Source organism: Schistocerca piceifrons, chromosome 7 (assembly GCF_021461385.2).
Source record: "Schistocerca piceifrons isolate TAMUIC-IGC-003096 chromosome 7, iqSchPice1.1, whole genome shotgun sequence".
Classification (NCBI taxonomy): domain Eukaryota; kingdom Metazoa; phylum Arthropoda; class Insecta; order Orthoptera; family Acrididae; genus Schistocerca; species Schistocerca piceifrons.
The window spans coordinates 242,573,662-242,645,750 of record NC_060144.1 but is presented as its reverse complement, the minus strand read 5'-3'; positions in this window follow the sequence as shown (position 1 = coordinate 242,645,750).

The window sequence follows — 72,089 nt, the reverse complement described above, 5'->3', positions numbered from 1 at the left end:
TTTTCTCGAGGCGACTGGCGCATAGCTGGGCACCCACAATGCATTACATCAAGGTCACTTACATTTCTAGCCGAAATATTACGACAGCAGTTTGCGCTACAGTGACAGTCTCATATAAAAAATTTCACAGGTCGAGAATTTGTGTTACAAATGTGTAGAAACAAAATCCCATAAATATAACAGTGTCCAAAAAATTTTCGACAGCATTGTGATACATGCAAGCATTTATACACATTTCAAAACTCTTAAACTCTTGGTTTCCAACATCCGTTTTCACAAATCAGAGTCCCTAACCACTACTCATTATTCCTTAGTTATTACACATATACAATTTCGTCGATACTTTGTCAATATTTCATCATAATAAATACATAGCGTAATCAATTTCCCCATATAACATCAGCTTACCTCAACAGCATAATACACATCGGCGTCATAATAATATCATAACACCTCAGTCAAATCACAAAACCTAAAAAAAAATTGTCTGCTCATTTCAATACTGTCTTCTGCCTCAAATGTACATAAAAAATCATGATCCCACACCAAATATATCATTCAAAGCTCTCATAGTATCACAATGGTTCCGAAAAAATATGAACATTTCACAAAGTGCAGACAAAATACAATTTAATAAGTGTGAAGTTATCCAACCGTGTAATTACGTAAATATCTGTCACTGATTTAGTAAAACAATGTTTGTCTCTCTCTCTCAGTTAAATGATCAGATAGCTGTGTAATTTATGTGTTAGAGAAATATGGTACTGATGTGTAAAGTTGTATAAGCAAATACCATATTAGCTAGGGCTCCTTGTGCTTGCCTACCACATGGTACACAAGGTAAGCGTGTAGCCCCCTGAGGATTAAAGTAACTACACCCTCAGATGTTACAGATTGCAGCAATGGAATGGAAAACCTTTGTATCTACGTAGTTCAAAACTCTTTAAAAAATAAATATTTTAAGTACAAAATTAATCACTCAAATACGTGTCCAGCAGCGTTAAATATGGAAGTGTCGTAGTTATCGTCCTCCGTAAGCAAACTTCAGCAAAAGCCAATGTACTCCCCTCATCATAAACAAAAGTGAAATGCTTTGCATATAGATATCGTAGTTATTACGTACATTACCGTGATCAAGAAGCAGGGTCGCCATATGAAACGTCCCCTTAGAAAAATTAATGAATTACTGTGCTGATAAACCTCTTACGTTATTTGATTTTCAAACAGCTGAGCAGAACTGAACGTACCTAGACATTTTATCTCTTTACTTATTCTGATCAACACTAAACTGACACACAACATTTTTAGTGCAACGCAATCTGACTTACAATAATCTCTACAAAAGAATGGCCCTGACTGACAATAACCTATACCTTTCAGGAATCACTTACCTCACAAAAATCTTCGTTACTCGAACTACTGCAATACAGCGAGCACCAATACTGCCAGCTAAATACACGATTCTAACTACTGAAGGCAGTAACTACTGATAGGCATACTTAGCAAATGAAAGGTTTTGATAGAGGACAAACAGTGTATTTACCTTAATAGTGTTCAAAAGTCATAATATATATCAGTTCATGACATCCAGTCTTACAAATTTACTGTCTCTGATGGACACACGTCCACATCATCTGCTCTCAAAACTCCGCCATCTCTCTCCCCACATCCACCACTACTGGCGGCTCACCTCCAACTGCGCAACGCTAGGCGCTGTTCACATCCAACTGCCCAACACTACAATAGCGACTATCCCAAGAATGCCAACCAGCCTCAGACTTCACATAGCACAGTCAGTGATTTTCATATAGGGCGCTACGCGGCGTTACCAACATAAAAACCTAAACAGCCTACTTACATGTTAAGTCATGAGCCATTTCGTCCTGCGCATGCGAATATTGTTATTTCCCCCTCCATCTCCCCCCTTACAGTATGTACAAGGGGTTGACCATTTCTCTGTACATCCTTCTCTTAATGTATTTTTGTTTACATAATGTACTTTGCTGTTAGAGATATAAATTACAATGTCATTGATATTAAAACTTTCTAACTGTTTGTGTCGCACAAAGATTCTGGCTAAACTACATTGCAAAAAAAGAAGATACTACTTGTAGTCTAGTAGAAATGAGTAGAAATGTGTAACTGCACTAAAACATGAGTGTTAGTGGCGGATTCGGGTACAATATGAAGTAATGGAATATTTCTGGCAGGCTGACACACTGAATTTTGCAACAGTAGGACGGTATTTGGCAAATATTGTACTGCACGCAATTCTGGAAAAGGCAGTGAACTTCTTTGATAGGATTTAAAATCTTTCGTTACGAATCAAATTGGGTTTCTTATCTTCAGCATAAAACACTGAACACAACAGTACGGAGTAAGAACCACGAGTACAATGGCCTTTGAGTATTTTATGAGTAATATGTATAATGTGATGGAAGTAATTATGAGTTTATGATGATTATTGGTTGACATGATGAAGCTGATGATTTTGTGGCTCTTTGAATTATGTACCTGAGGAGATATGTTTTAAGATTTCAGGATATATGCAGTGAAGTTAGTGAGCTTTAGAGGTGACGTGATGACATGCTTGCAGTGGACACATTTAGTTGCATCGCTTGCATTGTGTCCGGATATCCTGGAGGTCGTAAGACAGTCCGGATTGCCCAGTTTCTAATTTGACAGCGTTGCCCGTGATGTACCTCGTGGAGGCGATTTAGAAATTGCATCGGTGAGGCTAAACAGCCCACATGTGGCAAAAGTAGATGTGGTGCTAAATAAGACGATGGTAACAGGCCTAATATTTATGAAAGCATCGACTCAGAATTGACAGGATAGACCGCTAATTTAAAACTCAACATTCTTCATCAAAATATATGGATCCTGCAAACGCAGTTTCTCCCAAAATCGGAGGGAAAGAATTGTTTCAACAGGCGCTTATGTACCCGTAAGATGAACGATTTCAATGAAAGCGCCTTTTATGCAGTGTCCAAGGAACTTGGCTGGGGAGGAGACACCAGTGTTCGATTCCCACATATACTCTGCAGCTTGTTTTCGTTCATAATATCGAAATTTGATGGAATAAAAGTAAATCAGTAAGAAATAATAAGAAGGCAAGGAAATAAATTTCGCAGAAAAAAACTAGGATCCATAAGGAATTAAGGTTGTAATCCTGGTCGTCTGACAATGGCTCTTTCACGCACTTTCTTGGATGTTCTCATTTGTCTTCGAACAAATAGGTGGGTGGTACTTATCATATAAACAATCGAAGCAAATATACTCGTGGTATTAACAGCACATAATGAATGCAATCTTTGCGCAACTACATCGATCCTTCCGAAGATTCAGTGGTAAACAGACTTGGTTTCGCTTCAAAATATTACTTTTTTGGGAACTGAGCATGATGCGTAGCACATGTACAATAACATCACCGGAGAAATAGCTGCTGAAGATGTTCATAACTCATGCAGTTAATTGTTACAGTATCCGTGTGGTTATGTAAATCCAGCTGTGTTTCTAGAAGCATTTTGCTATTCGATACAATGCTCTGTACCGTGCCTCAATGCAAATAAGTGTCGCGCTGTCGGATGTCGGTGGTCGCCGTGGCGCACTCGCAGCAAATCTGAACTGTTTTCATAAGACGAGCCTTAAGATTTTCTCTCTTTGCTAATCAAAGTTCTTTGAGAAATGTATTTGCCTACCTTGCAGAATGCATTTTGAAATAGATCACAGATCCTCTACTCGACAGATGTCTTGGTCGTAACGCCAGCAGCGCTATCGTTGGACAGTGTTTACCTCTAGGCAATTTATGCGGCAGTCGTGGCAGGTTCATCCCTCCAAAATACAGGATGAGTCGGGAGGAACGGTACATGCTTTGAGGGGAGATAGTATTAGTGATTCTGAACCAGAAACTTCATATGGACGTATGCCCTATTTCGAAAGGTTTCCGAGATAGAACACATTTAAAATCAATTTTGTACGTTTTCCTTGAATAACTCGAAACCCGCACCCTCCAGCGAAAACGTGTCGCAGTAAAAAATTTAACTATACTACATTTCCAACAAAAAGGGTCCTATTCTTTTTCTCTCTAGAACTAATGGTTAATACAAAGAGAGCGCGAGAATGTTGAGAAACTCGCTCGACGCGCATGCGCTGTAGCTCACGTAATTTTTATAGGTCAGTTTGAGGTCGTTTTCTGACTTCATACACCACAAATGTCCCGTATCAAACTGTTCGTCTCAACTCGCTACCTCAATATGCTTCCTCATATTGTATATGTTTGCAAATTTTCTACTATCCTTCTGTCCCGCCAATTTCGAGTAGACCGGTTAAATATTTTGTCGCAACTCCTCCCGTTTTTCTGAAAGAACACCACTAAAATTTACGACACTAGCAGAGGTTTTCTCATTAACAGAAAGATTTTGAGGCAAAATACCATAATGTCTTTCATTTTATTTTATACACGATTAACTCACAAAATACAAAGGGTGATTATAATTAATGTTAAACTTTCGAAACACGGTAGAAATAACACCAGTGGTCAGAATGACGTCAATTTGCAAGGGAATATTATCGGAGAAGAAGGGAAAACGTATGGTAGAGAAAAAATAGTGTGAAAATTGACCAATAGAGGGCGCTGTATGTCTTAGAATGCGTAAATGAAAACACCTGTCATGCGCACAACCCATTGAAGTGGGTGTAAACACACCGCGTCTGGGACGTTCCCCACGGCTGTCTCAACGCAGGATCGAAAAATGATTCAAATGGCCCTGAGCACTATGGGACGTAACATCTTAGGTCATCAGTCCCCTAGAACTTAGAACTACTTAAACCTAACTAACCTAAGGACATCACACACATCCATGCCCAAGGCTGGATTCGAACCTGCGACCGTAGCAGTCCCGCGGTTCCGAATGCAGGACCGCGATCTTCTTGTAAAGCTGTATCACAAGAATGATGACTGTGCACGCGACGCTCTCCGGATGCCGTAGGGTTTGAAACAAGGTGTTGGTCTGATGGATGTCATGCGTATAGACAAAATGCTTAGGAAATTGGAAAAGACGGGTTATTTTAGTGTCCAACCTGGTACAGGGTGGAAAGGAATTGTTTCGACGTGAATGGAAGGAGTGGCCACAGCATTGCAGGAGGAGACGAGTGGTGGTGCGCAAACGTGTGGTGCACAGAAAATTGCCCGAACACTGGACATACCTGTGAGCACGGTGCGTAAAATCCTGCGAAATACCCTTCTTTGCAGTCCATTCAAAATTAACCTTGTTTACGAGTTGCTTCCTATTGACCTGCTAGCAAGAGACACAGATGGTTTAGAATTTCTCTCACATGAAAGTGGACAAAGATTGGCTTTGGAAGATTTTGTGGACAGACGAAGACCACTTCCGTCTGACAGGATATGTCAATACCCAGAATTGTCGAACATGGGCAACGGAAAATCCAAACACAAATCAACCAGTACCACCCATCCTGAAAAGGTCGCTGTGTGGTGTGGGTTTACGACATCATTTATTAAAGGACCATATTTTTTCGAAGAGGCGGGTTCTTTCGGTCCTGTTATCTGTGCCGACACTCGTAAGCGCTATGGGTGTCTTTTGCGCAACCACGTCATTCCAGTTCTCCAACAGCGTGAATGTGTGGGTGGGATCAATTTTAGGCGCGATGGCGCACCTCCACACATTGCAAATCCATTTAAGCAGCTGCCGAAACGCTATTTCGGAAATGCTAGAATTATCAGCAGCCATTTCCCTACAGCCAGGCTATCCCGATCACCTGATCTTAATCAGTGTGATTTTTGGCTGTGGGGCTATCTAAAAGATGTTGTGTTCAGTGTTCCGTCTGAAAACTTAGCTGCATTGAAGGCACGCATTGCGCAACACATTCTGAACATGACTCCGGAAAAATTTCGATCAGCTGTGGAACATGCCGTATCTCGACTTCAGCTCATTACAGAAAACGGTGGACAGCATATTGAACATGTTTTGCGCTAGTCACACGGAAATTTTTAACCCGATTTTATTTTTATTGACTTTTTATACTGTTTTTGGTGTCAGGACAGTTAAAAACAGATGTGCGTAATGTTTTCTATGCGTTTTTTGGCCTCAGGACAATTTAAACCGATTTTTCCCATCCAAAGTGATATGAGCTTGCCATGGTAGATGGGCTTCGTAAGTAACAGTGTCACACCCGTACACCCATGCACACTGGATGGTACAGTTTGTTTAATGTCAAACTAACACCTTAGACATTTTTGTATGATCCATTTGTCATTTGTAGTCGACCACTATTAAATTATGATGGTTACAGCGCCATCTATTCCTACATTTAGTAAGTATTTATTTTTCTTCTGACTTACGTTTCCCGCCCCCCCCCCCTCTCCACCCTTCTCTGAAAATATTGCGCTACTATTTGACGTCATTCTGACCAGTTATGTTATTTCTACACCCTGTAGATGTTGAATCTATTGACAGCGTGTGAGGCGATCCCCTTGCTTGTATTCCGTTGAGCAATATACGTTGGGTCAGATATTACAGCAACAGGTAGAAGTCAGGTAGTTGTGAGCAGAGGCCAATGACTGGGCTTACAGATCGAAAAATAGCCAGAGAGAGAGAGAGAGAGAGAGAGGAGAGGGAGCAAGAGAGAGAGAGAGAGAGAGAGAGAGAGAGAGAGAGAGGGAGGGAGAGAGAGAGAGCTAGCGCACGGAGCAGGATTAAATGCACGGCGCACAGTGTATCAGAATCTGACGGACGGGCCAGACGCGTTGGACGTTTACGACTCGCTCCGCGGTGACCTCGTAAAAGTTTCACAATTTCCCGCGAGCACTGCGAGCCTGGCCTGGACGTCGCGGCAGCCATAAACATTAGAAGAGGGGCGTGTCGTGTCCGTCCTCGCGCACACTGCTCGCCTCCCTCTCTTTCGCGACGACGGTAGACAACGCTTGCACTTAGCAAGGTATAAATAACAGACCGTGCAAGCCGACAGATACGGTGAAGTATAGTGCACTGTAAACATTGGCATGGTATATGTTGCTGTTAAAATATGTGTTCGAGAGCATTTCCCTCAAGTAACATGTTGTGCTGGGGCTTAGATACACCCTGTTTCTCCCGGGAAAAGTCTTGGGAAAACTCTATAGAAATTTTCCTAACTGGGAGCCCTCATATTTATTTTCATATGTTCCTTGCTGTGATTCACCAGGTTTTAATGCATATAGAAGGAAATGCGGCCAGGGCCGCAGCAAGGAGATGGTGACAATGGCCTGCGCCAACACTGCAGGCACGCAGAGAAGCAAAAACTTCATTGAGAAGCAAACCAGGAGATAATGATGTTTTCAAATGTACTGGAATATGTTCTTCTATCCCGAGTTGGCCCTTTCCAGTGGTGTACAGATTATTTTTATTTTGGACATCATAATTACCCAGTGGTAGTTTCATATCAGCGCATACTCCGCTGCAGGGTGAAAAACTCATTCTGGAAACATCCCCCAGGCTGTGGCTAAGCCATGTCTCCACAATATCCTTTCTTTCAGGAGTGCTAGTTCTGCGAGGTTCGCAGGAGAGCTTCTGCAAAGTTTCGAAGGTAGGAGACGAGATACTGGCAGAAGTAAAGCTATGAGGACGGGGCGTGAGTCGTGCTTGGGTAGCTCAGTTGGTAGATCACTTGCCCGCGAAAGGCAAAGGTCCCGAATTCGACTCTCGGTCCGGCACACAGTTTTAATCTGCCAGAATGTTTCATATCAGCGCACACTCCGCTGCAGAGTGAAAATCTCAATCTCGATACGAACTTCTGTTTTTCTGATAAGATACAAGATGGTACCACAATTTAGTAAGTAATGTACCAGTTATCTGACTTGAACTACACAGGAGGAGTATTAATACGTTTAGGCAACAACTGGCTCTCAATAACACTTACTATCTGTACATTATAGTAGGAAAATAAAGATAATTCTAAGCAAAAGATTACTGATGGTGGAGCGCTACTGACCCGGACAAGAGGTTTCTTTGTTAGTTTAATAGTTACGCAGTAACTGTATCTTTTGTACTGGTTGTTGTTTGCATTCTCGAGGAACACTCGCTTTCTTATATTATCTAGCTCAAATGGAGCATGTGAGCCCTCGATCTAGTTCAGTTTGAACATTTGTAGCCAGCTGCTTATTCTTGACTGCTGTTATTGTAATATGATATTTAAAACTGGCTCAGCTACTGGAACAAACGCATAGAAACTAATATATCGGTATACTCAGATCGACACAACACAATATGGAGAGCTATTATTTCAATACGAGAAATCTTTGAACTGAATACTTTAAATCTTCTCTTAGTATTGGTCGATTATGAAAATTGCGTGGAGTATTTCAGAACGTATTTTCAATAAATAATCATGAACTTAACAACTCCACAAAATTTATCAACTTTTGGTGAGTAAGATAGGACGCTGTCTAGGTAAACGACTAAGGATAAAATACTGTGGATCAACACAATGTTTACAGAACACAAGAACATTATTTAAAACAAAATCACGTAACTGGTTGAAGCAGTCATACAGTACTCAACTGATAACTTCAGATGAAGGTGGTGGCAGCGTCGATCTCCTGTGCTATTCAAAAAAAGGCGGCAAAGGTATTCAGGGATCTTCCTGTGTATCTAGCTAGGAAAATTCTCTTCTTAGCGTCAAATTTTCGTAGTACGGAGCTAACCAAAATATACCATGAATAATATGACAAATTATTTCCCCATTCGAGGCTACATTATACAATCTTGCAGTTTTTCTCACCTCTTTCAGTTCACAAGATGAGCACCCCTTGCCCGCTTGCCACTGACTGACTCCTTCCGCAAAGGAGCTTCGCATTTTGGCCCCCAGATAGATATTTTCTATTCCCATCTAGCCAGTTCCACTACAGAGGGACTTCCTTCCGAGTTTTACATGATTACAAACCTATCTTCCCTATGCATGAACCAGTATTGCCACTAAAGTAATAACTTTTTCATTCCTTTACAGTACATTGTCTTTGAAATTAGTTCGTAGATTAATTGCAATTACACATATTATCATAAGTAATGACTAAAACATTAACATCGATGTTACATCAGAGAGCATGGTTGTATGCAAGTTACATTCAGTAAAAACGGACAACGACGTTAGATAAGACCATTATAGGTAACATCAATAATAGGGTTACACGCTGGGGGTCACGCACCGTCTTGGTATATGCAATCAAATCGTTGTCCGGCTTCTGCAAGGAGTGGTCACGTCTAGTTGTAACGCTGGAAAACAGTTGAAAGGACCTGTTAGAAAGTATAATGAAGGACTGAAAGAATTATGTCATTTCGTAAGAGTCCATTTCATGAAATGTGTGAGGGATAAGTTTCGAGATTTATCGTTATAACGCTAACTGTTGTGGAGGAACGTACTGATAACAGAACGCAAATGGAAAGGCTTCCGTGGTCACTTGATTACCTGTTTAATTAATAAGTAACGGAAACTTAGTAATGGCCACTTCGCCGTGAATGTAAACAAGCATAACACTTCAAGATTGGATGAGTTGAGGCTTTGTCAGGAAAAAGTGTCAGGTACTAAACACACTGTCTTATCAAGAAATAACAGCGGGGTTTTGTATATGGGTATCATGAGAGTTTTGGATGAAAAATCAGAGAAAAGAAAACATAAATTAGCTACAGAGTAATTTGACTTACATCGTATTTATTTAAAGCTGACTTTTCCCTTTTTCAACGGAAAAACTTAAATATTCGTAGTAAAGTATAAAAGACACGTGTTCATAGTATGCACGTGATTAGGTTTATTTCCTAATGAAACATGAAGCTGATTGCGCTGTTTTTCTTTAAAGGTGGCTTTTCCGTTTTTCAACGGAATAACTTTAATATTTGCGAAGTATAAAAGACACGCGTTCATACTATGTGCATGTTCAAGTTTATTTTCAAACGAAACATAAAGCTCCCATCCATAAGTTTGATAGCTCAAACGCCGCAAATATTAATCTAAAGTAACCGAAGACAGTGGTTTATAGTGGGATTCAAATGGCATAGCGTCTAGAACTATACTCCGTAGCTGAATTTCGGGGGACACCACGATTCAAGTAGGCAAAACATCTAAATTACACATAGATTCACGGAGCAATTCTGGCGGCACATTATGGAAAACGCAATTTGGGGACCAGCTGCAGTGAAATTGCTGCAAAAATTAACTACGGCTTCACTGACGTTGCTGTTGCTGAAACACCGTACAGTCCAGAGCCTGAAACATGTGATTTCCTTTTTTGCAGTATGCTGGAAGAATATCTGCGGAATGAAATTATCCAACCGCATTCACGTGGTAGTTCTAGATTTAATCCATGAGAAATTGATGGATTTTTACCTTCGAGGAATTGAACAATTGCTTAAACTTCCGATTGCAGATACAAGAAATGGTTAAATAAAAGCGTCACGTAAATGCTTCACTTTGACGTTACTGCAGAATTTCATAAATGTTACTTGGCCCGCCATAAAAGCCACATGCTAATGAGACTGATGTCATACGATCCAAAGCACTCTTCAAGGGTAAGGCAGTTCTCATCTGGGTATGGGCAGCGACCATAAGCTGTAGCGGAAGTAAAAGAATTTCTTGATAGTATTTGAAGCGGTGTTTTACCAAGAAATAAAAGCAGAATGCCGTACAAGGATTACGACAGTTTTGAATAAAAAGAACAGTAGGTGTAGACGCGTATATTAGCTGCAAAGTTAATTATTTTATATGCCACGAGATGCAATTTCTTTTAACTAATTATTATGCGGCATTGGTAAGGGTTTACTGTTGATAAACATTTCTCTACGCACTTTGTGCGTATGTAAACCTTTTGAGACAGCCTTTAGTTAGCAATAATAAAGCCATAGAGCTACTATATTACTTTATAAACATTGTGGTATAAGTGAAGAGGTGGAATGTAGCCAGGAACAGGCTCATATCGTAACTATAACAGAGGGGTTTATCCGTGTTCAACCTTTCCATACCTCCTTAGGACATCGTCCTTTCCCTACTGTGGTGTAATATTTATGATCACAGGATTCTACTGGCTCCATGTGCTGTTAAGTTGCCAGTTCCCTACGTAACTGTCACATAACATATTTCAAAATAACGTACGGTCATTCCCTTGATCAAGTAGTCGATCTCTGATGCTACGCAATAACTGCAATCAAGATTCGGCATCACCTTTGTTTATCCTGTTTATTGTTTTCCTTTCACTTGTCTGTATTATTGCAATGGAGATACTGCAGGCTTGAGAGCGTATAGCTGTCTACCAAAAGATAAGAGTCTCCATAAAAGAAAGAGGCAAGTCCACATAAATGTTCAGTGTCCATTGATGAGTCTCGGCACATGTAACAACATGGCAGTTCTCCCAACACCTCACTCCAGGTGGGGGCGGGACAGCTATCTACCAGAGAGAAAGAAGATTTCAGGAAGATAAAGAATCTACCCAGGCGCTGCTTTCCAGAGGCAGGTGTGTGAATAACTGTTTGTGTCAGCAGCCATACCACATAACAACGTTTGCTTTAGATTTCAGAATCCTGCAAAATTGTTATTTTCTGTAGAGAATACACTTTTTCATCTGTGCCTGCTTGCCGAGGCTTTCATTAGTCTGTTTCGAAATTGTACCATAGAGTGAAAGAGATTTTCAGCCTTCCTCGCCAGCCCAGAGCACTATTGGAGAAGATAGCGACAATCCGAAGTAACAGAATGTTTAACCTTAGTACTTAATTTTTACTGGTCGGAATTAACATTGTCTGCCGCCAGCAGCCAACTTATGAGTAACGTGTTCGGTAGCACACTCATTACCCTTTTCAAAAGAACAATAATTGTTGGACGAAATTAATTTGGAATACAGAGTTGATTTGGAATGTTGTAACTTAATGCACATAACTTTAATAAAATTTTTGATATATTTATTAACAAAGAAGAGGAATTTCCTGACAGTGAGATCGTTGTGAGCTGTCTGCCAACAAAACCATTTAAAGCGCTTGATATTTTCTTTATTCATTACATAGTTTTGGTTTCGGCCGTAATCAGCACATGCACGACGTATGGTTCAGCAAAGCGTTAATATGTTCACTGTAAAGTAAGTTAACTAAAATATGATGTCCAAGTTAACTAAAATATAATACATTCAAATATATTTCCTCTTGGTCAGAACAATGTAGTGGACAATGTGCAGTTATTTATTGAACAGTAGTCATTGCTGAATATGCCATTACAGGAACGGGAACCCAGTGACCAATGCGGCGAGTTTACTGACTGGGAGACATTGTCTAAGGCTGCCAGGGGGGCAAGACGATGGAGAGAAAAATAATGGTTACCTCTCTGCCAGGATACTCACTAAGAATGTAGAAGCCACCTGAAGTAAGACTACCTTTTGTAAGGGATCCGTGATCCCACGAACATAGATGCTAGTATCCGACGCCCAGGTCGATAGTAGACAGGAGTCGATTGTCAAGCGCTGCAGAAGGCAGTGAGACGAGTGTCGAGTGCGCAGTAGTACTGGAGAGTGTCGAGTGAGGGGTAGTCCGGAAGAGATGGGCAAGAATGGTGGTGGAGTGAGTTGTAAACGGTAAAATCCACCGGAGTATGACGAGTGAGCACGTCCCCCTGATCGTCGTGGGGTTGACCCTCACTAATACCAATTCGCGAGTGATATGAAACAGTAAGTGACAAGCGCCGAATTACGTGTTTCGCGTCGGCCAGCAATAACAGTGGATTGCACTGATGATTGTTGTGAATGTTAACCATCAGCATTGCATGTGACGAAGCACCTAAAATCAGCAACCAATAAAAAGATATAACTGTAATCAGACGTGTAAGGCGAAGGTAGCAACTGCCTCAGAATTTGTGTGTTCGTAGAAAATACAATACAGTTTGTACATCGCAACCTTTGTGGTCCTTAATAATAGACAAACTTTCAATTATTCCACTATTCAGTTGCAAAACAGTCGCACTCGGTTGAAATACCCCCGAAACCACAGTAGAAAAACCGATAGCCTTTCATCCATTAAGCACATGGTCATATAATCATAATAATTAACTATTTGGTGGCTTCGATAAGTTACACAAAACCCATTAAAGAATTAAACGGGGGTGTTTCACTTTCCTTATCAGAAATTCCTTCCTCATGTCAACATTCTCTGAAGAGGACATTTTAGCTCTAATTTTTAACATTCTTGACTTTTTACTTTTATGTCTATACCAAGTTTCATTAGTAAAGTGTCATTTAAAAAATTATTTCTGAAAAGCGACGAGGTTTATTCAATAAGATTATTTAAAATGATAGCCTTACAAGAGAGAAGACCAAAATACTGCTAACAAATTTTATTCTAAGTGATTTTTTTATACTTAACTAAAAGATTATTTAGAATGTTGTACTGTAAATACACTGAAACTGTATATGAAATTAGGTAAACTTTTCCATGTAGGGCCACATGAGGCGCATTTTTGCGTAAGTGCCTAAAATCATCTAACAACTTTTAATTGTGGTTTTGTAAGCCTTACATATAACAATGTATTCGATTGTTTAGTTTTATATAAAAAAAGCGTCGCATGAGCCATGATGTCAGTCTGCATTATTGTCTTTCGAAAGCTGTTTGTGTGAGAGTCTTTCAGAGGCTGTCAGACAGGCAAATGTATATTCCGTCAAAGTACGTTATAATCGGTAACAATATAGGGCAAGAAAAGTGTAACACTCTGTGATTTATTTCAAAATTAATAAAATAGCAACGCAGGATTCTAGGACTTTCTGAAGCAACAACCTACGAGGATATCAAAGTAGAGCATATCATCATATGGAGCAGCTAAGTTATTATGTAAATTTTCATTAACTATGGTTAAAATTTTCTTGTTTTTACTGGTCTTCGTACTTGTGAATGGTGGAGACCCGATCTATCAAGTTGCTCCGATGGTATGACTGAGAATTCACTATTACCACTGTCCAAGCGTAGACCGAACTATGGAAACTATCTTTTCTCTCACTCAGCGTCAGTGGTAGTTGTAATGCTTCTCGCCTCTCACACATTTAAGGTTGACATTTTAATTATTTATTTATTTAGTCGTGTCCAAGCCATAGACAACCCACATATTACATATACACACAAATACAATACACATATGTATAAATAAAACAAACCCAAAATGGTGAGTCACATTGCAGTATATATATCATATCACGTCCCGCCAAAATTCAGCGCATTTAACTGCCACTGCCGTAGCGTTTGCAAGATCTTCTTTCCTGCACACTTCCACCATGTTGCTACATTCCAGGAGGTGGTCAATTGTTTGGGTCTGTCCTCACTGGCACGTGTCCGTCCCGTCTCGGTATCCAAATTTACACATGTTTACGTTGCATCTGCCAACCCCAGTTCGTAGGAGGTTGAGGGTTCTCCATAATGGCCATTTTAGTTCATTTCCAGGGGCCAATTGTTCGTTGGGTGAAATCAGAGGTGCCTGGTTTCCCGTAGGCAGTGCTGCTTGCCATTTTGACAATCCGGCCTTTTGTTTTGAGGTTTCTAGCGGTGAGGAAACTCCGTCTTGATTTTAGGCGTGTGTGTGGAGGGTTTTGTCCGAAGAGAGGATGGCGCTGGTCGCGCAGCTGCTTGAGGCGCTCTGCTTCGCTTGCTACAACTCGTCTGATGTTGGGTGAAGCTATGCCACTAAGCAAATGAAGTTGGTTAACCGGGGTGGGTCTTAGGCATCCCGTGCTTACGCGACAGGCATCGTTCAGCAGAGGATCCACTCGTTTCGCAAGCGCTGATCTTTCCCAAACTGGGGCAGCGTATTCAGCAACCAAGTAGCAGACTGCAAGTGCCGACGTACGTAAAGTATGTGAGTCGGCACCCCATTTTGTGGAGGTGAGCTTACTCAGGAGGTTGTTCCTTGTTGATAGTTTGCCCCTGACCTTGTCTACATGATGCCTGTAAGTAAGTGTGCGATCTAGGGTGACGCCTAAATAACAAGGAGTGCTGCTGAACGCGGTCCGTTGGTTGTTCCACGTGATGTTTAGGGTATGTTTGGCGTCTCGGTTTCGAAGATGGAATAGGCAGGAATGTTTTTGCTGCGTTCGGGCGTAGGCAGTTGGCTTCGTAGTATGGCGTAAGACCGTTGAGGGCATCCGTAAGGCTAATTTCTATGTCGTTAAAGTTCCGACCCTGCACGGCTATTGCAAGATCGTCCGCGAAAGCAAAGCTCCTAGTCCCTGGTGCAACTGGTTGATCATTCACATATATGTTGAAAAGAGTGGGTGCGACGCCACTGCCTTGGGGTAGTCCATTTTTCTGGATACGCCATCGGCTTCGCTTCCCTCCTAGGTTTACGATGAACCGTCTGTTGCTGAGGAGAGTTGATATAATTTGTATCAGCCCGAAATCATTAGTCATAGCGTATATTTTAGTGAGCAGCAGTTTGTGATTTACAGTGTCGAATGCGGATGAGAGGTCGACAAGTACGGCTCCAGTAATTAGACGGCTCTCGTACCCATGCTCTATGAACTGGGTGAGATTCAAGACCTGTCTAGTGCAAGTTTTCCCAGGGCGAAACCCCGCCTGTTCCGGAATTATCTGATTATCAATATTAGGTACAAGTCGATTCAGCAGCATGCCCTCGAACACCTTGTACAAGCAGCAAAGTAATGTTACCGGTCTGAAATTTTTTGGCTCGTCCAATGGTTTGCCGCGTTTTGAATTTAAGGATCTGTTCATTCCTAAGGTCGTCTAGCCCAGCTGCTTTGCCAGGTTTCAGAGATTTAAGTGCTCACTCTAGCTCTTCGATGGAAAATGGACGGCTGTAGTAGTTCGTGTCACTTTCGCCACTTCTTATTGGGATGGTTTTTGCTGGAGTCTTCGTTTTCCCATTAAGAACTAATTTGTGCGCTATTTTGGTTGGCTGTTACTCTTGGTGCTTCCGTTTGCTGCTTAGGGTCATTATTCAGCTTCCAGGCAATCCGGCTAGAATGTTTCATGTCTACACTTTCAATTAGATGTTGCCATTATTCTCGGCGCTTCTCGATTAGCTGGTCGGTAAATGCATTTGCAAGTTCAAAAGTTTCTTCAGAGAATGAGTTCTCCTCATACTTTTCCTTATATGTATCGTATAGTTGCCGGCTGTCTTTCGTTAGGCCCGGAACAAACTCCGTTCTGCAGCCCCTAGGGATAGACTTTCTTGATACATTCTGGACGATTTCTATGAACTTATCGTAGTTGCTGGGTGTTGGTTCTAGAGTTTGCAGCTTTTCGTCGATTCCAATTGCGAAACCTTCCCAGTTTGCCCTCTTGAAATTAAATCTTCGTCGAAATGGAATCCGCACCGGCACCACTGCTGAACTAACTGTGAGTTTCATGGGTCTATGTTGGGAGTGTGGAATAGGACCCGGAACATCTTTCACGCACTCAGTTACCAAGTTCTGGCTGACGAAGGCGAGGTCAGGGTTGTATCCCCTTTGCCACCTGCCGCTGTTAAGAGATGGGGGGAGTTTGGCGTCGTGTATGAGACAGAGTGATTCAGCATCTGCCCATGTCTCCACCTTGAGTCCGTCTTCGTTAGGTTCATTGTATCCCCAGCGTGTATGGTGAGTATTGAAGTCACCCATTACAATACTGCCCGTGGGAAGGGGATTATTGCGCGGCAGGTCATATTCGAATGGCGTATTTGGAGGCTTATACATTGATGTTATTGTCATATGATTAGTCTCAACTCTGAGAAGTTCAATGTTGTTTTTGTCTGAAAGTTAAAACCCGTCGTAAGCTACTCCCTCTCGTATGAAAATTGCACTTCCGTATTGATCCTCAGGCTGTTCGATTACCAGTTTCATGCCCGCAATTTTAGGTCTATTGCTGTTTGGGCCTCGGTGCGTTTCCTGTAGGCATAGGACGTGACATTCGTTCGATCTGCACAAATCAGCCAGTATATCCTGTTTGGCAGGTGATAATCCCTCCACATTTATGGAGATGATAGTCAAACGTGGTCTTAAGAAGGACCGATTATGAGAGTCGTCATGCATTTTGTTCTTTCCTGTAATGGCTTGGTGGTAGCAGAATCAGCAGGACTACAAGTAGTCCTCGCAGGGCCGCGACGTGGACGCTTCGGCTGTGGCCCCACATTTTAATATGGTGTCCTAAGCTGGTCTGCGTATATGTGCTAACTTTTGCACTACATTTCAGAGTTGTGACGTGTGACAATCGATTATCGGACAACAGTTGGGACGAGACATAAAGTGTGGTGTGACAACTCATCGTAGGTCCACATTTGCGATGAGTATAGTTTTTAAATTTTAAATTACCTTTCCTCAGGATATTTTTTCCCGACTTTCTTTAACGTGTAACTGTTGATAGGCAGGATACTGTGAACTTTCTTGTGACGATAATCTGGTTAGGTAGGTTTATTTTAGTGTTTTGTGCCCTATATTATCTTCATATAGGGAAATACCACAGAATATTGACACAACTGGAGACGTTTCGTATACTCAGTATAATCGTCTACACCGAACCTGCAATGGTCGTCTGAGGCATCACATTTCTCAGGATTTTCTCCAAATTAACAGCTCTCAGGTTTATTATAAAGATTATCTCAACTGTTGGATAACAAGCTTACAAGTCAGAATAATGATTTAAAGAGTCAGAATTACGATTTAAAAAATGAACTTACAAGTCAAAACAGTAACCTAAAAATGATTTTTGTTAATCTAAATGACACTGTTAAGACAACAGAAAGAAAACTTCAGACTACGGAGGAACAAGTAGCAAATTCTCTTTCAAAACTTAGTCAGTTACGTCAGTTGACTGCCCTTGAAATTCTGACAGTAAACGATAAGATTCATCACATACAGTTGCGTTTGGAGAACACTCAAGACGTTATTCACGCTGCATTAGGTAGAAGGAACTCTGAATTCAAAATTATGGACGAATATATAGAGCAGGAAAGTGAATTCGTTGAACAAAAACTAAAACTAAATAATGATCAAAATCATAGCTATATTACCAGAGTTAATAGTAAAGTTGAAATTTCATCTGAAAATTTACAACATGTTAACATTCAATTAAGTGATGTTCAGCAATGATGTTATATCCGCAAATCGGCGTAAATTTTGTACCATTTTGTAACACATTATCTTTTATAATACACCCAGTGGACTACTAATGGCCATATAAAGATAGTTTAACTCCGAACGTATCCTTGATGGGAAGTGTTGTCATGGGCTAATCAAAACATAAAGCCAGACACAACGCTTAATGAATTAGAACAGATGAACAGATTGCCTTGAATAAATTCTGGTCCAAACGTAAACAGGCGGGCATCAAACCAATATTTTTGAACGAAAGTTGGTAGAGACCAGGTAATCTCTCGATGGGAGAATTTTATGTGAAACAGTTACATAAGCTTGCTCACCTGGACAAACTTGTTCTCAGTGCCACCTTGATTAGATTAGATTAATACTAGCTCCATGGATCATAAATATGATGTTTTGTAATGATCTGGAATGAGTCAATTTTTCCAATATGTGACATAAATAAGTTAATATAACAACTTTTTTTAATTTTTTGTTTTTTAATTTTTTCTTTTTTTTCTTAATTTATATCTAAAAATTCCTGTATGGAGTAGAAGGAGTTGTCATTCAGAAATTCTTTTAATTTCTTCTTAAATACTTGTTGGTTATCTGTCAGACTTTTGATACTATTTGGTAAGTGACCAAAGACTTTAGTGGCAGTATAATTCACCCCTTTCTGTGCCAAAGTGAGATTTAATCTTGAATAGTGAAGATCATCCTTTCTCCTAGTATTGTAGTTATACCCACTGTTATTACTTTTGAATTGGCTTTGGTTGTTAATAACAAATTTCATAAGAGAGTATATATACCGAGAAGCTACCATGATTATCCCTAGATCCTTAAATAAATGTCTGCAGGATGATCTTGGGTGGACTCCAGCTATTATTCTGATTACACGCTTTCATGCAATAAATACTTTATTCCTCAGTGATGAATTACCCCAAAATATGATGCCATATGCAAGCAATGAGTGAAAATAGGCGTAGTAAGCTAATTTACTAAGATGTTTATCACCAAAATTTGCAATGACCCCTATTGCAAAAGTAGCTGAACTCAAACGTTTCAGCAGATCATCAATGTGTTTCTTCCAATTTAATCTCTCATCAATGGACGCACCTAAAAGTTTTGAATATTCCAACTTAGCTATATGCTTCTGATTAAGGTCTATATTTGTTAATGGTGTCATACCATTTACTGTATAGAACTGTATGTACTGTGTCTTATCAAAATTCAGTGAGAGTCAGTTTACAAGGAACCACTTAGTAATTTTCTGAAAGACATTATTGACAATTTCATCAGTTAATTCTTGTTTGTCAGGTGTGATTACTATACTTGTATCATCAGCAAAGAGAACTAACTTTACCTCTTGATGAATATATTATGGCAAGTCATTAATATATATTAAGAACAACAAAGGACCCAAGACTGACCCTTGTGGAACTCCATTCTTGGTAGTTCCCCAGTTTGAGGAATGTGCTGATCTTTGCATATTATGAGAACTGCTTATTTCAACTTTCTGCACTCTTCCAGTTAGGTACGAATTAAACCATTTGTGCACTGTCCCACTCATGCCACAATACATGAGCTTGTCTAGCAGAATTTCATGATTTACACAATCAAAAGCCTTTAAGAGATCACAAAAAATCCCAAAGGGTGGTGTTCAGTTATTCAGATAATTCAAAATTTTATAGGTGAAAGCATATATGGCATTTTCTGTTGAAAAACCTTTCTGGAAAGCAAACTGACATTTTGTTAGTACTTAATTTTTACAGATATGTGAAGCTATTCTTGAATACGTTGCATTCTCAAAAATTTTGGATAAAGCTGTTAGAAGGGAGATTGGATGGTAATTGTTGACATCAGATCCATCCTCTTTTTTATGCATAGGTATAGAAATAGCATATTTCAGTCTATCAGGGAAAATTCCCTGTTCCAGAGAGCTATTACACAGGTGGCTGAGAATCTTACTTATCTGTTGAGAACAAGCTTTTAGTATTTTGCTGGAAATGCCATCAATTCCATGTTAGGTTGTGCTTTTAAGCAAGTTTATTATTTTCCTAATTTCGGAGGGGGTAGTGGGTGAGATTTCAATTGTATCAAATTGCATAGGTATGGACTCTTCCATTAACAGCCTAGCATCTTCTAGTGAACACTTGGATCCTACTATATCCACAACATTTAGAAAATGTTTATTAAAAATATTTTCAACTTCTGACTTTTTGTTTGCAAAGTTTTCATTCAATTTGATGGTAATACTGTCGTCTTGTGCTCTTGGTTGACTTGTTTCTCTTTTAATAATATTCCAAATTGTTTTAATTTTATTATCAGGGTTGCTGATTTCAGACATGATACACATACTTCAGGATTTTTTAATAACTTTTCTTAATATAGCACAGTAGTTTTTGATAGTTTCTGGGTCACTACTCTTTCTTGTTGTCGGATACATTTCCCTTTTCTGGTTACAAGATATTCTTATACCCTTAGTAAGCCAGGGTTTGTTACATGGTTTCTTACGAGTATATTTAACTATTTTCTTGGGGAAGCAGTTTTCAAATGCATTTAAAAAAGTGTCATGAAATAAATTATATTTTAAATTGGCATCAGGTTCATGCCAGTCTAACTGCTGTAGGCTTTCCCTGAAATTTGCAATTGTTAAATCGTTGACTGAACGTACTACTTTCTATGACTGTTTAGTACTGCTGAAAGGAGCTATGTCATATATTGTAACTAGCTGATCAGAAAGACCATTCTCAACAGGCTGAGCATTTATCTGGTAAAACTTACCTTGGTCTATAAAGAAGTTATATATCAGTGAGCCGCTATCCTTTACCACCCGAGTAGGAAAATCAATAATGGGTGTAACATTGAAAGAACCAAGTAATACTTCAAGGTAATTTTTCCTATTACCCTCTTTCAGAAAATCTACATTGAAGTCCCCACAAATAACAATTTGCTTCCCCCTGTCTGACAGATAGCACAACAAGGAGTCCAAATTTTTCAGAAATAGATGAAAATTTCCCGATGTGGACCTATATACAGTTACAGTTACAAATGTGCCTTTAACTAATTTAAGCTCACAGGCAGATGCTTCTATATGTTTCTCTACACAAAACTTTAAGGTTTCTATACTTTTTGCACAATTATAACTTTTGACATATATGGCAACTCCTCCTTTCTCTATACTTTCTCTAATTACATGTGCAGAGAGCTTATATCTACTTACATTTACCTTATCCATATCAGTAACAATGTGATGCTCAGAGAGGCATAGAATATCTATTTCATCCTCAGCTTCAAAATCTTCTAAACAAACCAGAAGCATATCTATTTTATTCATTAAACTCCCAATTTTTTGATGAAATATACTTACATTATTTTTAATTATACTAACATTTGCAGTACTCTCCTGTCTGAGTTTCTCAATGTGCTTAGGCCTAGTTCCTATGCCATTGGTCACATGGTGTTCAGAGAGGCAGATTATGTCAACTGGAATGGGTGACTTTAATTCATCAGTGCAATTACCTAGGACTGAGATACAACTTGGTGAAGATAAAATTTCTGGTGATTGTTGAAAATTTATAATTGACAGCTGTGATTGGTGATCCAATGTGCTACAATTGTGCTGTTTAATTTATATCCTAAACTGAAGATTTGTTTCAATCCTGACCTCTCGCAGAACTTGACATCTTTCAGTCTTTCCTATCCTAAAAAAGGTGCTACTCCAACACATGTAACCACTGGTATTTTACCATTCATGGCAGTGCCTCCCCCCTTAAATTTCCTGCTATTACCCCAGCCAGTTTACCCTTCTCTTTCCTGTTGAGATTTAGGCCATGCCTGGTATAGTCCCACCTACTGAGAGAATCAACAGGAACCACACCAATATGATCTCCTGCACCCAACCCAAGCAGCCGTTCCAACTCCAAATTAACTCTCCCAACAGAAGAGTTAAAATGAGGCCAGTCATGGCGTCTCAGGACAGATACAAATTCAACATTGGTGTGTTTCGATGCCGACGCAATCTTGAGAAGATGTCTACCACTGAAGGCTCATTTGGGCCTTGTTTTCGGTCTGAAGGATTCTTTAGAGAATTTCATCAAACATGTTGAGAAACTTGACAGAGCTTCTGAGGACGAGGAAAGGGTTAATAATTCACATTACAACAGAGACGACAACTATAATGGGGAGGTTATCTCAACACAACCAACGAAATAGACACAGAAGGAAACATAGTACTTACGATAACAGTAATCATAATAATAGGAAGGACAAGGTGATAGTCAGAACAAAAACCATATTAATCAGAACCTGGAAAACTGTTAATACCTTGACTTGGTGCTTGTCAGATAGAGGAGGTAAATAATTATCATGACCAGGTAATAACAAACTCAAATAAAATGTAATGTTGTGATGAGAGTGTATGTGACTATCCTGTTAAAGAAACTAATTTTTAAAATAAGTTTTGGGATGTTATAATCAAACACATGTATAGTGGTAAGAAATGAATTGTGTTTCCCTGAGAACTAGAAGAGGGTGTTTTAGTAAATTTGTTTAACTCCAAATGTTCTGTGGAAAGTGTAGACGTTCACAGTGATTACTTTTCTATTGGCCTCTTAATGTACTCTGAGCAGGAGATTATGTGGCTAATTGTGACGAAGAAGGGAGGGTAATCCTGAGCCAGTACTGGTGGAAGTGTGTGACATCCAGGCAAGAGGTGTCAGCACTAATGATTTCGTGGTTGAAGTTGAAGCTGACACACATAGTTTAGAAGAGCTGGACAGTATGGTTTATGTTGAAGTGATCGATCATAACCAGGCCTTTTGGGAGGTTTAGAGGGTGTCAACTTATTTTAGTTGACATGAGTGACAGTAGGTATGAATGCCAGGATATCAGAACACAGCATTATGAATTAAATAAGACGATTATTGACCATCTCACGGATGTTGGTAAGGATGAGTCAGATTTTAGTTCAGATAGTTTAATCATCATGCCCATTCAGATTTTACTTGTATTACTAATGAGTACACCTATTCAAGTCAAACATGTAAATCCAATCATCTATTAGAGGTTACCCATGACACAAGCACACAGGTAACACTGCCCTATATAGCTATCTAATGATAATGAGAACGACTTGCAGAAAGATTTATATTTTGAAGATATAGAGGATGAAATTGCTTAGAGCAAGCAATATTAATGAACAGCAGTATTTATGTGGTTGTCCATACATCAAAATCACATTTGAGGATTGGTGTGGTTATTGTTTGATTGACAGAGCTCTGCAATTTCTATTATTTCTGAAACTTTCAGGGGTAGAGTTAAGCTGCGTTCAGAGCACAATGAACTGCCTGTAACAGGGGTTAGGATTAAAGGTGCTACAGGTAAGTTTTATAAAATTGTAAACAAACAAGCTTTAATCACCTTTCATATTGAAAATACTGGTTTTTAGCAAAGGTGCTTACTGGTCAGTGATCTGAATGAAGTAAGACTGCTAGGCATTGATTCAACATTGAAAAACAATGTAATATTTGAGTGGGTAAAATCCAGAGTTATTCTCTGGCTTGACCTTTATGGTTTGCAGCTTTCTGCATTGTCATCGTGTGACAGCAGTTAATATACTTATTTGATTTATGTTTTGTCTAAGTGTGGCAATTGATAATTTACTTACTTGCATTCTTAACTGACATTTTGTATTAATATTTACCCATGACTCTATGAACTTGCTCAGTTATGTATGAAGCTTAAGTCTAACTATTTCTTGTTTTCTTGTGTTTGATGGTAACCTTGTCTTGATTCAATTTACCCTTGTTTCTGGCTTTGATGACGGAAGCTCTTGAGGTTATGAACACATTGTGTGTGCTTGATTAACCTTGGGCATTTGTTCTCCAATCCTAATCTCTATAGCAGAAATAGGATTTAGGGAGATTGTAATTCAAGTTTATGTTTGTTGTGGCATTCTTCAAATGAACTGATGATACCTGGAAGTGATTATTCCACATACTTATGTGTAGATTTTTATCCTGCTAGACTCCAGGTATCTTGCTTCGTTAATTTGGCTTTCATGTTTGTAGCTTATGCAACATATTAAGATTCTCTATCACGTTACCCTCCATTCATAGGCTGTTGCACACAGCGACAGTTATTGTGATTTGTAAACAATAGATTTCAGCTATCACTCGTCCTTTGGAATTTTTGTTTGCAGACCTAGATTTCAGCTAGAAACTAGCCATTCTCAATGCATCATCGTTTTTTTTGTCACTGCATGCAATGCCTGTTGTTCTGGCTTTGTACACAGTTCACTGAATCAATTATGATTCAGATAGTGGTCTGTAACTGGATGTTCCACCTTATCATTTTTTAATCTCTAGAATTTTGGTTTTCTTCTGGTGTAGACTTGCAGACTAATTGAATTTTCCTTCAATTTTCTGTACCATATTAGGGTTAGTTTGTTGAAACTTCACAATGCATTACCTGATATATCTTATATTATACAGCCAATTATGTTTGTATCTTATGTATTGTGTAATCCATGTCATGATCACCAAACTGGTTTACCTCTTTTTCATATGCATATATTTCTACTGTTGAAATCCCACTCATTATCTGTGTCATATGTTAACTTCAACCTGAGATGTCAGAAATGGTCTGGGAAGCAATTCTGGAACCTCTTTACAAATGAATTGTATATATTTATCTCATTTTTCATGAGCCATTTAGACTAGGTGCTAAGGTTTTAAGTTTAATTTATTTTGTGAATTCCCAGTGTGATGGCTTTTCTTGTTTAACTAAGTAACTGATCAGTTACATACTAGTTGAATGACACACTTGGCCAAGTTTAGGTGAAGTAACTCACACTTTTATGCCATAGTAAACACACATACATACACTCACATGCATATATATTATATATATACACTCTGAAAGGTGGCTACACTGAGCCACTGCGCCAGAGATTGCGCCAAAGAGTACTATTCAGCCGCCTCCACAGTGCTTGTTGAGAGCTCGTAGAGTGAGTGATTGTCAAGAACTCGTAGAAGTCAGTGCCTGTTAAGAACTCGTAGAGGACAGTGCTTGGAGAGAACTCGTAGAGGTCAGTGCATGGGCAGAGCTCGTAGTAGTAGTCAGTGCTTGGAAAGAGCTCGTAGAATTCAGTGCTAGGAGAGAGCTCGTAGTAGTCAGTGTGTGCGTGGGCAGAGCTCGTTGTAGTCAGTTCGTGCCGAGATGTGCTAGTGGGCACTGCTTGTCATGAAGTCGGAGTGAGGTGTGATAGTGGAGAGTGTTGTTCCTTGTTTTATGCAGTTATTTGATGGGAGAGATAGCAGATGTTATTCTAATGGAAATACTGTAACGATCAGAGTGCTTTTAGTCAATATATATATATGAAGGTAAAATATTGCGTGTTTTTTCATTAATTCCATATATTAAATAATGCGTCATTACAGGTTCAGTCAACAAAGCATCTGGTGTGTGTTCTTGTATTAGAGCTTAATTCTGCTTTCCTTACGCAATTGTAGTATTTGTAATTTTCTTTTATCACGTTAGTATAATTGGTATTTAAAAATTCTTGTCTTGTTGAAGAATAACCGTGCCAGATGTGCGTTGAGTCATACTTCCACATACAGAACAGTTATACTTATGCTTTGGTTTCGTAGGTTTCATAGTTGCTGGGGACTTATTTAATTAATTGTGTTAACGAAAAATTTCATTTCATTCTTGTTGTTGTTCTTTGCAGTCAGATAGCGTAATAATACTAGTCAGGGCCAACCGATTACGAGACTTGCGTAATCGGACATACAGCTACTAAAAACTAAAAAGTATTTTCAATAATATTTAATTAAGCCCCCATGCATGTGGCGACCGCTGCTTCGGATCGTCCCTTGGAATCTTCTGATTGTGAAAGTAGTAGATTGTAGTACTGTTGTAGTAATTTGAGTTTAGTGATTGTAGTCTGTATTGAGTGTGTAGATTTGGTAATTGGCATTCTTCTAATGGTATTTTTCAAAATTTATTTTTTTTGTTGTCTTGTCTACGGGTTTGACAATTTAGTGCAATTATTTCAATTGTTCGATTGATCGTGTTTGAGGGAGACATTGCATGTGAATGGTATTGTTGGAGATAAGGAGTCATTGTGTATAATTTTCGTACAGTGACGAGTTTTGTATATTTTGTAAATGATTACGCGGTCGATGAAACAGGCAAAAATGACAAATAGTCAGAATAACGAAATTGTTAACATGGCGAACTCGCCAACAGAGGAAAACAGTGTCATAAATAATGTAGTGGAAAACAATGTAATAAGTCGGGAAAATAGTCCGGAACCATTTCAAAATTTTCTCAATCAGAAAATTTACAGAATCTGAGATTAACGACAGAAGATTCTGGAATAGTATCGAACACAGATAGCCTTATGGCTATGCAGAAGGAAGTTAGTTTTGCGGGAAATGTTAGGGGCGAAAAGAATTCTGAACAATTTAATACGGAGCAGTTGATGAGTGCTATAGTAAATTTGGGAGCACGGATGGGAGCAATGGAAACTCGGTTAGGATCTGAATTTAAAACAGAGATAGGAACAATTAAAACAGAGATAGGAACAATTAAAACAGAGATGGGAACTTTACGATCTGAATTAAAAACTGATATGGGAACAATGGAAACACGGTTTGGATCTGAATTAAAAACAAAGATTGGAACAATTAAAACAGAGATGGGGACTTTGGAAACACGGTTAGATTCAAGAATAGGGACATGTTTCAAAAATATGAAAGATGAATTAAAGAAAGAAATCAGAGAGGAAGTACAACCGATTCTGAATTCTCACAATAATAGATTAATTGCAGTAGAAATCAGACAAAGGGAACAGGATAGAGAACAGGAAGAAAGAGATCGCGTGATAGTACAGAATTTTTCAGAGTTAAATTTACAACGTGCAAAGGATAAGGAAGAAATATTTGAGAGAATCGAAGGATCCGTACCAAATGACAGAATAATTAACTTAATGAAACAGTGTGAACAGTTAACTACTAAATGTGACAACACCGAAACCCGAGTTGCGACACTTACGGAAGGCGTAAATAAACAGAAAGAACAATTAGGTGACTTATCGGAAAGAGTTGAGGAAATTTCAGATAAACTGACAAATCTTAGTTTACATGGGGACAGAGATACGGATGATACAGCACCATTGCCATTTGCAGAAACCGAAGAGTATCAGAACATAAATAAGCATGTTGAAAATCAGGGAAAATTTAATGAACGCGTGAAAAGGGAATTTGAGGCATTACGGAAGCAAGTCAAACAAATTGAAGGCGAAATAGTAGGAAAGGACAGTAGAAGGAACTTAGAATCACAGATAGCAGAGGGGTATGAAGAAAGTAATTTGTTTCATGTACGGGATGCAACAAGAGAGCGCCAGGCGCGTGAATTTAACAATAATCGTCATTGTGACTGGGACAGACGCGGTAGGTCTTTGTCGCCACGAGGCGAAAACTTTGACTATAAACACTTTTTGACTGTTCGGAAATTTAAGATCTTCCGCAATTCTAAGAACGACATACATCCATGTACATGGTTAGATCAATTTACGTACGCACTTCCGCCAAATTTGCCACTAAGTCACAAACTAGAAATTATGTGCGGCTATTAAAGTCCTCAGGGGATTCACTACTCTAAGTGAATATGTGCCGTAGCGAGCATAGGGCCCCGAGCTGTAGTGGTGCTATTTCTCTTTTAGTTTTCTGTACCGCTGCCTACTCTTTTACTATTCTTTGCATCTGTCAAACCAACTCTTCGACTATCAATCTATTTAGTGAGTAAGTAAACAATAACCGGATTTGACTAATTTACCCAAAAGTGATTTCGGAAATTACCATGTGGAGTTACTGTACCTTCAGCAGCATTCATTCTTAGCTTAAACGAAATTTTACCTGTTTATATTCGTGACAAATTTATTTCATATGTTGACGACATTCTTATTGCTAAACATTCTTGTAGTGAGCACAACAAAATTTTGGATTTATTGTTACGTATCTTTGCAAGAGTTGGTATTACAGTGAACTTAGAAAAATCTGAATTTGGTCGTTCTCAGGTGAAATTTCTCGGTCACATTATTGCTAGAGAAGGTATTCTTCCTGATCCAGAGAAACTAGATGCTATTCAGTTCGCAATGACATTCTTTTTACACGAAAATCGGTCGACAACTCTGTTTGGTTAGTTTGTATTCCTGATGAGTGGGTTAATAAGCCGATTTGGTATACGCATTTCAGTTATGCACACTTTGGTCCCAGAAAATGCTTTCATAAATTACGAGAAAATTGCTACTTCAGTAATATGGAAAAACGTATTCGATCTGTTCTTGCCAAATGCAAATTATGTCAAAAGGCTAAGCCGCCAACAGTTTGTCACAGAGCACCATTGTTTCCTATCATTCCAGCGAAATTAAAGGAGATGGCTGCAGTCGATTTGTTCGGTCCAGTGGTTTGTTCTACTAATGGTTTTGCGTACATTTTCGTAGCAGTGGAGTTGACGTCAAAATATGTGTGTTTTACACCTTTACGCAAAGCAACAGCTCGTTCAGTATCTAACGCTTTCATCAAACATTTTCTTAAAGAAGTTGGTCATGTTGATAAGGTTATATCAGATAACAGATCACAGTTTCGTTCTAAAATTTGGCTTCGTACTCTACAACGTTGTAAAATTAAACCAATTTTCATTTCACTTTTTCACCCTCAATCTAACGCTTCAGAGAGATGGATGAAGGAAATCAATAAATTGTGTCATCTTTATTGTCATCAGAATCACAGAACGTGGGATCAGTATCTTCATATTTTTCAAAATATTCTGAATGAACTCCATAATGATTCAACTTCTTTACCGCCTATACAGATATTAAAAAACAAAGCATCGACAAATCACACATCTGAAATCGTTCCTTTTAGACCTATACGGAAACTGCGGCATTCTGAAGTTGTCAACCTGGCTCTGCAAAATATTGCATCTGCGGCTGCTAGAAGAGAGAAATCAGCTAAGCGTCCTGGTCGTTCAAAAATCTTGTCAGTTGGTCAGAAGGTGTTAATTAAGTCTCATCGTTTGTATCACAAAGGAAAAGGCTTGTGTCGCAAATTTTTTCTGCTTTATAACGGTCCATATAGAATTCGCAAAATTATTCATGATAACACTGTCGAAGTAGAAACTCTTAAATCTCGACGCTCTAAAGGAATACATCATATATCTAACGTACAAATTTTTGTGGAATGACATACTTTTGAGAAACTGACAGCTAGATGTAAACATGCGGGGAGTACAAGGATACCGCGCTGTGTTTTGGCGGCGGCACATACTCAAAGCAACAGTCAAGTCTGCGCGCCGCACAAGGCAGTCGTTGACCGCAAACAATTGCTTCCTACGTCACGCGCCTACAGATGATCGAGCGCTCAGTGCGAATGCACTGACAGCCGTAAACAAATACACAGTTTAATTTCTCCGATTAAATTCAGTATAAAGCTATAATGACTCGATGAATTATGTTATTAACATTCAGTATTTTTCAGGATACGGTTGTATAAAATATTTAAGAACTTCAGGTAAATTCTGTGTGTCTCCGACGTTAAGAGGACTTGCTATCGAGAAAATTTCAGAAAGAATGTAATTTCCAAGAAGAAACTAATAAATTAAGAAGGTAACTATTAATTGAGTTCATTTTTCAGGTAACATCTTTCCTCTTAGGTACGTACTTTAGACGTAATTTGCTGTTCGCGATTACGTGATTCATATTTTGTGCTACTTTCATGTTCTATGAATTTACTTGTGAAGCGACGTGCTTGCGTACATTAACTGATTTTGACAATGATTATTAATGAACTGGGTTGTAACTTGTGTATATTATGCATCGCTTGGCTGCACGGCTTTTTTCACTGATGTCATACTTTTTTTATTATATGCCTGCTGTGCTTATTTATTTAAATTATAATTGTCACCTGATTAATTGTGCTGATGTGGTTAGGTATGTAAATTATACTTTGTGATTTATCTGCTTGCGCGTTCATGTTTACTTATTAAGATGACATATGAACATTTATTTGCTTATGCTGATATGATGCTAATGACCTGTTTATTATGTTAGATAACATATGTTTACTGCTATGCGTATGGATTGCATATTTATAGATTTCTGTTGTTGTCATAAATACTCTTTAATTTGGTGTATAGAAATGCTGATATACTGTGTACAAACAGAGAGTTTATGTCACACTGTTGAATTAATTATAGATTGTTCGCTTGGCAGAGCCTCGTTGTAGGATTGTGCTGCATCCACTTGTTGACATTCTGTTCTCTACTGGTATATTTACTCGCTAGTGCTTGTTTGCTTACGCTCAGTGCCTTATATTTTTAAGATAAGAAAATGAACTGCTATAATTCGACGAACGACATTGGTACAAAGAACTTCGTTGAAGTCACATGAGCTGGAGGTTTTATGGAAGTTGTATAAATTTATGCTAATAGGAAGGAAGCTAACGACATGACATACCAAAACTAGGTTTAGACCATTGACAGTTATTACACTGTATTTTTCGTGAGTAATTGAAATAGGAAGTGACACTTGATACAAGAAATACTCCACATGTTTGCTTCTGCCATAATTCTTGAAGTGGTGTACACACTGTGAAATATTATGATCATTCACACTCCGTAATCGTACTTAATTACTGAGAGTTATTCGAGCTAAGTCTGTTAGAGGTCATGTATGCATTTCTTTGTTTATAATTCATAATGAGTAGAAGATTGGGCTCAGATGGATTACACAGAGGTTGTGTGTTGACAATGTGTCTTCGGATAGTATGGGATGATGAGGTTTGCATTAGGATTTTCTCTGTACTTGTTCGAGGAGACTGACTAGAGGAAAGAGTTGTGTTGGAAGTGAGATGATATTGGCAATAAGGTTCATATTTATCAACGTATTAAAGAGGTATTATTGAGTTATAGAGATTATATGAAGTTGATGGTTATTGGAGTTTTTGTGGACAAGAGGTAAGGTAAATGATATTGGTGATAAGACGTATTGAAGAGGTATTATTGAGGTATTATTGAGATTGTGTGAAGTTGATGATTATTGGAGTTTTGGTGGATAAGAGGTAAAGTAAGTGAAATGCATATTTTTTTTGTTGGTCTTATGGAACAAGGAGGATGAAGATAGCAGACTAGAACACTAAAGTAGAAGGAAGGTAGTCTATACACACACTTTGTTAAATCACTAAGCAGTATATACTTTTTTTTTGAAGAGAGGAAGTATTTGCATATCTTGGCTCACTGACAGTTGTTCAACAACAGTACATTTGATCTGGCTTGGCAAACATTGGTCTTGACATGATGACTATGACGTTGACTTAACTATTATTGACTGTTATACATTGGTGCCACCACTACTTAATACACATGATGAACATCAGATTTTGACAGAATTGCATTTACACAGTTAACACTATTCAGTTACACAGTAGTACTTAATGTGGATGAAAGATGAGTGAGTGTGTTTTGTGTGTTTTCCTTTCCTAATCCTACCCACCTATCTCCTAAATATTATTTTATTTGTTTGTAGTGGCTTGCACTGACACCCATAAATATTATAGGTTTACTGACATTTGAGTATTTGTAATAGTTAATATGACAATTATCTGACATCTTTTGTGTGTTTATTAGAATTTGTATGTTTAGTGTAAGAGTATTGTAAAAGCATTTGTATGTTTATTCAACCTATTGTTCATGCCTGAACTGTCTGATTAGTGATGGTGAATATTATGGACTGTTACCTGCACTTTTTTGAACGTAATGTGTGACCCTTAGGAATGATTAATTTCTGCTGATGAACTGTGTGATCAGTGATAGTGAATATTATGGACTGTTACTTGTACTTTTTCTTTGGTGTCACTAGGACATGTTTAATTTGTGCTTATATACTCTGATGAACAGTGTGATCGGTGATAGTGAATATCATAGACTGCTCTCTGCAACTGCTCTCAACACTACTGGGTGCCACTGATGGACTGCCTTTTACTGAAATAACGTGACTTGTTGCTGTGTGTACCTGCTCAACATTGCTGGGTGCCACTGATGGACTGCCTCTACTGAAATGATGTTACCTGTTGGTGTCCTTTTTTTTGTATAAACTAATCATTAAAAGTATTTTATGTGAACATTTGTATAAACTGATTTTTTGTGTATTGTGCAAACTATTATGTAAAGCCACATGTATGAAAAGAATTTGTATTGCCTACTGCATTTTATATACTAGGTTATTGAAAGGTCAGTGCAAAGCCAAAATTTTAACTAATTATGTGATATTTAGGTATTAATATTATCTTTTATTTTTGTCTGTATTTTTCGCGACGAATTTGGTGGTATTTTCACCACCAATGCTGGCAAAAATACCATCAAATTCTGGCCTGTGGAGGAGGGGCATATGAAAGGTGGCTACACTGAGCCACTGCGCCAGAGATTGCGCCAAAGAGTACTACTTAGCCGCCTCCACAGTGCTTGTTGAGAGCTCGTAGAGTGAGTGATTGTCAAGAACTCGTAGAAGTCAGTGCCTGTTAAGAACTCGTAGAGGACAGTGCTTGGAGAGAACTCGTAGAAGTCAGTGCGTGGGCAGAGATCGTAGTAGTAGTCAGTGCTTGGAAAGAGCTCGTAGAAGTCAGTGCTAGGAGAGAGCTCGTAGAAGTCAGTGCTAGGAGAGAGCTCGTAGTAGTCAGTGTGTGCGTGGGCAGAGCTCGTTGTAGTCAGTTCGTGCCGAGATGTGCTAGTGGGCACTGCTTGTCGTGAAGTCGGAGTGATGTGTGATAGTGGAGAGTGTTGTTCCATGTTTTATGCAGTTATTTGATGGGAGAGATAGCAGATGTTATTCTAATGGAAATACTGTAACGATCAGAGTGCTTTTCGTCAATATATATATGAAGGTAAAATATTGCGTGTTTTTTCATTAATTCCGTATTTTAAATAATGCGTCATTACAGGTTCAGTCAACAAAGCATCTGGTGTGTGTTCTTGTATTAGAGTTTAATTCTGCTTTCCTTACGCAATTGTAGTATATGTAATTTTCTTTTATCACGTTAGTATAATTGGTATTTAAAAATTCTTGTCTTGTTGATGAATAACCGTGCCAGATGTGCGTTGAGTCATACTTCCACATACAGAACAGTTATACTTAAGCTTTGGTTTCGTAGGTTTCATAGTTGCTGGGGACTTAATTAATTAATTGTGTTAACGAAAAATTTCATTTCATTCTTGTTGTTGTTCTTTGCAGTCAGATAGCGTAATAATACTAGTCAGGGCCAACCGATTACGAGACTTACGTAATCGGACAGACAGCTACCAAAAAATATTTTCAAATTATTTAATTAAGCCCCCATGCAACACGAGGGTGTTTCGAAAAGTAAAGATACAATGGCTCGCAATCTTTAAATAGAACATTTATTTAGGAAACGTCAGTTACATATTATTAAGTGGATTATTCGTTATTTTTAGACATAATCACCACCTTTTATCCAAACATTTGTTAAGTTGGTGCTCAAGCTTTTGTATCCCACAGTCGTAGAAGGTGGCCGCCTGTTGTCAGAACCACATTTCAACTTCATCTTTGATCTCTTCATCGTCATGGAATAATTTTCCACCAAGATGTGACTTCGGTAACGGAAGCCAGGCGTTTAGGATGTTTTGTTGTAATTGACACTCATACCACTTTAAGCTTCTGTATTTCAAATTGTTTGTTTTTAAAGTGTTACACACTATTGATGCTACACCTTTACAATTTTACATGTTTTGGGTGTTATGCATATTACACATGATTTCTCTTATATAATTTAGTGATTTAATGCTTTTTCTGCTGCACACCACCTGTATATCAGTATTTTTTGTATTTTAACCTATTTTTGATAGCATACTTCTGTGTACTAGCTTGTAATACTCTTCCAATATGGACGATATATAGCCTGGACAAGAAGAGAATAGAAGCTTTTGAAATGTCGTGCTCCAGAAGAACACTGAACATTAGTTGGGTAGATCACATAACTAATGAGGAGGTATTGAGTAGAATTAGAGAGAAGAGAAATTTGTGGCACAACTTGACTAGAAGAAGGGATCGGTTGGGAGACATGTTTGGAGGCATCAAAGGATCACCAATTTAGTATCGGAGGGCAGTGTGGAGGGTAAAAATCGTAGAAGGAGACCAAGAGATGAAAACACTAAGCAGATTCAGACTAATGCGGGTTGCAGTAGGTACTGGGAGATGAAGTAGCTTGCACAGGATAGAGCAGCATGGAGAGCTGCATCAAACCAGTCTCTGGACTGAAGACCACAACAACAACGTGTCTACATTCAACCTTCACGAGTGTAGAAGATAATTTCAATAACCAAAGGTTACTGAAATGGGTCTACCATCCCATCCTTATTTGAAATTCCTTCCTAATGCCAGCATTCTCTGAAGAGGGCATTATATCACGAAATTTTTAGTTTCTGCACGTTTTACTGTTATATCTATAGCCAGTTCCAATAGTAAACTGTCCTCTAAAAAATTAATCCAAATGCGTTTATATCTCAGATTTAATGTTATATTAATATGCTACCCAATTTATGTTGGGAACTAAGGTGATTAAACTGTTTGTTAATAATCCAACTCTGAAATTTCTTGATATAAACTGTGTATGTTGTACCACATATACTTGAAAATTTGCTTTTCGCCTCTATCTGAATAGCATCGAGGTTTATTCATTATAAGTATCTGAAATGAAATTTCTACTTGAGAAAAAACCAAAATACTACTAGTAATATTTTATTCAAAGTGATTTGTTTATAATTAACTAAAATGTAATTTAAATGGTTGTACTGTAAAATTCATTGATATTGTGTATGAAATTAAGTAAACTTCTCCAAATTAGATATGGAACATGAAGTTGCTAAAGTGGTATGGTTGAGAATTCGCTGTTACCACTGTCTGACAATAGATAGAACTGGAGAAACTGTATATTATTTTTCACTCAGCATCAGCAGAAATTAAAACACTTCTTCCTTTCCCACTTTTAAGGGTGGCATTTTACACCCTGTGAACTGACATAATGTTATTAAATTTTCATTGTTGTGATTGTGATGGGAAGCTAAATATATTTTGGATACAAAAGAACGCCAGTATTAGGAAATTAAAAGTAATAGTGTTATTTACATACCTGAATTGGACTCAAAACCATTATCAAAGTCAACCAGTCAACCATTATACTTGCCCCATGCTACGGTACTAACTTTATCTTTCAGTACAGAACACTTGTTATCTTCTATTGTCTCACATTGGAAACAACATGGCACTTCGATGGAACAACCTAGTGAACAGTTGTAATAGTCATTATGTAGCAGTAACTAAGGAACGCTATGCTTTCAGTCTCAGGAAAACGTTATGACAGCTCCATGCTAGAACATTTTTATTTGGAGCAGATAGCATTTACTGTCCTCACCTGGTAGTGCCAAATACCACAGTACAATAGTAACAGACTTCCGGTTGAGTAAGAAATGAGCGTTGCCATACCCATAAAACCTGATGCCTGTAACACGACTTTTGGCTTTAAAAGTAAGTGCCACATGGTATTTCTACGTCTAAGTTATCTCCATTGTTTTTATATAGCAGTACAAAACTCATGTAACTTGCTAAGTAGGCGATTAACCCTTACTCCAAGGTCCAAGAGAGAGTTTTTACTGGTAGCACAAAAAACGATGTGTTATTTTTCATGCATATATAAACACTCACACAATGATCTGGTCAATGCGATTACCATGTCTAACTGTGTTAAAACACTCATGATTACCTAAAATAACGTTTGAACTACTGGAAAATGGCAATTAATGTGTGGTACCTAAAACATATCAGTCGACTGTCAAAATAATAGCGACAATGGTATTTACATGTCATGTAGCATGCAAGTTAGCTGTATTTGAAGACTAATATTTATTTTATTTACTACGCTGTATCTCATGATTATCCTACAGTGCCACGTTTTTGGGCAATTACTGAGACTAAAAATTACTTTAATGATACCAGTAGTGTGCTAATCACGTAAATTAAATAGTTTCGTAATACACACATGTTAGGTGATAATGCTATGACTGTTAATGTAAATATGCCAAAGATAATGATGTAAAAGACAGAGAGGAAACACAGCCAATGAAAATGGTGCACAAGAAAGAGGTAGAAGGCCTACATTTCGAAAACGAAGTCAATGGTTGGAAAATAAAGCTTTTTATCGAAACACATGAGGGTTGCACGCAAGTATAATTACCAATCCCACTTACTGACAATACTTAAATAAAATACAGATTACTAGATGGCCATAGTTTCATATTTGTACCGTTGATGGTTTGGGATAATGGCAGTCATCATCTGAATTTGGGGTGATTGTAGTCAAAACGAGTGGCAAAATGGCATTCACCTTCTACTACTCAGTGCTCTGTTTAATCGAACTGTCATGTAGTTAGCAGTGTGTGATGTTTTAGCCCTGTCAGCAGAAGATGACAAAATTTGAGCGATCACTGTCATGTTTTCAGGCATCATGAGACTTCCAGGATTTGGCACATTATTTTATCCTAATAAAAGTTTTATAGACCAATTTAGACAATTAATTAACAGTGCATATATGCTTATGTACTTTTGATAAACAATAGATTTTTGTTATACGAACTATAGCTGCGCCAGGTGCACACTCTTATTTACACTTTTTCTTGTGGAATGTCTTTGGGTTTTGTTAGCTAGCTGTGGTTTTCTGGTGTCTTGGCAAGTAGGGTCCCTGTGATGCCTCTCGTGGGATTTAAGTGAGCGCACAGCTCACAATGGCAGTCTGTTTGCTGCAGGCTGAGTGTCCCAGAAGTAGTGTATCAGGATCGTGACCAGAGTTTCCTCAAAGTGGAAGTCGATTCTTTGCATTTGGATGGCAGAAGTTTACTTTCAGGACCACGCCTACAGCTACTCGAGGTTCGCCATTATGCACTGCCTGTGTGGTAGTAGGCCTTACTCTGGCATTCGACTAGCCCTGGTTCCTGCTACTTAAGTTGGTGTAGAATTATCATATACCTGACCCAGCAATAACAGTAAAGTTCCTGAAAAACCCCTGTATCTTTGCTACTGAAATTCGCTTGATGTTCTCCCTACAAGCCGATTTGGCTTATGGTGAAGGCCATTGTTTTGCTTAAGTTTTTAATGTGGAACAGTGTCAGAGTAGGCCAAAGTTAAACATTTATTCGATTGTAAGAGGACATACATTGAATCTTGTGCTGTTTATACCTGACCTAGAAGGACTTGCCTTTATGGTGCATGTAATTTTGTGTTTATGTATATTTAAAAAAAATATTGTGTATTAACTTCGATCTAGAAAGTTTCGTCTTAACTTGTACTTTATTTGTGCATGACTTCCTGATCGATGTGTATTAAATTTTTGTTTTCATTATCAGCTAACATTGATCCAGAAGTAATTCTGCACTACTAGTGCTTGTCCTCCCATTGTTTCTGTAACTTTAATATTTTTCCATTGCCAGTTAAAATCAAAGGCTGAAGTGTGCATTATAATTTAGTTTGCTGTGTAAATTGTAAACTGTTAACTGCAAGTACATCTGGGTGGAAGGAACTGACCTACCGTTTTTTATTTTTTCCTGTCTCGGTTGGAGGCCTGGGTGGTATTTGCCAATTACATTTTATATAAATTTAATGTATTTTATATGTGTATATTTCAGAATCTGTACTGAATCGGGCATCCATTCTGTGAGTTGGCCTAGCTAAAATATGTGGAACTGCTTAATGCGTGTGTTTCAATCACTTTATTTGCCTTGGATCTGTTTACAGCTTATATATGTCGATTTGCTAATGCTCACATTCTTATATTGTAGGCTCTGTAGAAGTTGCCTATTCTGCTACTTTGAAACTGTTTGTATAGCTTAAAGCATATGGATGTTTGAATCTTTACAAAGTTGATTTTCAAGTAGACTAAACAATTGACAAACTTAGTAAGTAACCCTTTGCCGACTTGCTGATGTATATGAATTTCAAAGCGCCTGTTTTGTTTCTGAAAAGCTTTTTTGCTTTATTTTATGAAATGCTCTTTTTTTAATAATTTATGGTGTTCCAGTGGGCTTAATAATTAGTAATACTTCATGTTAAACTTGAGCTCTGTGGTGAATAAATACTGCTCATTTTGTTTATGGAACTTTACCTCTACGACAAATGAATAAGTTAAAGACATTATCTTCCAACGCTCATCACTTTGCTACATTTGTGTGCCAGATTCCTACCATTCCTCTAAAATGCGGTCATTTGATCTTAGAAGGATCTGTTAACTGTCTAATTAGCATCTTTCAGGTGTTTTGTAGTCTTATATGAAAATAATACATTTAATTTAAAAATGGAAACAGTAGTGATACTTAATTTGAGAGCTGACAGTTACATTTTAGGCATTAGTTTTGAACGACATGGAAACTCATATTTTTAGTTCATACTAAAGTCAGCGACTACTCTAATGTCTTTTTTGACAATATCAGCAGAAGATGGAAGACGTTTTATACTGCAAGGTTCACTTAAAACCCTAGTGTGTAGTCACTGACTTTGAATGCAGAGCGATCCTTGTCTCTTACCTATTCAGATGAGTAACAATAATCTTCAGTATGTTCTTCCATCAATGCATCACGTTGTTTTCAGTGTATGGCAACAGAACACAACAATCATTTCATATTTCAATAAAGCTCATCACCTTAACATGGGGGTCAAATAACATTTTTCTGAGTTTGATATGGGTTTTAGGGAAATTTGGATGTCCAAACAAATTGTTTACTTTGCTAATGCTCATTTTTAAAAATGCTCTTTAAGCTGCAAATTAGATCAGCAATAGTGTTTGTGTGTGTTGTGCAGTGTGGCTTGCAAGTCATATTAAGCTGATTCGATGACAGGAAGACAAGAATCATTGAAATAAGCAAAACGATCAGTCAACTATTTCAGTCTTGGAAGTTCGTGCCTGCCTTATAACACTTCATAGTCGTCACAGAACTACATCAGTGTCGAAAATTAGTGATCTGAGGCTCTATACCAATTCTTCAAGTGCATAAGGGCTGTACATAATTTTTGGGTAAATACTTTGAGACGTTTCACAACAAATTCAAAGCATTGGACAGTTTTCAACATGAAAAATAATACAATTACTTCCATTTTCTATGTAAATTTTTGGATACAACAGCTTCAAATATGATGCCAAACCAATTCCCAGCGTTTTGACGCTTATGAACACTATACAGTATAGTTCGATAAACTGCAGTTTACATCTTTCATGCATTATTATCATTATTAGTAGTAGTATTATAATTTTAAATTAACACTTTTGAATGTGGCACCAAAATTTCAGTTTGTTGGGATACTTTTGACCATGGTCAAGAAGGATTCAATATGAAAATTTTTTATTGTAACGGGGCTAAAATCCTAAACTGTGATTAGATATCTCGTTTTAATAGCATATTGTGATTGGCCAGAAAGAGAGGAGGGAGAAGGGGAGAGGCAACTGTCACAAAAACAACTGGACTAGTACCAATATCTTGAATGCTTTTAATCTCCCACTGTATGAATGGGTTTTTCCGACACCTTAGCTGTAGAAAGTGAGGGTAGTGATGGGTGGGTGAAAGGGGATGTATGTAGGAAGGGTCATGGCTCTATGATGATGACATCATAGATAAGGAGCAGCTTGCTACCTTATTGGGTTTTGACGTCAGACGGCGGTGGCCTCCACCAATCACAGTCTGAGTTTCCATCCAACAGAGCGTGTATTTTATCTATATTTCCCACCACATACCAACTGAAGGAGTCTCCTATGTCACGTTTCCTCGTTCCAGGCATTTTACATGCAATTGGGGAGAGAGTAGCAAAAGCCTGGAACCGATCGCAACTGTGTACTTTACCCCTAACAGATGAGAAACTGTTTTGTGTTCGCTCTTCATACCCAATATTGTTTCCGTCTGCTCAGTGGCGAGTTTCATACCTCGATGTACTACTCGTCTAGGTTTCCTAATGGCATCGACTAAATTCACATGGCAGGAAACCAATGAGAGAACACCCTCAGACAGAGGGAGTCTCTCTTTCCTCTACATTATGACGTGATGTGGACGAGGATAACGCACTAAAATGTGACGACATTTCAACGAACTCACGTAGAGGGAAACCAGACTATTTAGCATTAAAGTTTTTTTTATCATTTGATGTATTACCTACAATACTAAATCCTGTTCTAGATTTTAATAAATTAATTGCATAAATAGAGATAAGCAATGGAACACACTGTTTTGCACTGAATACAATGAGGGCTCTCTGTGTGTGTGTGTTGTGTGTGTGGTGTGTGTGTGTGTATGCGTGTGTTTTGTGTCTATTTCTGCGTTTTCCAAAGCTAAGACGTCAGTTAGCACTTCATTCTAAGATGATCTCACAGTTGTGGGCAATATGGAATTGAAACTTCTTGGCTAGTTAAAACTGTGCAGTGGACCGAGACTCGAACTCAGGAACTCAGACATTCGCGGGCAAGTGTTGTACCAACTGAGCTACCCAATCACGACTCACGCGCCGTCCTCACAGCTTTACTTTTGCTAGTACGTCGTCTTCTACCTTCCAAACTTTACAGAAGCTCTCTTGGAATTGTTTCTCCAGATGGAAGGCATCTCATCCAGCGCTTGTTTAAAAATGGTTCAAATGGCTCTGAGGACTATGCGACTTAACTTCTATGGTCATCAGTGGCCTATAACCTAGAACTAATTAAACCTAACTAACCTAAGGACATCACACACATCCATGCCCGAGGCAGGATTCGAACATGCGACCGTAGCGGTCGCTCGGTTCCAGATTGTAGCGCCTAGAACCACACGGCCACTCCGGCCGGCCGGTTGTTTAAGTGCTATTGGATGGTGTTATATGTTTTATCGTCCACATTAAGTGAACTTCTTCAAAGCAGATACACTATCGGAGCAGTTGGAAATGGCCTATAATCAAAAGGTGTAATTGTAGAGCATTGTTTTTTTAAGGGCTATTAAGAGTTGTCCTCTGGGTAAAGTAAAGACCATGAGTTTATGAATGTGTTGTGTACAACATTTCTGTTTTTAGGAAACCGGCGACCTCTTTTCCTTGTAGTGACAGGAAGCACTTTTATTCGCAATGAAGGTTCTGGAACTCTGTTAAACGGTTTCATCCCAGCTAACAAATAAAAATAGTGATCTTCAGTTTTCTTACTTCTATATTCGTATCTTTCGCCGCTGTGATCTCTTTGAAAAGGTATGTAAGTTTATAGTCCCTTCGGCCACTGGCCAATAACAATGTAGTTAATTGCATGTAATAAAAATAGTGATGCTCAGTTTTCTTACTTCTATATTCGTATTTTTCGCCGCTGTGATCTTTTTGAAATGGTATGTAAGTTTACTGCCGTTTCAGCCGCTGGCCAATAACAATGTAGTTATTTGCATTTAATCCTGTTAATTACTATTAATTCCTCTTCCTTCCTTATGTCCATGTTACGCCAGTAAATTTGTTTGTTTTGATAATAGATTAGGAACTGAATGAGAGGAGTTGGAAGCGGACTGTTCGATGGTGCTTCTCTAATAAATGCCAGAACCAGCCTGAGGTTTATTTATCGATGACTCCTGTTATCTTATGTGATTTCATAAGTAAGAATTGTTATAGATTAAGCTGTCATTCGTCGTCCAACAATGGCACCACACATCATTCTCAGTGGCTTAATACAGCCCCCCGTACAATAATTTTAGACGATGGTGAATCTAAGGTTATTAAAAATTAAAATATCACATTGACGAAGTGTTTTGCACAATTTGGGGTCCTTTAAGAGTAATCTTACGCCATCGATTTTGTAACGCTATTTCTGCTTGCGAGTTTTAAATTACGCTAATCTTCCTCTTCCTCGCAATGCTATGTAATGTCGCTTATTGCGAAAGTATCATTGGACTATCTCACTACATTAGAAAGGGACCGTTTCAGAAGCCAGTGATAGACGATTACTCTCTTACAATTAATTTAGACGTTTGGCCAATATACTTCCCGTAACAGAGTTCTAAACTCACAGATGTACCTTTCACTGAATGTAGTTAACGGCTATACAAGCAATGTCTTTATGTATTGATATTCATGATTGATGGCATTGTTACTGCCAGTGCGCCTCTGTCGTTCCAAGAGGCTATGACGCCGGTTACCAGTGTTTATTAATATCTTCTGAGTGCTTTCCAGTAAGGATACAAGAAAGAATGGAATTACTGGAATCACTCCACTCTAGACTGTACATGAGTATAGCAAAGATCACAAATATTATCAAATCTTCATGCCTTTGGAAATGTGAAAGCTATATCCTTAGAAGTTCGAATGCGCCACAAAAATCATGATATATCAAATTACCTTTTCTAATTTGCCTTAGAAAAGATAAATAGGGAAGATAGAGAATGTTATAGAATTGTTAGGCATCAGTTACTTTGTTTAGGACTCAGATATAATGACGGAAACTAGCTCCAAAGAGGATTCGCTTCTTTTACGTTTCAATATTGTCATAAGGAAATCACATTTTCAGCTGTGACGCCGTTCCTCTCGTTCTTTCGTTGGCAGCAGATGTCTGGATGATTTCGTTACGTCCTCCCCGTGAGTCACTGAAGCTTACTTTCTCCGGTTACTCTCTTTGCTGAGGACTGTCTTTGACAGACAAATCTAATATACACTTTTCGCGCATCACGCGTCTGCAGCTACATCCTTTCTGATTCTTGATGTGATGCTGCTAATCTTTTTTTCGGGTTCCGGGAAACTTTTCTTTGTGTTGAATGCTAGCCTAAATTGTTAACCTTAATATTGCTATTTGTTTACGTTATTGTTATCGTTTAGATAAAGACTGTCCATAAATCTCACCAAGAAGTGTGTACCGTCTTTTGCCTCTAAAAATACAATAAGATTCCCATTCTGCACTTTAATGAGATACATAATTTGATCTGTGTATATACTGCTTTGAATGTTGAAAAATAAAGTTAGAAAATGAAGAATTTATGATATTTCCCTTAACAATTAAAAACAAAGACAACCGAGATTATTCGTATCTCAAAACCCATACTTTTGCGCTAACCTAATTGTTTACAATGATCGAAAGCTGAGCTGTCGAGGAAAATACGCAACACGAATGCGAAGAAAGAACAAACTTTCCATTTTTTCGAGAATGATACAGCAGCGTTTGGAGATAAACCTCTCTCTCCTCAGTCTTGTGATTGGTTTGATACGTCCGACCTAGAATTCCTCTCCTACGGAAACACATCCATCTCAGAGTAGCACTTGCATCATGCCCCCTTCCTTTATTTGTAGGGGTGTATTTCATTCTATGTCTTTCTCTACAGTTTCTTCTCCCGCAGTTCCCTGAGGTACCATTGATGCATTTCACGTTAACTGGTACAATATTCACATCCAATCATGTCCTCTCTCTTCATCTAATCAGTTTCCTCCGTATGCTCTTTTCCTCACCGATTCTGAGGAGAGCCGGCTCATTCATCAGTCCACCTCATTTTCGTCGGTATTTTACATTTCGGTCGCTTTTCGCAGACCGAAATATCCCATGATCGTCGTATCCAGAGATTTTAAAATCTTACTTCCATTATCAACCGCAACGTTATAACTGCATCTTGGGTTCCTTTGCCTTAGCTGAAGCCAAATTGTTATTGTACCAACAGATCCCCGGTTTTCTTTTCCGTTTTTCTGGATGTTATTCTTATTAGCAACTACAATGGATGAGCTATTAAACTGATTGTGTGATCGATGTCGCATATACGTTTTCTTGTTTTCTTCCATTATGCGTGGAAGACATTTTCAATAAATTCTGATGGTACATCTGCAGACTCATAGACTGTACAAACTAATACGGTAGATGTTTAGGTTACAATTCTCTCAATGATTTAGACATTCTGAACAAATGTTGTCTGTGCCTTCCATCTTATTTAACAGTAATTCTTCCAAAGCTCTGTTAACCTGCGTTATTCTATCCGCAATGCCTCCCGCTTCCTCCCCTACTACGTCATTAAACAGACCATCCCAACGTCGAGGATTCGTTCATTGTACTCTTTCCAGCTAGCTATCTGCTACATTCTCTGCTTTGTAGCAATTGCAAGCAATTCTCACATGTATCTTATAAAGAAATTTTTCCAAATACTGTATATAATGGTTGTTGATACATCTACTGCTCGGACACAAATTACACGCCCCCACGTTACTTTTTACTGCGCCTTGAGAAGTGGACGGACGTAAGTCTATCTTTTCCAAGGTTTCTCCATATTTACACAAGAATGCCAAAATGTCACCAGGCAGACACTTTACTTTGGATCTTTTGGTTAGCTGGGGGTTCATCAATGCTTTTGAAAAATATTTCAAAGTAATTCTTCTTGCATTATACTGGTGTTTTGGATTTGAGGAATACAAAATCCATGTAATAATTGAGCATACTAGGTTGACATTCGATGCAATGGGTGATGGGAGCGATTGTAAGTGGTAATGCCTTTACAGTCGCTCTCATTAGCCATCGCGCCGAGTGTGAGCTAACTTTGCGCGTATGGTATTGATCCGTGTTATATTCACGAAACAGGAATAGACGCCCATTGGCCATCGCCTCTTTATGCGTGAGACATTGATCCAATTTACACAATTAATCCACGGTGTCAACACCCCCTTATGTCATGGGTAACCCATTACTATGTCACGCTTGTTTGTTTTGTCGTGAAATTTTGGAAGTTCATGCATCATGGATAGCAATACCACGGATTTGTCTCTCTATGGTACTATTACGTGAGAGTGATGTCTTTTTTACATCGAAAACTTAAAGAACACACCTGTCGACTTTTGCTTGCCTGAAATTTAGCCGGAAATTCCATTTTGACCAGTGTGTGAAGAAAATGAGCTGCTTCTTTAGAAGAGATTTCGTCAAAGGTTAAACCGTGTACTATTTATCAAATGTGATGTTCCTACCTCCAACTTCAGTGTCAGTAATGTGCGCATTATTAAACCGCTTGGCTTGTTTCAGGTCTAATAGGGACCACCTTCTTGTTTTTCGGATTATACTTCCAATTTTCAAGTAAAATATGTATTTGATTTGCACATAGCAAAGGTCTTGGTTCCATTTTTGTGCAAGCTTATTGAGAATGTATTGTATGGAACTGCAGTGCTCTCGGCAATCCTCCGATCTCTCTTGAGTAGTCACACAGGTCCATAGGTCGTATGGATTTGTGCAGTTGAGAGCAAGCGGCTTCAATAAAGAACGAATGGCGGCTAGTTTGTCTGTCTTCTTTCACCTCGAGTGTCATTGTAAAAACAAAAACAAAAATCTCTTGTAACTTACGCATACTTCCAGAACTACTATTCCGTTTCCGTCCGAGTCCCATAACTCGAGGGCGTTCATGTGATATCCTTACTTTATTCCGATCAGACATAAACATCCGAGTAAAATTCCGTTGTGTCTCCTTTGCGTCTCTATCGCTTGAGTACTGTGATTATTAACTTTTCTTCTGAATATACAGATCTATATGAGTGATAACATTATTTAGAATACTGTTGGCTATTAATTCATCATAAGCAGAAATTTTGTTACTGAGAGCATTCTCCAATTCGTAAAGACGCCAGATTTTCATTTTCACTCGAATCACTACTGTCACCTTCAGTAGAGACGTCTTTAACTAGGACGTCTTATTCAGGATGATTGTCATGCTCACTTTATGGGAATTACTTCCACCACCTCGTCCGATTCACCACTAACACTGCTGCACAGTTCATGATCTGACTCCACTGACGTATCATAAAACTCGTGCAAAACTTTGGCTGTTTCTACTGGTATCATCTACTAGAAAATTTAACAAAGCAAAAGGTTTTTCCATACTGTTGGTCTGCACGTATGCAAGTACATATGAGATAAATATTACTTAAAGGTCCATGCGCGTTTGGTATTTCATACACCAGTAGCGTTTAGTCAACGAATTCTCGGAAAGCTATACACTGAAGCTAACTACTGCTATCAGTAACCAAGACCACAATAGAGGTATTGCTAGCGCACCAGTAATCTCTGAGAAAAAGCAGTGTTGACACAGTGTGTGTGTGTGTGTGTGTGTGTGTGTACTATTTTGTGAGTGTGATACTTAGCCCATCTCAGACTGAAGTAGGAGAAAAGCTAGCTGCAAGCCGACCCTATAGCTACATTCACTCGATACTGAAACATCTTTCGTTTAACTGAATCAGACTGGAGAGGCATCGCATCCTGGTATTTCGTAGGAGACTTCAATCATGGTGTCACTGGCTACTGGTGAACTGTATTCATTATTTGCAAACCTGCGTTGAACACTTATTATTGGTTCATTAGAAACAACGAGGTCAGTGTATTGGGTTTTGTGGTTTTAGTCAGTTACAGTAGCATGTATTCTGGCATTTGTCGAAGCGTTTCAGACTTATTTATATTTTTTGGAAAGTTTCTTAACTAGCTCCGTTTATTGAAATTGTAGGTTAAAGTTAAGTTAGACACTTCACACATCTGCGTGAATAACATGATGTCAATCGAGAAACCAACTGCTAACTGCGAACGAGAACTACAAGAACATATGTGAACTACGCAAGAACTACACCAAATAATAATCTGAAATTGCTTTTGTGATGAACTAAAAATACTCAACTATCAAATACCAAAACAATTCCCAATATACAAGACACAATACAAGGGATACAAAGAAGCCAAACAAGTTTTTCACGGAGATCAAAGCAGTTTCACCAGCGGAATAGTAAGAGCCGAAGCTTCCTTCGGCCAATACGACCATGTTGATTAAAGACAGCTGACGTGGGTGAAAGTAAACGATGTCAGGAGAAAAGCTATTCCAATAAATGTCGGTTTAAAATCGGCCGGTATGTGAGATAATTGCGATTGTGTCGTTACTATTCACCAGTGACTTCTATAAAAATATATATGAAATCTACTATTTTCGGTCTGCCTCAATCTAATTCTGCTCAAATTAAACACATGGCCCACGCTAGGAGATGTGCTACATGTGTGATTGTTCAGCGGAACGATTGATGCTGTGCTGATGTCAGTCGAACAGTCCCTGTATCTTGGATCACTTGACCTAAATCCCCTGGGTGTTTATGTCTCCGGCAGTCTTCGAAGAGAGGTATGCAGCACTCCGTTTATATGTTAAAAAGCTGGGGAAACGAATTGTGCAGTATTTTAGGGATTTACGAGATGATTCTGTGGTGTGTGTAAGAAATCTTCAGTGCAGAGACGGCAGCAGCGTTGCATCCAAATTCGAGAACGATATATTGATCACCCTCTTTAGCAAGGATGAGCGGACAGTAAATTGTAACAAGCAACAAGCTAAAACGGTGTCGTATTTATTCTAACGGTAGTCAATGGATGAAATTTGAGTCCTATTACACGAGAACGATATCTAAAAGATGACATTTCAAATACATTTGCACTACCCAGGACAATATTTCGTACTGATAACAGTGGGAGCACGTAAACAGACATAAATGATTATCTCTCATTATATTTGGCTTCCGCTATCGCTCCTTTTCACCTGTGCCCTCTTTTAACTGTAAATTGTGGTACATCCTGCATATTCTTTCCAATTTCAAAATGATAGAGACGTTATTAAAGTGCAGCTGGGTGGCAGGTGGCAATCAGCTTTTTTTAACGACCTGTGGCTAAAAAGACATTACAGCCATTGAGAAACCAATCTAATCTGGATTTACAATTGACGCTTCCACTTTCCAAATGACCGTTAGAGGAGTTAGTGAGATAATGTAGGAAATTCGTCATTCCTAAGGGTGTTGAATTTGGAAGGATTACGAATAAAATCAATATAGACTGCCCAGCTTCGCGGACGACATGACGCTAACAAATGGATAATGACAAAGAACGAACCACAGAACTCCTGGAAACAGGCAGCCAAAATGGCGCTGAAAATATCACTATTATCAACAGAGGTCATGAGAGCTGATAGTGGGGATCCTCGAAAATCTGCTATAACGGCACAATATCTAAAGCAAATTGGGAAACAGGCAGCCAAAATGGCGCTGAAAATATCACTATTATCAACAGAGGTCATGAGAGATGATAGTGGGGATCCTCGAAAATCTGCTATAACAGCACAATATCTAAAGCAAATTATTGGAAATGCCTTGGAGAATGGCCGGCCGCTGTGGCCGAGCGCTTGAAACGTCCCCTAAGAAAACGTAATGAATTACTATGAAGATAAACCTCTTAAATTATTTGATTTTCAAACACCTGAGCAGAACTGAACGTACTCAGACATTTCGCTCTTTACCTAATCTGATAAACACTAAACTGACACACAATATTTTTAGCGCAACGCAATCTGACTTTCAAAAATCCCTGTAAAAGAATGGCCGTGACTAATAATAACCTTACCTCACAAAAATCTTCTTTACTCAAACTACTGCAATACAGCGAGCGCCACTACTGCCAGCTGAATAAAAGATTCTAACTACTGAAGGGACTAACTACTGATAGGCATAGTTAGCAAATGAAAGATTTTGATAAAGAACAAACAAAGTGTTTACCTTAATAGTGTTCAAAAGTCATTATATATATATATATATATATATATATATATATATATATATATATATGTATATTTATATGTCTTTGATATTCAGTATTACAAATTTATTCTTTCTGATGGACACACGTCCAGATCGTCTGCTCTCAAAATTCCGCCATCTCTCTCCCCACATCCACCACTGCTGGCGGCTCACCTCACACTGCGCAACGCTACACGCTGTTAACAGCCAACTGCCCAACACTACAATGGCGGATATTACTCCACACAGCACAGTCAGTGATTTTCATATAGACCGCTACATGGCACCACCAACATAAAAACCTAAACTGCCTACATACATAGTCCCCATGCTCCCCACTAAAAATTTTACAAATTGTTTTGGGCAGTGGGCAATACAGATTTGAAAAAAAATTTTTCATAATTACAATAACAAAGAAATGAAATGCACACACTTATTGATACAATGTTGGTCAAAAGCTAAAATTTACTCACAGTCTATAAAGACAGTCCTGATCATTCATCACAGTTAAAGTGCAGTGTCTTTTTTTCCTCAAAGTCCGAGCAGTAAAAGAAAATGCACATGGAATTAGTGGAGTTACATGCGGTCTGGAAGAAGTAGTGTTTTCCTTTCAACGGAAAGACAGTGCTGACTCTTGACATGCAGACAGGTAATGGGCCACAACAGAGCAAACCTACAGCAGAGTCAGTCGAAATTTTGATGAATATTGGTAGGTAGGTCATCACAGAGCAGACCCACTGTAGTCCTGGTAGAGATTATGGTATTGGTGGGCCACCAGAAGTGCAGACCCACTGCAGTCCTTGTAGAAATAATGGTATTGGTGGGCCTGATGCTGACCCACTGTAGTCCTTGTAGAGATAATGGTATTGGTGGGTCATGAAAGATACAGACCAACTGTAGTTCTTATAGAGATGGGCAGAAGCCATCTGTTGTGACTGTGTGGATGCACAATCACCATTGAAGAGTCTTGCGGATAATATAGCAAGTCCATAACCACCACTTGTGCACTCACAAAGTTTTTGCAATTGTCCTTAGAACCAGAAGTGCTGTTAACGATTCCCTTGCTGAATTATTAACACACGTGGAAACACTAACAGTCCCTTTTTTTACGTATTGTGCGTATACTATGACCAACATAAATGTGTGTAGTGAAATGTAACTTAATTTGATGGACTGGTGTCTATACAATTATTAATTTACAACATAAGAATACAATTCCAAATGTACAAAGTACATCATTAAGGAACATAATAGTACAGATAACATTTCTAGTAATACAGGCTTTACAAAAGAATAGAAATAAACAGTTACATCAGTGTTAAATGAATTATGACATAAGTACATACATAAAAGATCAGAATGACTTTCAAAACATCAACTTCACACATGAACATTAAAACAGAATAAATAATGTCTAAACATTTTTACAAAGTAAATAACATAAGATTAGAAAAATTTTACAACATAACTCTCATCAGCTAAGCACATAAAGACAGGAAAAACACAAATATACAAGAGTACACAAACACATAGCAGAATAACAGAAAAGGAAAGGACAGAGTTTGTTTTACATAACTCTCATCAGCTAAACACATAAAGGCAGGAAAAACACAAATATACAAGAGCACACAAACACATAGCAGAATAACAGAAAAGGAAAGGACAGAGTTTGTTTTACTGCAGTATCTTGCAAACAAAACTTTCTTAACTTCTTGGAGATCTCCCTTCGTTCATCATTATTTCGAAAAGTTCTATCTATACCTGCTTTCTTTACTTTTTTCGTAAAACTTCTCAATACATTTCTTCCAATTCATCGCAACTCATTCTGTCATATATTCTACCCCTCTTAAGCTAACATAGATCTACTGAGCTCAGATGCATAAACCAAGGGACGAGGCAATGCAGCAACACATAACAAATTAACACAAACAGCAATGACTACAAAAAAATACAAATTGGCAAAACAAGCAGCAGTATATCTAAATTAGCAATGCAAATGCAACATTAAACTAATATGAGCCAATGTGCAGCAACAAGAAAAATAAATTAATAGTAAAACTGGCTTAACAGAGTAATACAAAGTGAAATTTAGTAGCGCAATGCCAGGCAAACAGCAGCAGAAAATGCAATAATTAATATCTATACATGACAAAGCTCAAGCAGATAAATAGTACACTAAAGATAGGAAATGTCAGACCTTAACACTAGAGTGATGCATCACCTTAACTTACACTACTAAAAAGTTACCAGTCATTGACAAAAATTATGTATGCTATTCCTGTGAGGGATAATGTCTTTTTGTGCTCCCTCGTATTTTTATAAGTAGATTATAAGGTTATTATTTACTGGATCTGTAGGCATAAAATATCTATATTAGTACATCTATAAAATATTGTTTTAACCAATACTGCAGTGCAGCTAGAAACTAGATATTAAACAAAATGAGCAAATAAATACATAAAGCAAGGCATGAAACGCCATTCACTAGGCAAATGGCGTCTCCAAAGGCAGTAAAAACTCTCTCAACTAGAAATACAATAGATATAAAATGTTTCTCATCATTTCATTAGGCAGTTTAGTAAACATAATAAATTAAGAGCTCCACAGTGTAATCACATGTTTTCAAGTTTGAGCATGTCGTAATTGCGATCCTTTCTACAAAGAAATGTCAATAGCGAGGATAATGGCCTCTTTTTTTTTCGCCACCTAATGGCTTTCTTTTTTCAGGCGGCTGGCACAGCTGGCTGCTCACAACGCATTACCTCAAGGTCACTTGGCTTTCTTACCAAAATATTTACGACAGCAGTTTGTACTACAGTGACAGTCGCACATAAAAATTCCACAGGTCGAGAATTTGCGTTACAAATGTGTAGAAACAAAATCCTATAAATACAATTGTGTCCAAAAAATATTCGGTGGCATTGTGATACATTCATACATGTACACACATTTCATAATTCTTAAAGTACGATTCTTGGCTTCCAACATCCTTTTCCACAAATCAGAGTCCCTAACCACTACTCATAATTCATACACATATAACTACATAATCACGTTCCTCATATATGGTAGCATTATCTTATTGATCACATACATACCTCAACAGCATAATACACATTGTCATCATAATAATAACATCATAACAGATCAATCACATCTGAAACTCGTCGCAGCTTCTTACAATAATTTCAAGACCTTCAATAAAGTCATCTACCTCAAACATACTTCAGAAATCATGCTCCCTCACCGAATACGACTTTCAAAGCTCTCATAGTATCACAATGGTTCTGAAAAAGTATGAACAGTTCACACAGTGCAGACATAATACGATTTCATAAATGTGAAGTTATCCAACTGTGTAATTGCATAAATATGTGTCACTGACATAGTAAAAGAATGTTTGTTTCTCTGTCAAATAATTAGATAGCTGTGTAATTCTGTGTTAGAGAAATATGGTACCGATGTGTAAAATTGTATAAGCATATACTATATTAGCTAGGTCTCCTTTTGCTTGCCAAACATATGGTACACGAAGTAAGCGTGTACCCCCCTGAGGATTAATGAATTTATACCCTCAGGTGTTACAGATAACAGCAATGGAATGAAATGTATCACGGAAATCCGTTGTATCTTTGTAATTCATAAATCTTTAAAAATAAATGTTTTAAGTACAAAATTAATCACGCAAATACGTGTACTGCCGCGCTAAATCGTGCGTCTTGTTGTAACATAATCTCTGTCATTACTTAAGGGTAAAAAATGTGCCAAGTGTCGTAATTATCGTCGTCCATAAGCAAAGTTCTGTAGAAGTCAATGTAGTTACCTCATAATAAACAAAGTGAATTGCTATGCGTATAGATATCGTAGTTATTACGTACAATTCGGTGATCAGGAAAGCACTACACTGTCACGTATTGTTGTGCTACAAAAAAGGTTGTCTCATTGTAGCTATACCACTACTAAAACATGTTTTACTTTCCAGAAGAATACTGAAAAACTGTGCAGATGTAAAGCAGATACAGCACAAAAGCAACAATGTAAATTGTGTCACACATTAGTAGCGTCATGATATAATCGTGTAGCTGTCAAAGAAACCAAATACTAAGTCATCTTGAATCTCACAGAAAGTACTAAAAATAAAGAATGTCTTTTCAAGTAAACCAAAATGTTGCATTAAAATCTCATTAGCAATATATGTTCTAAGTATGTAAGCCTTATAGTCATTATGTAATTGTGCAACTAACAAGCAAGAATGTACACACACAGTAACACTGTGTCTTCTGTTCACTATCACAATGCAGTGGTAATTACTCTCTAAATATGTTCCCTAGGTTCTAGATTGGATAGTTAGCTTCAAAACATTGTTGCATGATAACAGTTACTAAGTGTGACAACGCGTACTAGTAGCGTGAAGTGAAAAATTTTATGGCGAAGACTATGTTAAAAGGCAGATTATCTTTCAATAAACTGTTTTACATGTGAAATGTAGTGCAATCCTCTACTCTTCCTAGTACGCAGAGTTTCATCTTCAACGCAATTATCATGTTGTGTACGTCGGATTCTGTAAGGTCCATTGTAAATCGGAAAGAAATTGTGACTCAAGTGTTTCTTCTTATGTGACAATGAATGAGCTTTAATGAGAACTTTCTGACCAATATATAATTTCTTTGCATTTGCTTTGCCGTGTAGTTTTATACTTTTGTCTGCTGAAGATTTTATATTTTTAATAGCCAAATCAATTATGTCGTTGTGTCGAAGTTTAGGTGTATTCGGGAAAGGTACAAGCTCTCTGATTCCGTTCGGTGGTTCTTCATTCTTCAGTATAAGAAGAGGTGGTAAAGCAGTGGAGTCATGAGGCATTTCATTCAGCACGTTTTGAAATAAGTGTGAATATCTGTCCCAATACTGATGCTTTCTGTGACAAAAAGTCTGCAAAGCTTATTGATTTCTTTCATAATCCGTTCAGACGGGTTACAATGTGATGAGTACAATGAAATAAAAACAGGTTTGATTTTATGGTTCCGAAGCATGCGTGACCAAACAGTATTTCTGAATTGCGGTCCGTTATCTGAAATGACTTTACTAACGTGTCCAACTTCACGTAAAAATTTTTTAACAAAGGCGTTGGGTACAGACCGTCCAGTGACTTTACGTAATGGAGTGAACGAAACAAATTTTGAAGTAAGTTCAACAGCGGCTAGAATGTACGAAAATCCATTCGATGTTCTGACAAGGGGTCCCAAGAGATCAACAGCAGCAAATTCTTTTAACTTAGAAGGAATGATAGGAAACAACGGAGCACGATGTGAGATGGTAGACGGTTTCGCTTTTTGATAAAGATTACAAATAGACAGGACTCTTCGAATTCACTTTTCCATATTGTTAAAATAACAAGTCGTTCGAAGAATATGATAACATTTTCGTGGACCAAAATGAGCGTAGCTGAACTGAATGTACCATATGAGCTTATTAACAAATCGTCAGGAATGCATATTACCCATAGCTTGTCATCAACAGTGCAGCGATTGCAGAGTGTGTTGTTTCTAACCAGATAATAATGCCGAATCTGAGTGTGTGTCTTTTCATGCCATTTACTTTTAATGTCTTTCGAAATCGGATCTTTATCTTATTCATAAATAATGTCCTTTAAAGATGTGGTGATGAAGTTTTCAAAGGCGACTTTCTGAATGTAAAGAATATTGAAATTTTCCTCGAGGTTGCCTTCTGTGTCACTTTTCTCAAGCCCAACCGGTGCGCGTGACAGTGCGTCCGCAACAATGTTCTCCTTCCCAGGAATGTAGACTATAGTGAAGTGGAATTCTTGCAGAAACAATGCCCAACGATTTAACCTGTCATGATTTAATTTTGAAGACGTAAGAAATTGTAATGCACGATGATCACTGTATACTTTTACGTGCTTACCAGAAAGAAAGAAACGGAATTTGTTAAATGCCCAAACGATAGCTAAAGCTTCTAATTCAGTAACGGAATAATTTTTTTTTTAGATTTGGTTAGCACACGGCTAGCAAAATCAATGGTTTTCTGAACAGTAGTGTCATTTTCTATGGCTTCTTGAAATAAATGGGCACCAAGACCGACTTTAGAAGAATCTGTGCTAAGGCAGAAATCTTGTGACAGATCTGGATGAGCTAGTATTGGCGCGTTAAGTAACGCTTCTTTCAAAGAATTGAATTCCAACTGTGCTTGTTCGTCCCAGTTCCAAATAGTATTTTTTTTCAGTGAGAGAACAATGTTTTGGTGTAACTAGAATTTGCATATTCAGAAAACGACGGTAAAAATTAACGAGACCTAGTAAACTTCGGACTTGTTTTTGTGGATGGAACTGGAATGGCTCTGATTGCTTCTAACTTTTCAGGATCCAGTTGAATGCCTTCAGAAGAAGTAATGTGTCCCAAAAACCTAACCTTTGACCTACCGAATTCAGACTTTTCCAAGTTAACTGTAATTCCAGACTCTGCAAAAATACGTAACACACTGTTGAGGATGCGATTATGTTGTTCCCAAGAGGCTTCTGCTATCAGAATATCGTGCACATATAAGGTGATGTGACGTTTTAAGAAATCAGGTAATATGGAACTTAGCCCGCGAATGAACGCTGCCGGAGAAATGTTCCAACCAAAAGGAAGTTTCCGAAATTGATAACAAACGCCGACACAAAGAAAAGCTGTGTATTTTCTACATTCTGGATGAAGTTCGATCTGTTAAAAGCTGCATCTGAGACCAATAGAAGACAACACTTTTACACCATAAAAATTTTGAACAAATTCTTCCATCGTTTGCGGCCTGTCTGTTTCAGGAATGATGATAGTATTGATTTATATTGAATCGAAGACAAGCCTGATCGATCCATTTTTCTTCTCAACAACATGTAAGAGGTTGTTGTATGAGCTTACTGCAGGCTCAATAATGCCCTCGTCAAGCATAGATTGTATTTCTATTCTAACACGGTACCTATAATGTGCTGGAATTAAGAATGGTCTAACACAACATTTAGTGTGCTCACGAACACGAAATTGGTATTGAAGTCCCTTAATTATTCCTGGTTTGTGAGTAAAAACTGTGGAATGTGCTTGTAAAATCTCAAAAAGGTCCGGCCTATCAGTGTCATTACAATTCTCAATTGTTTGAATTTTATTCTGAATTAACTCATTAGTATCAAATATGGCGTCGATATCATCCCTGTCAGTACTTGCAGTGTGATTGTTAGTGTCTAGTTCCGTCGATAATTCCCAACTTTTGTCTAACAGAAGGTAAAGCCGATTAATTTCCTCGTCATGGTTTGAGAGGCTATCTTCAAATTTCAAAGCTATTGACTTACCTTCTTTCTCTAAACTTATTTCAGCATCGTGGAAGTTTAAGATTGCTGTGTATTCATTCAAAATGTCTACTGCCAATTTAATTTCCGTCGAGAATAATGGAACAATAAGAAAGTTCATAGAGAAGCTGTAGCTTTGACAAAAGATTTCTAAGCTGGTTTTTTGGCGTACATCTACACTTTTTCCAAAGATTGCACCTTGTAATTTAATCTTACGTTACGGAAGTGTGGGGCAATCATTCGATTTGTTGCAATTGCTAAAGGCTGTTTCACTAATTACTGAAATGGGACTGCCAGACTCAAGTACTGCCGTAAATTTTACGTCATTTACTGTAATGTGAACTATGGGATATGCAATGCTGTTATGTTTTACGTCGTGTTCCTGGAGTAAGATGTCCCTAATGTCTTCCATTTTTACGTAATTACTAGCCACGGCAGCTACGTCGTCAGCTTCGTCAGTACGTTTTGTGGCTGCCAGCGGTGTGAGTCATTGCCTAATGTCTCTTTGTTGGCGCGCGTCGTTATTGGGATTTGGAGATCTAACTTCTACAAATTCACCTTGTCGAGAGGGCCCTGCCCTGTTTAAATCCGGCCAGATCTGATGAAATTCAGGTCTGTCGTTTTGTCAGTAGTTTATATAGTTTCTTTTTTGTCGGTCATGTGGTGGAGAATTTCTCCGGGAATCGTAACTGCATGGTGGACTGTGGCGTCTGACACTATTCTGTCTCCCTTGACAATAATTATTTTGGTTCCCATATTGTCTGTTTCTCTGATTGTCTCTGTGATAGTCATTACCGTGGAGAGGTGATCTTTCCTTGTAATTATTACTACTCTGCCAACGGTTGTCATACGGGTGGTGTCTGTTTTGGTCACGATTTACGTTGTAAGAATAGCCTTGTCGTGTCCAGTTATTATTTCTGTCATCGCGGAATTGTGGCGGATGTGACCTGTAATTGTTGAGTTCCTGTTTTCGCGTTCCGCGATTGTCAGTGTCGATTTCCAATTCTTGTAATAGTACCTGAAAAGCTTCAATGTAGTCCTTGCAACGTCCTTCCAGAATAATATGTCGTAAATGTTCAGGCAATTTGGTTAAGCAAATGCGGAGAGTTCTGAGGGGTTGTATGGGTTTGACAGGTACTGATTCTTGTGCAACATGTCTTCAAAATATTTCACAAGACTGGAAAATTCAGATTGTTCGAAATGTTTCATCATTTTGATGCTATGTTTTACACGGTCTTGTGTAGCTTGAGACCAATATGCTGAGAGGAAGGCATGATAAAATTCACCTTCACTGTGACAATCGTGAATGACCGATCGCATTCTTACAGCTGTTTCATTCTCTAAATAGCCACACATAAATTCTAATCTTTGCTCTAATGACTAGTTCGGAGGAACCAATGAGAGAATTGATGAAGCCACGCATGTGGATGAATGTCGTTGACGGAATTCTTAAATGTTTTGAGGTTATGTGTAGTAATAAAAAGCTTATAATCAAAATCATCATCTCGGCGAGTCGCATGTCGGTCGTTGTTTTGTCATTTCGGCGGTTACATCTCAAAATTCGGTGTACCTTGCCAATTTCTTTCATAATTTCCGAAGTGTCCTGTGTTATTATTTAGTGGCTGTTCCGTATTTATATGTCCCTCTTCCCGTATAGAAGCGCGAGTGTCCTCTAAAATATGTAATTCTTGTATTACCTGAGTCAACTGATCTTGTACTTCCCGGATTTCTCTTTAGTGTTGCGTATTAATTTGATTCTGATTTTGTTTGACTTTCATAATTTGTTCGTACTCTTCTGTATCATTAAAGACTACCGGTCTTGCGTCATTCGGATTATCATTTTCCTTCGTAGATAAATTATTTAGCTGATCCGAAAGTTCGACAACTTTATTTGATAATGAGCTAATTTCCTCCATTTGCCTTTCTGAACCTATTTTCAGAGCATCTACTGTGTCCTTTAAGTTTTCCTGAGTTTTTGCAAGTAGCGTAACCGAATCGGTAGATGCAACTAAGTCAATTTTAGCCCGCAAAGTCTCGTGATTTTCATGAACAATAGTTTGCAGTTCTTTATGTGTGCTTCCTCATTCTGTAATGCATTTCCATGCCGCGAAAAAATAGGTTGAAAATGCTCACAAATTTGTGTTTTTACGTCATTGCAGACTTTTTGACATTTCGATTCGATGTTATGTAACTTAGTCGTTAAATCTTCACGTGTTTGTTGAAGCGTGGTGTCTATATGAAGATTTTGTTTCATTGTGTCTAACTTTTTAAGATTTTGTACCATTCTGTCTAACGTTTGAAGATTTTTTTCCATTGCGTCTAACTGTTGGTGTGTTTGTCTCTGATTTTGTTTCATTTGTTGCATTAATTGCAATAATAATGTATTTGTGTCTGGAATCTGTTCCTCTATGCTTTTCGGCAGTGCATTTGCACCGCCAACACTCACATTTTGACAAGCAGAAAACGTGTCTTGACTTATTTGAGAAAACGGTGAGGACCCATAACCTGAATATACAGTATTTGCGAGATTGTGGCCTGTCATTTCGGATTTCCAAGGCGGGCTGTTGCCGACCAATCGATCGATAATGCTTCGCTGTTGACTAATTGTTTCACTGTCTACGCCATTATTTGCCGCCCGCTCCATTTCCCTATGCACAATTACCAAATTACCACTTTGAATGTCTGTTAATTCATTACACAGTGGTGCTGATAAGCTACGCTCGTCGTCACTATTATTTCTCAGTTTATTTTGGAGCCTAGTGTTACGATTTTCACACGCCACTATTGTCACAATATTTCACACGATAACACAGAAAAGCACAATTTGAACAGCAAAATAAGAAAACACATTAACATAGCACTGAAAATAATATCTAGTTAATTGCAAGCACAGCTGCGAAATACTTTGTGCAAATCTATGCATGCCACAACTGTTTTACTGTACAACAATGAAAAACTGCATGTACAAAGGGGATTCTATCTATAATTACGCGCTAGCAATAAACAATAGCGACACTAATTACACAAACTACAAGAAATAAACAATAGATTCCTGTGAGGTATCCTCGGCTAAGGGTCGACATATGAAACGTCCCCTAAGAAAACTTAATGAATTACTATGCAGATAAACCTCTTACATTATTTTCAAACAGCTGAGCAGAACTTAACGTACTCAGACCTTTCGCTCTTTACCTATTCTGATCAACACTAATGTGACACACAATATTTTTAGCGCAACGCAATCTGACTTTCAAAAATCCCTACAAAAGAATGGCCCTGACTATCAATAACCAATACCTTTCATGAATCACTTACCTCACAAAAATCTTCGTTACTCAAACTACTGCAATATAGCGAGCGCCACTACTGCCAGCTAAATAAAAGGTTCCAACTACTGAAGGGACTAACTACTGATAGGCATAGTTAGCAAATGAAAGATTTTGATAAAGAACAAACAATGTATTTACCTTAATAGTGTTCAAAAGTCATAATATATATATATCAGTCCATGATATTCAATATTACAAATTTACTCTTTCTGATGGACACACGTCCAGATCTCTCTCCCCACATCCACTACTGTTGGCGGCTCATCTCCCACTGCGCAACACTACGCGCTGTTAACAGCCAACTGCCCAACACTTCAATGGCGAATATTACTCCAACAATGCAAACAAACCACAGCCTTCACACAGCACAGTCAGTGATCTTCATATAGAGCGCTACATGGCACCACCATCATAAAAACCTAAACAGCCCACTTACAGGGTTCTAGGTGCTTCTATGTGGACTCCGGCCACAAGTTCGAATCCTGCCTCGGGCATGTGTGATGTCTTTAGGTTAGTTAGGTTTAAGTAGTTCTAAGTTCCAGGGGACTGAAGACCTCAGATGTTAAGTCCCATAGTGCTCAGATTCATTTGAACCATTTTTGAATCTTGGAGAACGGATAACGAGCAATACGACAGAAATATAACAACAAAAAATTGAGTACATAGAATGAAAGGACATTCCATATGACAAAAACACTTGTAACAAAATCTATTTATTCTGGTACTCAAACGAAGGCACAATCAGACACTGATAAGGCCCAAAACATGGTCTACATCAGTAGAACTTGTACTAATACGATTTTAGGATGTTGAAACACAGGAAAAATCTGTAAACAGATTCACGAGGATAAGAGCAGGATATAAAAGTAATAGCAGATCTGAATAAAACTTAACATCAAGTAGAGACCGCAGCTAGAAACGGAAAAGTTAACTGATGAAATGAGAAAAACTAGACTATTGTTTCATGATCACATATACTGAAACAATAACAGACTGAGAAAGCAGATCCTGAACCTAAGAAACAAAGAAATCCCAATTCACGTGGTTCAATGAAATAGTTGATCAAAATTAGAAGAATGTGGGAAGTAGAAATGAAGTGAAAGACAATAGAGTATTATAAACAAACAATCCAAGAGGTAGCACTTCTGGAAAGAAAGGAATTGGAATGAGGAAGAAACGGAATGACACCCTCGAAGGGCAAAGTCTGGGAAGAAGGAAAATCGTGCACTAAGACGAAATTAAACGCTGTGTTTTCTGTAGAGGAGAATTTTTTAATGATGGGTAAGTCCAATGGATTATTTTCGAATCACACGAAAGAAACCACACTAGAGGCTGTTTCCGTCAATTTATGCAGTTTTTCTTTTTGTTATGAGACATGAAGTTATGTTCTATGCAGAATTTGTGCGCGATTCAAAAAAATTTTCAAATGTGTGTGAAATTTTATGGGACGTATCTTCTAAGGTCATCAGTCCCTAAGCTTACACACTACTGAACCAAAATAATCCTAAGGTAAAACACACACACCCATGCCCAAGGGTCCATGACTGCGCGGTTCATTTATTTTCATTTTACTGCTGTACAATATATTAAATCTATTTGGAAAACATTTTATATCTTCAGGTACAGAATTTTATGTTGAATAAAATGCCATTTATTTTCAGAGCTATTTATAGTAATATGTAAATGTCGTGTGACTATGGCCTCCCTTTGGGAGACCATTCGCCGGGTGCAGCTCCTTCGTTTTCACGCCTCTTCGGCGACTTGCGCGTCGATGAGGATGAAGGTTATGACAACACAACACCCAGTCCCTGAGCCGAGATAATTTCCGACCCAGCCGGGAATCGAACCCAGGCCTTTAGGATAGACATTCTGGTGCTCTGACCACTGAGCTACTTGGGGCGGACATTTGCAGATTATAACATGTGGACAACTAACAATACCTCCTCGATCGTGCAGCATGAATGAACCTTGAACCAGAAGGTCATTCATCATGGAACATGTAATATTTGCAAATGAACGGAGTTCCTTTAATGTCTAATGAATAAATTATTTTTTCTGCCTCTAAAACGAAAATTTCTGTTAATGGGAAATAGCTTCTACACTACTGGCCATTAAAATTGCTACACCAAGAAGAAATGCAGATGATAAACAGGTATTCATTGGAAAAATAAATTATACTAGAACTGACATGTCGTTACATATTCAAGCAATTAGGGTGCATAGATCCTAAGAAATAAGTACCCAGAAAAACCACCTCTGGCCGTAATAATGGCCTTGATACGCCTAGGTATTGAGTCAAGCAGAGCTTGGATGGCGTGTACAGGTACAGTTGCCCATGCAGCTTCAACACGATACCACAGTTCATCAAGAGTAGTGACGGGCATATTGTGACGAGCCAGTTGCTCGACCACCATTGACCAGGCGTTATCAGTTGGTGAGAGATCTGGAGAATGTGCTGGCCAGGGCAGCAGTCGAACTTTTTCTGTATCCAGAAGGCCCTGCAACATGCGGTCGTGCATTATCCTACTGAAGTGTATGGTTTCGCAGGGATCGAATGAAGGGTAGAGCCACGGGTCGTAACACATCTAAAATGTAACGTCCACTGTTCAAAGTGCCGTCAATGCGAACAAGAGGTGACCGAGACGTGTAACCAATGGCACCCCATACCATCACGCTGTGTGATACGCCAGTATGGCGATGAAGATTACACGCTTCCAATGTGCGTTCACCGCTATGTCGCCAAACACGGATGCGACCATCATGATGCTGTAAACAGAACCTGGATTCATTCGAAAAAATGACGTTTTGCCACTCGTGCACCCAGGTTCGTTTTTGAGTACACCATCGCAGGCGCTCCTGTCTGTGATGCAGCGTCAAAGGTAACCGCAGCCATGGTCTCGGAGCTGATAGTAGCCTACATGCTGCTGCAAACGTCGTCGAACTGTTCGTGCAGATGGTTGTTGTCGTACAAACGTCCCCATCTGTTGACTCAGGGATCGAGACGTGGCTGCACGATCCGTTACAGCCATGCGGATAAGATGCCTGTCATCTCGACTGCTAGTTATACGAGGCCGTTGGGATCCAGAACGGCGTTCCGTATTACCGTCCTGAACCCACCGATTCCATATTCTGCTAACAGTCATTGGATTTCGACGAACGCTAGCAGCAATGTCGCGATACGATAAACCGAAATCGCGATAGGCCACAATCCGATCTTTATCAAAGTCGGAAATGGAGTTCCGTGACAAAGTACGAAGACTATGTCATCAGCTGGGAAGGTCATGCTCACTGTGTTCTGAGATACTCAAGGTGTGACGCATTTGCAATTCATACCTAAAGGCTCCATCCCAGACTCGGCAGGGTACTGCCAGATCTCCAGATAACCGTATGCACGAACTCAAGGAGTTCGTTCACACATGGAGCTTCCTTCCCCTTCAGCATAACAGTGCGTAACCACACACGAGCGCTGTGACAGCTACAACGATCCGACGCCTTGTTATGATTGTCATCGATCACCCTCCATATAGTGCCGACTGGGCTCCAACCGACTGTAATGTGTTTACAAAACTAAAAGATCAGCTGCGACGACTTTACTTTGATTGTGATGAATCGGTGCAAGAAGAGGCGAAGTTTTGGCTCCATCAACATAGAAGCGGCAGAAGTAAAGCTGTGAGGACGGGTTCTGAGTCGTGCTTGGGTAGCTCAGTTTGTAGAGCACTTGCCGCGAAATGCAGAGGCCCCGAGTTCGAGTCTCGTCCGGTACACAGTTTTAATCTGCGAGAAAGTTTCATATCAGCACACACTCCGCTGCAGAGTGAAAATATCATTCTGGAAACATAGTCAAACATTCCAAAGTGACGGTAACGACAAACTTGTCTCTATTTGGGAGAAATGTTTTCGTGACTTTTCACATAATAAATTCAGAACCACTACTTTACACCTCGTTCTCGCTTAAGACAATTATTGAACTGAGTATCAAAATCTACTATAATGAGTGAAGCTGAAGAAATGAATTAAAGTTAGTGCCACGGCTGGGACTCAAACGCTGGCTGGGTAGAAATGCTAAGCGTTACACCAGCGCAGTACTATCGTCACGATTGCAGCAAGAACTACCAAACTCCAATGCCCTCTGCAACACAAAATTCAGTTGGTATCTTCAGCTTTTTTTGCCCCCTACATTGTGACTATGGCCAGAGCTTTTCAGCACTGGACTAGCACCCCAGTGTTGCACGTAATATGTGAGATTATAATTAAGATATCCTCGAGACATTTAAGTATCATATTTGTCAACGATAATGATGGAAGCTAAACAAATGAATTGAAGTTTACGTCACGGCAGGGACTTCAACCCGTATGTTCTTGCTTCTGAGGCAGAAATGTTAACCATTTCACCACCGCAGCACTGGGGTTAATATTCCTGAACGAATACACAAGTGGAACATCAACAAGAAAAGATGGCTAGTAACGTATTGATTTCGATTGAAATAAATGTCTCAATAGTGACCCTCGCTTTTAAAAGATTTTCACCTGAGTTTATTATAATGAACATCGGCCCTATTCTGGCGCATTGTGAGGAATATGTAAAACAACTATTGTTACATACGTGCCTATAGATCACAGAATATTTCAGTTATGTTTCTTAAAGGTATATGTATTTAAGTATTCTGCTATGTCTGAGTCGCACTGGAAGATATTACGGGTTGCTGGTTGTTATTGTGGGAGGGTTTGCTTATCATTTCTCTGATGGATGTGGGTGGAGCTACCGACGATGTAAGTAGCCAATCTGGTGTGACAACACTGTATTAGCAATATAGATGAACGTAGACCACTGCATCTGCAGCGGGAAAATGGTAGACGGTGGTTAGTGGCCATAAAGGTGGCAGCCGCTGCTAGACAGGCGAGCTTTGCAGGACAACCCGGGCTACAAACACTTCACTCACGGCTGGAAAGCGCAGACGCGCGGCAGCCGTTGCTGGTCTGCCCGGATCCCGAGGCTCGGCCTGGACCATGGAAATGGAGGCTGGTTCTAGCGGCTCTGGTCTCAGGTGGCGGCGTCGGCGGACACTGCTTCACGGCTCGTAAGCTTAGCAGTGTCATCAGTACGGTAAAGACTGGTTTGGGCTCTGCTTCACAGCAGGGCTGAGCTGTGCCGATCACGACGGGATGGACCTCGGTGTTTCAGTACTGTCGCCCAGAACTTAGGTTGTGGGAGAGCCAATTTTCCTGTGCCACAAGGCTATTTCCGGAACCGAGGCCGATGACTAGGGTCCGGCAGTGGTAATGCGGCAATCAGTAAAACTGTCAAAGCTTCATGTAAACCGTTTCACTCACAGGTCATTTACACAGGGGCGCAGCAGCCCGAAAGTGTTGGCCTCGGCTGTAGTGTCAACGCTGTACGGCCGCCCTGAGGGACCTGACGACACAGGCAATGATCACATATTGTCTGACTGTAGCCTCAGTACGGTTCTGGGCTCAGACTCTTATTCCATATTCCACAATAATTTCTTCTCTTTGCGTTAATACTGCATTAATCATTGTTAACTCAATGGATAAATTTTGGTTATCTCGTTATACGGTTGTATGTTGACTACTCCAGGATCTCTGGTTCACATACGTCATTTGAATTTGGTAGTAATTAGGTTAGTTTTTGTGGTCTGCAGTTTATGAATTGAGGTAACACAGGTTGAAAATTAATATAACCGAAATATTGCACAGACGGATTTCTGTCAGGAAACGCAGGGAAAAGGTCCTATGAACATGCGTCCAGAAATGGACTGACTGCTTGAAATGACAACAGATCGTCGTGGAACAAGTACAGAGCTGCATGGAATCCACATCACAACAGACGTCCAAAGTAGCATCCATGCGATTGCAGTTAAGAGGGACAGTATGGTTTGTCATGCAGGATACACATAGTCGTACTCTGGCTTACACCATATTGGTGGGCCTACCTGCCTTCTGTTTGTACTAGGGTTCGTCTCAATATCCTGTAGAATCCGGTCCTCCAGATCTGGTGTAAGCACACTCCACCGCACCCCTGCACGTTCATCTGTCTGAAAGCACTCACGATCACGAACACTCCCAAAAATGGCTTGAAATGTTGTTTGATGTGGCTTGTGTACGTGGGTGTACTAGTTATGGTATAGCCGTGCTGCGTCTCGACATCTGCTTCGTTATACATAAACACCATCTGGGCTTGTTACCGACATGAAAAGCAGACCAGTCTGCTACTGACAGTACGCTGTGTCAACCACACAGCCTGCAACACACGAGGAACCCAGGGAGCGTTGTCAGAGGATCTGTCATGCGTCAGCGCCATCTGGCGTGGCGACGATGCACTTCCAGACACATGTTTTAGCACCTTTTTTCCTCCATTTCCAGTCAGGAATCCGTTTGCACTTTGTCGGTTTTATTGACATTCACCCTGTATAACAAGGGGGAAATTCAACTGCGTATAACAACACTATCACACATCACATTTGCTGATTGGAATGCCTTACAGATCAGCAAGTTTGTAAATACTGATCACTTCCTGTGACACATGCTAACAACTGTTACTCTTTGCGGGGTAAAATTTTTATTAATATTTAATTTGTTGGCCTTCATATCTCTAAAAAGTGTAGAGTCACGAAATAAGTTAAAACACATCTTTTCTTTCAGCAGCACATGTTTCTCGTGGTTGTAGATGTCGAACATTAGAGCCACACTTTGGTGCTAACTGTACATAGTGTAGGAGGAATTTTCTGCTGCTCCACTGTCACGAGTTTACGTTCATTGAAGATGTTTCAGTGCCAATAAAATGTTGACTGATTTATTTCAATTTGAAATAACGCACAGAAGAAATTAATTATTTTTGAAAATGATGAGTTTTATTATATACAACAGAGTATCACTTGTTTTAGTATCTCTCCCTGTCCGAAAACACGAGAACATCCTTGTTAGTGTATTGGCCATTCTGAACGCCCTTTAGTGTCGTAATGTGTACCACTCAAAACTTCGAATTATATGGTGCGTATTAGGGAGATAGAGACCGTGCAAGCTTTAGAAATGGTTGATGGGGAAAAGCAGCGAAAACGTTATAAGTGTAACGAAGACAACGAAAGACTGGGCAAGCTCAACGAGCAGAGAGGTTATGTGTTATTTTGATTCCTAGGCAGCAACATTCCTTCACTTCGTCTACTTTGACACGTTTATTTTTAACCTCATTTCTGCTGCTCCTCATTATTTTCATCTTTCTTTGCTTTACTCTTACTCCATACTCTGAACTTATTGCACTGTTCATTCCATTCAGCGGGTCATGTAATTCAAATACACTCCTACTGAGGGAGAAAATGTCTTACCGATATCTTTTCACGCTGAATCTCAATCCAGTCATGAACCATTCTTTTCTTCCGGCCTAGTTTCCTAGAAGCAGAGATTGAACAGTAGAGAAAAAGGACAGCCTCCCTTCGTTACCCTTACTTTTTATCACCACACGTCGTTTTTAGTCTTCCTCTCTTATTTCCCACTTTTGGTTCCTACGCGTCCTGTATACTGCCATCTTTCCCTATAGCTTATACCCTTTGTTTGATAATTTTCGTCATTTTAGGTTGTGTGATCCAGGTCGACAAATCCAATGAAGCTGTCTTAATTCTTCTTAGGCAAGAGCAACAACAAAACCGCCAATCTGGTGCGTCTATCTTTCCTAAAGCCAAACTGATCGTCATCTAAGACACCGTCCATTTCTTTACCACTCTTTTGTATATTACTTCCGTCGGAAGTTTGCGTGAGCTGATACGCTGATTGTGTGACACTTTTAGAATTTGACTGTCACTGGCCATTATGAAACACTCATCATTTTATGTATTTCGGTATACTGTGACTTACTTCCTTATGCCGGAAAAGTGAACAAAGAAACAATCTTCGTTTCAGGGAGGTAATTATTATTTATCTACTAATGACACGTTTCGCCTGATGCATGCATTCTCAGATTGACTCAGTATGAGAAGGTATTAGGTACATGGGATACCAAGTGTACAGAACGTCCCAGCAAATAACTACCCTCGTTAAACATTCCGAAACATAGCGCGGCGTCCTACGACTCCGACATGATTGCATGGTGAAATATCTGTGTAGGTATGATCCTGTTTTACACTCACTGGACTATGTCACACGCCTCAACAAGGACGCCGCTCAATATTTCCGAATATTTGACAAGGGTGTTTATTATCCGCTACGTTCTGAATCCTCGATTTTCCATAGTCCTAATATTATATAATATTCAGCCAGTTTCAAGAAGCCCGAATCAGGCGAAAAGGGACATTAGTAAATAAATGATACACTGAAATGCCTCAGAAACTGGTATAGGCATATGTATTCAAATACAGAGATATATAAACAAGCAGAACACGGCTCTGCTGTCGGCAATGCCTATATAAGACAACAAGCGTCTGGCGCAGTTGTTAGATCATTTAATGGTGCTACAATGGGACGTTATCAAGATGTAAGGGAGTTTCAGCGTGGTGTTACAGTCGGAGCACGAGCGATTGCACACAGCATCTCCGAGGTAGCGATGATGTGGGGATTTTCCCGTACGATCGGTTAAGGGTGTACCGTGAATATCAGAAATCTGGCAAAACATCAAATCTCCGACACCGCTGTGGCCAGAAAAAGATCCCGCAAGAACGGGACCAACGACGACTCAAGGGAACCTTTCAGCTTGACAGAACTGCAACCGTTCCGGATATTGTTGCAGCTTTAGTGCTGGGCCATCAAAATGTGTCAGAGAGCGAACCATTCAACGAAACATTATCGATATGGGCTTTCGGAACTGAAAGTCCTTTCGTTTATTCTTGATGATTGCAGGACACAGACCTTTACGCCTTGCCTGGGCCTGTCAACACCGACGTTGGACAATAGTTCGAGACTGGAAACATGTTGCCTGGTCGGACGAGTCTAATCTCAAATTGTATGGAGCGTATGGAATGGTGAATCCATGGACCCTACATGTCAGCACGAGACTGTTCAAGCTGGTGGAGGCTCTGTAATGGTCGGGAACGCGGGCAGTTGGAGTGATATGTGACCTCTGATACTTGTAGACACGACTCTCACAGGTGACTCGTACGTAAGCATCTTGTCTGATCATCTGCATCCACCCATGTATTCCGACAGACTTGAGCAACTCCAGCAGGACAATGCGACACCCCACACATCCAGAATTGCTGCACAGTCGCTTCAGGAACACTTTTCTGAGTTTAAACATTTCCGCTGCCTACCAAACTCCCCAAATATGAACATTATTCTGCATATCTGGGATGTCTTAAACGTGCTGCTTAGAAGAGATCTCCAACCACTGATACTCTTACGGATTTATGGACAGCCCTGCAGGATTCATGTTGTCAGTGCCCTCCAGCACTACGTCAGATATTCAGTCTCTTTTCGTCCATTACGGTCAGGGGACATCGGCTGGGAAGTAATTGTCAATGTCGATAACATTTATCAACAGCTGTGTACCTTAAGATATTACTTTATTTTATTCTGAAACCAACCAGTTTCGGCATTTCGTTATGCCATCTTCAGGCCCTATTCGCTTCTATCAACAACAAAAAAAAAAAAAGAAAAAAAAAGAAGGACTCGTCGTATAGTGCCATAAATCACTGTAAATCGTGATTTTCTATCGTTATGCACTTGATTCATAAGAAGGCATTACAGCACGTCACGAATTCTTCCTATGAAGCAACTGTATTACGATTGTAATTCACGATATCCAGTGATTTATGGAGCTATGCAAGTTCGATTGTTTGGATAAAAGCCTATGGGGCTTGAAGATGTCATAATGAAATGCCGAAACTGGTTGCTTTCAGAATACAATAAAATAATATTGTTAAGTGTACTATCGTTTGTGAATTTTATAGACACTGACAATTTCAGTCTTTAGTCGAGTCCGTGCCACGCTATCTTCCAGTACGTCTGCGTGCTCGCTGGGGCCATAACGATATTAAGCAGCTGTATCAGTTTGTGTAATTGCTTCCCTGCAATCAAGACTGTTCCTACGTCATATATCACTGATTGCTGCCATCTGATATAAAAAAAGAATCTCAGAGAAATGTCAAGTAGGAGAGTGTCCAAGATTATTTTGGAAGCTGATTCAAGTGCTACCAAATTAACTCCTGTTCTAACACGAGCTGTTCGCTTCTCCCCCAGCGTTACGTATTTTTAATAAGGGCCGAATATAATCCTTGTTCCAGAAAAGAACTTTGCTCTAATTAAAGAGACGAAGCTGGACAGGAGCAGCGACCCCACACCTGAGACTCTGACGAGGGGCGCTCCGCTGACCTGATCGCCGGAGCGCACCGGGCGAGCGGCCGTCCTAACTCTACTCCCGCCCTTGTTTTCCCTCCGCCACCTTTCATCGCCTGTCTCCTAATTAAAGGCCGACGAGGCGCCTCGCTGTCCCCCGACTTCAGCTCCTAGTCTCATTACCCCTTACTCTTGCTTCCATGTCGTAACACCTGCGACGTCCCCGTATAACAAGGCCTTTACAGGCAGTGTCCTTCGAGTGGGCACTGAATAACATTTTCAATGAAATTGCTGCTTCTCCGAATCCGGATGTTGCTTAATAAGGTCTGTGGCGCAAGAGAATAGAGTCTTATGATATTACAGATATCCACGCCTACACATCGTAGTTCAGGGAAACCGGTGAAAGCACTCAGCCTTGGATGCCCAGGGCTGCGGAAATGGTGGATCTAGCGTCGCATGAGAGTAATATGTAAAGTGCTCTAGTGTACCTAATGCATAATGTCAAACACATGGCTTTCTTAATCATATGAATGGTCGCTTCATCAGAAACAGTTTGAGAGGAAACTACAGTGTGGAATTTAGAAATGGGACTGGCATTGATTGACAGAGTTGTTGGATGCGCTCCTGAGGGATTTCGTGCCAAATTCTCTGCAGTTGGTGCGCTAGATCTTCGAAATTCCGAGCGGTTGGAGGGCGCTGCCCATAATGCTCCAAATGTTCTCAACTGGGGAGAAATCAGGCGACCTTGCGGGCCAAGGGAGGGTTGGACAAGCACAGGGGGAAGCAATAGAAACTCTCTCCTTGTGCGGGAGGACATAATCTAGCCGAAATGAAAGTCCACGATGGCTTGCCATAGAACGTTGAATATAGTAAACATACCGCTGTGCTGCAAGGGTGCTGCAAATGAAAACAAAAAGGGGTGATGCTATGAAATGGCACTGCAGTCCATTACTCCTGGCTGTCGAGCCATATGACGAGTGAAGGTCATGTGTGTATCCCACCGGTGTCCAGGGCATCTCCAGACACGTCTTCGGCCTGGAACCTCATTGCCCAGAGTAGAATTGTCTCCTGTGATGCGGTCGCTTCTAACTGAGCCCCGACGAACTGTCGCTCCCATTCAAACACCTTTTAAGGTGTCAGGCAAATCCAACGCCTTCCATGAAAACACTGACATGATAAGCAAATCCAGTAGTATGTCACATAGCTCCGAATAAATCGTGACATTAAATTAACCAAAGTAATACGAGTAACGCGTGAGCAAATGGAGTACTACTGACTAACAAAAGAATGCCTAAATGCATGTCATACCATCCCACCGTGAGACAGACGCAGTTCCGAGGGGAGAAACGAGAACAGAAGCAGAGAGCAGAACCTTTTTAAGCTAGAAGCACCTACGATAAGGGATGGACACCCACGTCGCCAGCTAACCACCAGGACCACCCCCCAGCTCATGTTAAAAGCTAGAGCCCTCCAGAAGAACAGTATAGATCTTACTATAACACTAAAAGGGCCACACCAGCTGCAAGTTTTAGCGTGAGACTTTTTCGCGTCTCTGTTACGTTGCAAACGTTAAAAACATTGCCCCACCGTGGAAAATATAACGTTTCTCATTGGATAGACAGAATTTTTGTAGGCAGAGCTTAAGGTTAACATTGAGACCCTGATTGGTCAAATGAAAAAACGCCCCCTGACACTGCCTAACCAACGACAAGGTAATGAACGCCCGCAATGCTGCATAACAGCGCATAAAGCTTCACTCAGAACTGCAGAAGTCTCATCTGTTACACCCCCATTTTGCGTAATACTAGTGTCGATCGTCGATTGAAGCTCATGGTATTCACATTTGCTATGTAAGTTAAAATCTGAAACACGATGATTTTTCTGTTATATAATCACTGAGAAGCCACATCAGCCACTGTAATTTACGACAAGTTAGATAAGTAATTAAAGATAATTGAGGGTCACTGTAGACCATTTTGATAGTTTTCTCTTTTGTGAAACTTAATTTAAACCTAGATTATAGATGTGATATGGTATAGGTCATCCTTCGATCCATTGTAGAACTTGGAAACCCATTCAGGGAATTTTCGTTCACATTTTTGTTGAACGCAGTTGGTTTTTATCATCCTGTATTAAAACATTTCCTTTTATCAATAGTGCAATTTATAAACAATGATTTGTGATTAGAATAAAATTTCCAATGGTAAACTTAACTGCTTTTTCGACGTTACTTTGCCAGCTAACAGAAAATAGGAAAGCCTTGAACCCCTTCCACTAAATTTAGTCTGTATTAAGATTCTTTTACAGGGAGTGTAGTGGAGCTGACGCTGAAATCATTAAGTATTTCGTTATATCATCGCTAGTCTCACTGAACTCTTCTGAACTCTACATGTCATAGTGGTCTGGCGTCTCCTTACCAGCAACAGGTCC